Consider the following 72,089-nt stretch of genomic DNA (forward strand, 5'->3'; position numbering starts at 1 on the left):
GATGGGAGACTAGTTTCTTTGTGTATCAATGCTAGAGTAGGACAAATGACCTTCCTTATCCATATGTATTTTGTGATCTGAAGGTCAACTTATGTCTGATTTTAATGCAGCAGCATTCATATGTAGTTTCTTTCAACAGAAACATCATAAAGATGAAATTGCACCAAAGGAGCTCTGAGGCTCAATGATAATATTCTTGGTAATGAAGAGCCTTAAACAAGGAGTGGGAGATTGAAAGACAGAAGAGTTAGAAGGAACTGGTACTCTTGAAGTCACTGATGCATAACAGGGTGACATTGTGCTTTGTGGAATTCCAAAGGATTTTTAAGCTTCAAACTTTCTTGACCTTTCCTTGGCCTATTCAATCTAAATTCTCACAGCTTATTATAGTGACAATTTTGCTACAGCTTTGGATGGAAGATCCATTGGAAGAAGGGGAGCAGCACCTGCCTCAATAATGGGGTATGCAACAAGTGCGCCTGTCAGAGAATTGCAGGTGAGGGTGTTAGCTCATAAAGAAGTTTAAATCAGCTCACAGAACTTTTAGTGAAATGTCACTTGCCCTGGCATGGAGAACTGCATTAGGGAGGCCCTCCTGCCACAGAATGGACCTGCAGTCTTTTGACCCAGGTAACCATGCTGAACAATTTGCTGTTAAAGTTTTACTTAATGATCCAATTCAGTGAGTATGAATACCCAGGCCAGTTTGCAATGCACATCTCCATCAAACAAGCCACTGTTGCCCAATGTGTAAAGGAGTCTAATATACCACAGCTCATGTGGATGCCAACATGTAAATTGAGAAAACTCTGAGAGGATTGGGTTCCCCTTATATCTAGGGCATCCTAGACAGTATCATGTCGTCATGAAAGTATTAGTTGGTCAGAAAGATAATTACTCAGAATTTCCCATTGGGAAAAATAATTTAAGTCCACAGGTAGTTGTCATATCACCTTCAATCTACCAAACTGATCCAACCTGTGACAATTCCTTCCTTCTTGGAACATAAGAAAAACCTAAGAACCTGTATAGGTCCGGGAGCTCACTACAATACTTCCCATCCAGTATATCATAAACAGAATAGCGAGAGAGGATGGTAGTTGGAGGGGCCAGGACAAGACAGAGAGTCAGGTGAGGGAAGAACAAAAGGATTCAAAATGTCTTTCAGACAGACAGGCCAGGGATCAGTTGATAGAACTGAGCTTCTAGTGACCTGAGTATTCCTGTTTACTGCGAAGAGACATCAAGTCCTTCTTTGTGAATAATGTTTGTTACTCCTAGAACAGTGATGGTCAAGAGGGGACCTAATACAGATGTATAAGATCATGTGGAGCATATACAGAGTGCCAGGAATGCACTTCTTCCATTAGTAGAGAGATGAATAACCAGTAGGCAGAGATTTAAGCTAAGAGGTAGAAAGAGAAGAAGATAGGAAAATTTATCATGGAGCCTGATGGGAGTCTGGACCTCACTGCCTGAAAGGATGATTGAATCAGAAATGCTTTAATATCAATAATTAGATATCACTTGCATTGCCATTGCCTCCAGAGGTATTGGTAACAAGGTAGAAAATTAGATTAATATAATCATACCATCACAGACATGATGGGCCAAATGGTCTCCTTCTGTTCCATAAACATGTGTGAGTAATTTCTGGAGCTTGCCACATGTTCCAAGATAGAAAAAGGAGAGGTGATGCAACATGAGATGAAACCACACACACTGGAGGTGAACTCATTCCCAATTTCAACCAGGTTTCTGAAAGTCATCAACTCCAAATAGCTTGCACAACTGTCTGGGTGACACCCTCTCCTGTCCACCAGTGTCTGTTGCAGCATCATCTGCTCATACCTATAATGAATGCCAATGTTGATGGTGCTTCTTGGAATAAACGCTGAGGAATCTGGGGAATTGTTCACTTCCACGTTTTCTTGCAACGAAAGATTTTGCTGCTGGAGATAAACCTTGAGGAGAGAGTAAAGGGACAAGAGTTAGCCTGTAAATCAGCAGCACAGTAACAGACGTCTGGTTTCATGCTATCAAGCTATTTGAATGTCTGTTCTTCTGAAGTATGTGAAAGGATTTGAGTAACAGTCAAAGACCCTGTCCAGAGAAGACTATAGTGTCAGATTTCTAGTGCTGATAGCTCATGAAGAGTTTGTTGCCATAGCTTGGACAGGAGTGCAATGCTTTGTGTGAATTTTGTGTTGAATGCCATGTTCACTTGCAGAAAGAGAGGGCAAGATTGACTGGCTACTGAACTAAATTAGAATAGAATCCCCTTTATTGTCACTTGTATTCTATTGTAGACGTACAGTGAAAAAACTTTTACAATGTCTGCCTCTTATGGCGCTATCTAAGGTACAAATACAAATCTTGGATACACAGGAGAAATAAAAAGCAGCTGCATTACTTTAAAGAGTTTAAAAAATAAGTTAGAAACATTATGGCTTAAGTTAATTATTGGTAGGAAACAGATAGTAGGGATACAAACAAAGTTCTCAGTTTACAGTATTTGACAAAGACCACCTAATTTACTCTGAAATGCAAGAGGAAGTGATGCCCTAGTTGCATACAGCATTGCATATTCCTCAACTAATGCACTACACTTAGTTTTACACATAGCATCTTAAGAATGATGTACACCGAGTTGGTCTTTGAAAGGGCACAAAGAATTGCCAAGCGAGTGCAATCATACTAGAATCCAAAATTGGAGAGCACGTAGCATCAACTTAGTTTTGATTCCCCAGAATTTACCAGATTGGGGGGGGGGGGGGGGGGTGATCTAATTTAATTAAGGTTTTTTTGAAAAAAGGGTTCAGTATTGTAGATACAAAGAAGCTTTTTTTTTCTGATGAGGGAATCTAGAACAAGAAGGCATAATCTGAATATTAGAGAGAAATTATTTCTGTGTGCGAGCAAACACAGTTCTTCGCACAAAGGGCAGTGGGAATCTCAAATTTTCTTCCACCAAAAAACTGCAAAAGCTGGATCTAATGATCAGTTTAAGACTGTGGTGGATGGATTTATGTTAGCAAAGTGTACTTGGGGATATGGAATCAGTGTAAGTGTGTTGGGATACAGATCAGCCCATGACTTAATTGAAAAGCAGAAAAGGCCAAAGGGGGATGAACATCCTATTCTCTTCAAGCATTCATCCGTCACTGGACAAAATTATCTTCCAGCAGTTTATTACAGACCAGCTTGGTGACAGTCACCATCATTTCCCTTTAAGAGATGCATTTCCACTTTAAACCTGGAGCCCTATCTGAAAGTGCACTCTGAAAATCACTCTCTCAGAAACTCTCTACAGTCAGCCCTGCCTCAGCTGAGGGCCACACTCTCTCAGAACTCTCTACAGGCATCCAGCTCCCCAGACGATTGGATGGTAAACCATGCCAGACAAATTTAAATGATTTCTGGGAGTGAAAGTAGCCCACCCCTGAAATTTTGGTCAGCTGCAGTGTTTCTGGCCCTTGCTTGCACCAAATCTACTTTTGATTAAGGTGACAACGTCGGATAAGATTCAGTATTTTTGCTTTGAAGCTTGGACCAGATTTTCAATTTGAGCTAAAGCAAGCCTTAAGATTGGAAGCAAAGCTCTACCTTGTTTGACTCTATACAAAAAGCAAAAGAAAAATCAACAACACCCCCTTCATCCTTTTGCTTTCACCCTGCCTCTCTTCCCTCTCCTGGTCAAGTTAATGACACACTTGCAGACTGATTATAACATGAGCGGTAAAAGTTGAGATTTTCTGACAGCGTGCTGTGTTAACAAAATCAATTCCCACCACTGGAGCTTTGCCTGTCCGTTCCAGCACAAAAGGTAAAGGGAATTGTTCTGAAGTGAAGCCGATGTTAAAATGTGCATTGGTTAGCAGGAGTACACCGTGTGTGAGTAGATCCTTCAGGAGCAGGGGTGGTGGCTAACAGGGCGTTTTGGGGGAGGTGTTGCTTTTGGCAGCACTGATGTGAACCTGCAGTTTTACTCGGAGTCAAAATTAGCTACAGTTGCACAAGTTCAAACTGCTTCACAGAGAGAAGAACAAACTCCATTCACAAAGCACTAATTAAAAAACTTTCACTGCTGCCTCATCATTGTAACAAAGGTTATGGTGGTTTCTTCAGAAATTTCCCTATTCATTGGTCTCCTCTACACACAGACAAAAAAAGGCGTGAAATTCCCATGCTCCTATTTTCAAGTGACTCTACAAGTGTTTTTTTTCAGAACGAAAGTAGCAATTTCCATGACCGACTCAGTAATGGCAAGTTTCAAAAATGAATTACAGTGAGATTATTGGCCATGACAGGTGAATAACATCCACCCCTTCATCCATGCCTTCCCAACTTCTCTGCTTAACACTTTGTTTCAGTCTTCGAAATGGTTTCTCAAAAGAAGTGAATGGATCTCAAAACATTTTATCTTTCCTTGTGATGCAAATGCTAAACTGGGACAAAGTTAAAAAATCACACAACACCAGGTTAGAGCCCAACAGGTTTATTTGGAAGCACTCGCTTTTGGAGAGTTGATCCTTCATCAGGTAGTTGTGGAGCAAGACCAGAAGACATAGGATTTACAGCAAAAGATCAGTGTCATGCAACTGAGATGATACTCCACATCATACACTGGGACAGACAGAGATGCATTTTAGGACAAATAAAACTGAATTTCACAACACATCAGATCTGTGTGTGCTGTAGAGAGGGTAAGGGGGGAGCAGGATGCAGCGATTGTGAGTGCAGCCTTTACATCAGTGGGTGCATCTGAAAAGAGCAGACTCACCACAAATACGAGTTAAATTCTCTAAACATTAAGCAGCCTTGACAAGCATCGGGAAAACTCATCAGAGAGGCTTGTGAAACATCAGTCAGGCTCATCGTGCATCAGGCAGACCTACTTAGCATCAAGAGACTAACCAAACATGAGGGTAACTCAACATGCACAACTGAGTTGAAAAGACCTTAATAAATATCTGGTTTGGAAGAGGATTAAACACTAGGGGATTACATCCAGACAAAAATAAGCATGCAGTAAACAACTTGATATGTCCTTCGTTGTTAATGGAAACGTTATGTTCAGAAAGACAAAGGAGAAACTTTTTTCATAACAATGTTGATGTGTCTGAATGCACTGTTGAAGGTAGCACTGCAAGCAGAAATTGACATGTCAGTTCTTAAGAATCGGCCAGAGAACTGGGTAAGTGAAAAGAAAACACAAAGAAGTATCATCTATTTATTTATAAAAGTAACATCAACAACAATTATTTCAAAATCTGTTGCAATAGTCAACAGAAATATTTTGACTTAACGGTTAATTGCAGTAGAACTCTTCTGTGACACAGTTACATTTGGAAAAGCTGTTTTAAAAAGGATAATTTTTATTCAATCTGCTACTCTAATCAGTTAATCTGCTAAAGAACTGTGCCACACAGTGGTGGATGTTGGTTCTTACCCTATAATCTCCACTGATGAGTTTAGTCTTCATCAGATAGTCAATGAAAGGAACCAAGCTGAGACCATAAATGGGAAAGGAAGATCAATTAGGGAATCACCATTTTGCATTATGCAATATCATAGGAAGAGAAAGTGCATATAACAGCAAAACCCAAATGGAATACGGATGTGGAAACATTTTATTTAAACTGGTATGAATCTGCCGGATTTGCACAGTTTTACTTAGATCCACTTTCGTTAGAATAACCAACTAGGTACAGCATGGATGCTGCATTCCTAACAAAGGCACATAGGATTTTTTTTGGATATTCATTGGCTGCACCTTCTATCACATGAAAGTTCCCACCATATACCATGCCTAAAACCAGGCACAAAATTAGGATCAGACATTTGCTTTGAAAATATTGCTAACTAGTGCCTTTGCTTTATGACTAAACAAATGAAAGTAACCCAGATTATTAAACATCTACCTTAGCTACTTGTTTTGTATTTTAATAATATTGGCACAAATGACTCAAAAGAAATGTATGGTCTTAAACTAAGATTGGAAGCAACTCCACAAGTGGTATGAAAAGTGAAAAAAACTCCTTAAAAAAATCACTACTTTTTTTTGCCTGTATTAGTTTTGAAGGATGATCAGAATAGCTATTTTTCTGAAACCCCACTGAATTGTCTCAAATGACAGGGATTTTTTTTTCCCTTGATTATAATGAGGGTCAAAGGGTATTAACAGTGACATGAAGGTTTGACCTTTGGATTGAGGGTCACTTAGCATTCCTTATATAGTTCCTTTCAGAACTTATGTATGCAGAGATTGGCTTCACACAAATTTTTCTGTTTAAAAATGAACAGAAATCCAACAAAAAAAGTTTTCTTTTAAATTCTATTTTTCACTCAAACATGTTCCTATCCTATTTCAGCCTGAGAACTAGTCTGGAGGGAATCACCGTCTGAAAACAAAGCATTATGTTGCTGCTGTAGCACAATGTTGTGATGTGACTATATTCAAGAGCGACTTTCTGGATGAGGCACAGAATGCAAGGGGGTGGAGAAATGGAGCGGCATTGTAAAGCTTTGTCTCCTTTAAGATTTTATTGTCTTCTCAATCTGTTAGTTCATTGAATACCAACAAAAGCAAGCATACAAAGGAATACAGGAAGGCTTTGAATTGAAGCTGCACTTTTGAAAAAAGTGGGAACTTGGAGGAGATTGATTTGCGAAGAGTAAATACCAACAGAGCTCCAAAATTGTGAAAGCTGGGGATTCTATTTTCAAATACAATGATCCATAAAGTATTTTTTTAGCCCTTTATATGTAAAATACGAAAATAAAAGGCACAGATGGTTCCTGACTAGAGTGGCTTCATGCTAATATACTTCAATGGTACATTTGAAAGAGAATGTTGCCATTATCTTTTTGCCTCTGCTGGTTATAAAATACCTGAGCTTGACCTAAGATTGCAAGCTCTGTCTTGAGTGCCTCATCAGTAAATCTGTAATCTCATAACAGGAACATCTTTATCACTTCTAGCACTTTTAAAAACACGCTTTTGCAGGCAGTTTAAGGAGAGTGTTTTGCTTACTCTGTTTTGCACTTCTCTTTATCGAGTACAGTCAAAGATGCAAGAGTGATGGGTAAACTCTGTGCTGACCTGTAAAAATCAAAGGGGAGCTATGTAGGTCTTGAAAGTACTTTTCCAAGAATAAAGTTTTGGCAATTCTCTTTATTTCAAAGAACATGAAGGTAGTGAATAAGTTGAAACTTATTTATTTCAGTTACGTGAAACTGGATCATCTCTTGTTGCTTGAGTGACACCACTGTGCCTTTGCAACCTCCCCATACAATAAAATGGCTTGCCAACACTGCTTTTGCAAAGACTGACTACTTACAATAGAAAATGCAGCAGCAAATATTTAAAGAAAAAAGGGGGTTTAAAGTTGTACCTTTTGTGACTTCATGTCTCAAAGTGCATTACGAGCAAGATGTTTTTTCTTCTCTCATTGCTGTAATACAAGACATAGCAAGCTTTATTTCTCCCAACAAAAGAATTGATTAATGCTGTACCATTTTGACTCAGCTGGTTAGGGCAATAGCAGTTGAGGTATAGGTTCTTAGAAGATAAGATAGCTGGAAAAACCCAGAGGGTCAAACAGTATTTGGAGAAACAGATGTTTCAAGTTGATTACCTTTATTCAGTCTTTAATCAGAACTCAAACCTTCTCTCCATAGGTACTGCTTCGTCTGACAGGTTTGTCAGCATTTTTGCCCATATTTCAGCTTTTCACTTTCCATAGTCATTTCTTTTAGTTCCAAGAACGTACCATAATTTTCTGTTCCTCGTCTGTATTGAAGGAGCTGAATCTTAGCTGGAACTGCAATATGAACTACAATTGGCACCATAGACCTTGTGAAAATTACTGGTGATCACCATACTGTGATCAATGCCAGGAAGAGTGTGCATCGGGGTTAAGGGTGGGGTGTTAGTGAGGGAATGTATGTCCATTTTGCAAGGCCAGACGCTCCAGGCAGTTGAATAGCTGCCAGCGCTCAGTATCAAGGTTAAAAAACAGGACTAATAGCTAGTTGGACAACATTTAGAACTGTACATTAGAAAAGTATCAACATACTTTTAAAAGAAGAGGAAGATATGCAAGCTTACCTATGAAGAAAGGGTTTGGTAAAGAATACTTCCATAAAAGTAATTGAGATAATAGAATTTTATATATTTGCCCACAAAACGCCAATGATTATACATCAGAAATAGTTCATTCCCATAAAAATCCTTTGACATATCCAGAGGACAGGTAATATTTCACAGCAGTGCACGTTTGTTCATTTGTACATGTCTGCTCACAGTGTGCCTGCACAGGATGTTAATATGTCATGTGGAGCAGCATGTAATTCTGTATCAATGTGCAGTCACTTGTATTGCTACACGGATCTATGTGTATTTGGATGTTTATGTACAATCATGCATATGAGATATGAGGTTGAGTTTGTGAATGCTGTGGGATAGTGGATGTCTTTTGAAAGTTCTTGCAAGCCCTGTAGTGGCCTGCATGTGAAATAGTGAATCTAATCCCACTCCTCGGGCTGCTGTAGTTCAGTGAAGCACGGTGGCCCCCTGCAGCACCAGAAGCCCCACACATGAAGAAAAACACTTTTATTTCTCTTGAGTGCTTGCACCATGGGTAATCCTGGCACCACAAGCCTACTGCAATGAGAGGAAGGGGATTTACAATTTAAAGAAGCTTTACCTGATCTCGCCTGTGAGCTGCTAGTAAACAACAATGCAGACTCGCACTTAACTGCTTCTGTAAAACATTTAAGCATTACTAAACCTCAATTGCTGGTGCCATGTCCAGTGAATGTTTTGAACAGTGAGGCATATATTCTATGATCAGCAGAGAATTATTCTTCTCTACAATTTATAATGTAAAATAATCCTGTGACAGAGGCCTGTGAAAACATAGAAACCCTGATTACTTTGTTCCATGTTTGTCCCCTAAAAGGCAACATTTTACTCTATTAGAAGAACAGTATAGCATGTTGTAGCTGTTGCTGTTATTGTCAGTGTTCTGTAAGGCCTTAGGCACTATAGTATTAAAGACAATTCCCATTGTGTAATGCACTGGCAAAACTGTTTTAAAATACAGAAATGTAATAAACCGCCATTTCTGTCCTGGTTGAAATCAGAGAACGCACTCTGTGCTGAGTTAGCTATTCTCAGCTGGGCAGAAGTAGAATGCAGTACAACTGAGCTCAGCAATCTTGAGATCAAGAATGAAAAGTTTAATCAAGATTTCAGCTCCTGATGTAGCCAGTGGAAACCACAGCTTTCTAAATGCCCAAACAGCTGCATAACAAACCCTCGTTGTCTAGATCTAGGAAGAGCAGCAAATTGGTTGGGTTGGAGTCAAAGCAACAACAGTTGTACAACTTTACAGCAACCTGAATACTCATGTTCAAAAGGGGAGTAGGAAAACTGAGGAGGAATGTAAATAATTACTCTCTTCCAAATATATGGTATCATTAATGATGAGTACAATCAAGATTTGAAAATACTGACCTTAGTTATACAATGATGTTTGAATGCTGCTGGGCCTTTGGTTGGAGAAAATAAACTAGTCCAGATTTATAGACCATCTGACCTTTGAGCTCATCAGTGTTGTAAGAGATTGCTTCAGGATCTTGTCAGCTTTTGAAAAATGTAGTACCTAAGTATTTTAAGTTGGGACTGTGGCTCGTTTTGAAAATAATTGTATGCGACTTCAGAAAGATATAGATGGATTAGTGGATTGCGGTCATGGATTTTGAGATGGAGAATGAGTGGACAAATAGACTAAATTGTAAAAGTTCAAAATATGTAGGGGAGCAAAGATACTAAATATTTTAGATCTTTAGAAATGTGAGGACAACTCAACAGAGCTTGTATCATCGATAGTGAGGTGCCGGAAGACTGGAGGTTGGCGAACATGGTAGCACTATTTAAGAAGGGTGGTAAGGACAAGCCAGGGAACTATAGACCAGTGAGCCTGACATCGGTGGTGGGCAAGTTGTTGGAGGGAATCATGAAGAACAGGATGTACATGTATTTGGAAAGGCAAGGACTGATGAGGGATAGTCAACATGGCTTTGTGCGTGGGAAATCATTTCTCACAAAATTGATTGAGTTTTTTGAGGAAGTAACAAAGAGGATTGATGTGGGCAGAATGGTGGACATGATCTATATGGACTTCAGTAAGGCATAAGGCATGGAAGACTGGTTAGCAAGGTTAGATCTCACGGAAAACAGGGAGAACTAGCCATTTGGATATATAACTGGCTCAAAGGTTGAAGACCAAAGGTGGTGGTGGAGGGTTATTTTTCAGACTGGAAGCCTGTGACCAGTGGGGTACCACATGGATCGGTGCTGGGTCCACTATTTTTCTTCATTTATATAAATGATTTGGATGTAAACATAAGAGGTATAGTTAGTAATTTGCATATGACACCAAAATTGGAGGTGCAATGGACAGCGAAAAAGGTTACCTCAAACTACAATAGGATCTTGATCAGATAAGCCAATGTACGAGAGGGCATAACTACAAATTGAGGGGTGATAGATTTAAGACAGATGCCAGAGGCAGGTTCTTTACGCAGAGAGTGGTAAGGGCGTGGAATACCCTACCTGCTAATATAGTCAACTCAGCCACATTAGGGGATTTAAACAATCCTTAGATAAGCACATGGATGATTTTTGGATAGTGTAGGGGGAACGAGCTGAGAATAGTTCACAGGTCATTGAGGGCCGAAGGGCCTGTTCTGTGCTGTATTGTTCTATGTTCTATGATAAATTTAAGGAATAAACAAGAAAGATCAGGGGAATTCTTTTCAAACAGGGGCTTGTTGCATATTAGTGACTGATCGGGGGAAAGTACTGGAAGCAGAATCCGTATTAGCTTTTAAAATGAAGTAGATATAGTTTTGAAAAATAATAAAAAGAGAAGGGTTAATTTGTGGAGGAGTCAGACGAAATAGATACTCTTTCAAATAACTGCAACAATTACAAGAGGCTAAATGGCCTCTCCTTTGCAAATTGTTTGATTATAAGTCAGGAAGTCAATGTGAAAATTGAATTTCAATCTGGAAACTCATGCAAGGACAACAAACGAAAGAGCTTACATTTCGATATGAAATTAAGGAAAGAAGCTTTAGAAAGCAGCTGCTGGGTAACCACTTCTCAAAGCTGGCAAATTAAAATGCAAGGTTAGTCAATGAGTATTTTCGCTTACTTTTGAAAAGTTGCAGAGGCATAGTTTTATTTGCAAAGATTTTATAAGGTTGAGTTAAACTATTCCAAGATTGTCAATAGCAAGTAGCTACAGTGTCTCCTACATTTTACTGGATGGTTCCAATTTGGTATTCGGGATGATGATAATGAAGTGATGTTGTGATGTTGTTCTCATGGCAACAACTTGGACTGTTACATCAAACTGCAAGACACAGAGTCTTTTACATTTTGATTCTGAAACTTGGCTCCTCCTTCTGTTGTACAATTTCACTGCACTTCTGAAATAAGTAATTGTTTAAAATAGTTTGAAATGTATCAAACTGAATGAATATCAACAAAACTATGATTGCCACAACATTTTCCTTTTAGATTCATAAAGTCATACCAAATAAAACTCTCAAACATAATAAGTTAGCTCTTATCAGTGAATTCCCATGCTTTGACTGATATTAGCCTAAATCTTTGCACATGCGAGAAAGCTACTGCTGACATGCCTACCTTTAATAATTCATGAAGCACAGTATCAAAAATCAAATGGTGGGTGATTTTAACTTCCCCTGTATTGATTGGGACTCCCTAGGCACCATGGGCTTGGATGAAGGGAAGTTTGTTAGCTACATCCAGGAGGGTTTCTTGAAGCAACATGTAAATAGACCAAATAGGGAAGGGGCCTTATTAGACCTGGGAAATGAGCCCAGCGAGGTGACTGAAGTTTCAGTAGGAGAGCATTTTGGGAACAGTGACCATAATTCTGTAAGTTTTAAGTTACTTCTGGATAAAGATAAAAGTAGTCCTCATTTGAAAATGATAAATGGAGGGAAGGCTACCTACGACAATATTAGGCAGGAATTGGGGAATCTAGATTGTAGGATGATTGTTTAAGAGTATATCTGCACTTTTCATGTGGGAATCTTTTAAAGCCCAGTTGATTAGAGTTCAGGACCAGCTTGTTCCTGTGAAAATTAAAGGATAGCAAGATTCAGGAACCTTGGATGACAAGCAAATTTGTAAGCTTGGGGGCATGCATAAAGTTTAGGAAACTGAAGACAGACAGAGCCCTCAAAGACTATAAAGGAAGCAGGATAGAACTTAAACAAGGAATTAGGAAGGGCAAAAGGGGCTATGAAGGATTCTTGGGAAATCGGATTAAAGAAAATCCCAAGGTACTTTACACATATTTCAGGAGTAAGAGGGTGGTTTGGGAAACCATAGGTCCACTCAAGGACAAAGGAGAAAATTTGTGCATGGAGCCAGAGGAAGTAGATGAGATCTTTAACGAATACTTTGCATCAATATTCACAAAGGAGAAGGACATAGTGGATGTTGGGTCGTGGGAGGGGTGCATTGATACTCTAGGCAAGATGGTGTATGTGCTTTGTATCTGTTGTCTCTTGAAGATGGAAGGATGCCATCCTGACCCTGCTTGACCTCTCAGACTACTCACCATAAAGTCATCCTGAAACCAAAACTTGTCTATAAATGAGAAACTAATTATGCTGACTGCTTACTCACCATTGCTGGTTGTGTAGCCTCTGAAGGTAATGAGAGGATTGACCAGAGGCCTAATATATTGGCCTGATGGCATCCCAATGCTCCCTGGGGAATCTGGGTGATTCAGTTTGTTCCATTCCTCCACAGGAAGAAGCAAGCCTGCAATCTGAGGGGAGGGTGATGAGGCCCAGCGGTGGAGCCTCCTGTCTCATTTTCACCTTTTTGTTTGGATCCCCTCATTACAAGTTGATGCAAGACCAAATACCATCCCACCTGGCTCTGCTGCCTCCATGCTCTGTGCCTTGTCCCTGTTTAAAATGGGAGTAAAGCGATCTATTGACATCCCGATCAGCCTCCAACCTGAACTTGGTAGGAAGGACCAACCAATAGCAGAAAGCTCGTAATAGAGAATCTTAGAGAGAAAGGAATGATACCTGCCAGATCCAAAATGAATGATCTCCAGTTGTTGGCTTAGGGGTTAGGTCCTGAATCAATGACCTGGGGAAGGAAGGCCTTCCTAGACCTCAAGTTGGCCTGCTGAGAGAGTTAAATTGTGTAAAGTCCCACAGACATCGTCTGAGCTCAGTGACTGCTTTCCAGTGGCTGGACAGATATCTGTTCAAAAGAGAAGACAGCAATTTCAGATTATTATCAGAAGACAGTGGGATGAGACATTGAGTGGTGGATGATGAGGTCTGGCAACAATTGGGCGTAGCTATTTTAACTGCCCATTGCTATGTTTCAGATGTAATCCTTTGGTGATATGTCCTTTAATTGGCTTGACGATATTGTACAGTCAGATATGAATGAAAATTCTTTATTTTTAATAGCAGAAATAATAATGAAGTGACAAGAATAAGAAGCTACCTTTATAGAAAGCTTGCAAAACTCTCTGAAGTGGATGTGCAGTGTTTATGCTACAAGGTTTGTTGTGTGGATTCAGTTTCTATACACTATCAAGGTAATACCAGCACCACCACATCCTGTTTACACTTAGCCAAAGATTGAAGGGGGGAATACCTAGGGAAATGGTTTATGGTCACAATCTGTTTAATTTAATAAAAGGGAAATTTACTCTGCTTTGCTAAACACCAAAATAGAGGATTACAAGAGAAACAGTGGTTTATGCCACATAACCTTTCACATTAAATCTACGTTCAATAAAATAAATGCAATAAATTTTAATAATTAGGTAAAATTCAATAAAATCAATCCACATTCTGTAAGATGATGTTACAGCTTCTCTAGATTGGAATGGCTTATTCTGTGAAACAGTCCAGGTTTACTAAAGTCTGTGCTGTGGGAACATGATGCAGCATACATGCCAATAACAGTGAAAAGTATCAGGGTTAATTTTATAATTGACACACCACCATAAAACAAGTTGCACATTGATGACATATTATCCAGTTTCCATTGCATCGACACTCATGCAAATGGTAATTTAGGTAGTTTTCGTAAAGGGGTACCATCATCAAATTGAAGCCTGGGCAGTAAGGGCTAAAAATACTAACATCATGTGTCCCAAATTTGTGCATAGTATAGGCCAGATGCCCTTTTGCCCCTCTTTATCCAGTTTTGCGAATAGGATTGGTATATGGGAGTCAATTAATAATTCCATCAATGTCCTATTTTGCATGGAAGTAGCAAGTAAATTTGACAAAGCAAGTGCTATCAAGACAACAAGTGGATCCAAAATAGCACTTGATTCACTAGATATAGCGAGGTGAGCGGCGCAACTGAGCCACCAAAAATTCAGTCTACCACCAATCTCAATAACATATACCTGTCCTAATCAATGAAGTTGCTTTGAACTTCCACTTTGTAGTCATGAATCCGAAATCATCTAATGTCTGGCATTTTTCCCCAATCTTTCCCCCATGTTATTCAATGGACCTCACCCTCTCAGGAAGTTAATAATATCAAAGTGAGAGAAATAGCTAGATAAAAATCTCACCCAATTTCACTTCAGAAATTTTAACCCCATTATTAATAATTAATCTCAAACCCAACCTTCAAAGATATGAGTAATATTCTCACCTAGTCATAGTCCTACTGGTGCCAGTCTGGAGTGCTTCACCATTGCTTCGTTCGACAAGGGCTGAGGCAGTTCCAGCTTATTTATTTGTCTGGAGCTTCTTCAAAGATTAGTGACATTTTTAATGTGATGATGCTGCAGTTTAGTTCAGCACTTTAAGGCAGTTAGCCACAGAGACATACAGGCCTGGAAAAACTCATGCTTGCTTCAGTATCGATGTTGAATTAGCCGAAATATGAAGAAAGTTGTTGGAAACATTCAGTGCCACAGATAACATTAGTATTGAGAGGAATAGTTAAGAGGCCAGTGGGGGTACATTTGATGAGGTCTTGCCTGCTGGCTGGAAGATTACTGAGACCCCCCACGTTTTCAACTCTTGGAATGCAAACTGGTTTTAAGTGCACGAAGGTCTAACCATTGGCAGGACTTTCAGGGATCAAGTATGCATGGGCAAAAATCTGTCCCAAACGTGCCCAGGAGATGCCAGTCACTCAAAAGGCTGGCAGTCTTTTTATCACCAGTATTACCAGGGAAACCATGCAAACCATAGAAATAACAACTATTGGACGCCTTGCATCGAAGAGCAACTCAGGTCAGAGATAAGAAATGGCAGGAGGCTGGGGCTCACCAGATGGGGCAAGACTCCTGATGCTCTGCCCCTCAATCAGACAATAGGGACTCGCCCCTCACTCACCACCGAGCTACCTGCACCGTTTATATGTCATGCATTCTACATGGTGACAAGCCTGACTACTGCCAGCAGTAGTGGGGTGAGGCTATTAAGTAATTCAGTGTCTCTTACTTGGTCTGTCCTGGTCGAATTTGGCTAGCTTTACACTAACAGTGAGTTCTCAGGTGACTGGAGAGTCTGGTACATGATCAATAGATTCTGTTAGGCATGGAGTAAGTAGAGGGTAGGGAAAAGGCAAGGGGGGTGCCCAAATTCTTTCTCTGTTGCCACTTCAGTCGGCTGTCACTGATGGGGCATGAGGTGCACAGAGCCTTCCCAGGGGCATCCCCTTCACTTTAGGTCCTGGACAAACTTTCTCAGGGGTTCCTCACATTTTTGTGGACATTTTGAGGGTGTCTTTGAAGTGTTTCCTTCATCTCCAGTCCCACAACCCCCACCCACCCTGAAGCTTTCTCGATATGTCACAGTTATGAGTAGAGCACTAACATCTGGGAATCTCTTATCAGGCAGGTGGACAATGGGGGCTTTTGTCCGAAACATCGATTTTCCTGCTTCTCGGATGCTGACTGACCTGCTGTGCTTTTCCAGCACCACTCTAATCTAGATTCTGATTTCCAGCATCTGCAGTCCTCACTTTTGCCTAGGTGGACAATGTGGTCTGTAAGCATGGTCAATGTCTGAATGCTAGGCATGTTGGCCAAGGTGAGCATACTAATACTTGTGTGCTTGTCCAGCAAATGGATTTGAGAGATCTGCCCAGAACGCACTGGTGGTACTTCTCCAGAGTTTAGAGGTGGCTGCTGAGCAGATACAGGTGAGCAATAGTAATACCTGTTTTCCAAAATGGTCACTAATTGGCCAGTAAAGGGCCTCAAATGGCAGGAAGGTCAACCGTGGATCTTCCATCCCCGGGCTTTATTCGGGGGGGGGGGGGGGGGTATTGTGTTCACATGTCATATTCCCACCTGATTCATTGCCCCCCTTGCCTTCCAATACAATTTTCCTCAAAAAAAGGCACCCACAGTTTCAACTTGATGATGGTCTTTCTGCACAGACACTGCCTACACTGCTCAGTTTTCAAGCATTTCATCATTTGCTGCCTGCAATGTCCAGAATCCACCAGTAGTTTGCTGTCTGATTTCACTGATTGGAGTTAGCACATAGATAGTTTTGTTACAATTGGTCTCAGTTCCTCCTCCCAAGGGAAAAGTTGTTGGATAGGTGCCACAAGTTAGGACAACCTTGGGTTCACCAATGATGTCAACCTCAACACAGAAGCTCTCAAGGATCACCTTGGATGGAATTCTATCTGTGATATTGAGGTGCTGCCTACATTCTTGATTCCTGAAGAAGGGCTCATGCCCGAAACGTCGATTCTCCTGCTCCTTGGATGCTGACTGACCTGCTGCGATTTTCCAGCAACACATTTTCAGTGCTGCCTGCATCCCCTTATTCCCAGCATGAAGCTGAAAGCTTGGCAAAGCCTACCCTGGCTCTTTCAATGAACTGTGCAATTAATACCATTTACACAGTCTTTATCCATAACCCTGCAAAATTTTCCTTCTTAAGGAATTATCCAATTCTCTTCTGGAATTTCCAGTTGATTCTGCTGGCCCCCAGACTTACAGTCAATGCATTCCAGATCATAAGGTAAGTCTTTAGAAAATTCTCATCTTTGCTTTTCTCTCAGTTAACTTAATATCGTCTGGTCACTGACTCTTCATTAGATGGAAACACTTCCTTCTTAGTTATTGGATCAAAACCCTTCATAATTGTGACCTCATTCACCAAGTCTCCCTTTAACTCTCTTTGCCCTGAGGAACAATCCCATCTTCCCCAGTCTCTGGCCAAAGACTCTCACCCTCAAAGTAACTGGAAAAGGATTTAAAACGCTCCAGTGTGGATAGCTGGCAACGATTTAGAGATGCATATGATGACAACAAAAAAATTTATTGGTGCTTCAGAAAGGTTCCCCAAGGAACCCTAGTTTAAATGAAAACTGGGAATGTGAGGTTTTTCATATCTTTTCACTGTATTTTCATGCTGTCTCTGACTGAAGTGGTGTCAAATTTGAGATTTGAGTGCTCCCCTCAGATTTTACTTCAGATAATTCTGAGGCAACAGAATTGCCACGTTTACTAATCAAATCTGGTGCTTTTTCTGCAGTTAAGTTGCTTGTTGATTGGTGCTGTAAATGGCCGATGAGGTCACTCAAGCAGAGCAGTCACGTTAACACACAAACGTCAGCTTCTCTTCCCCATAATGCTTCCTTTACATTACACCCTGTTGACTCAAAGAAAAGACTGAGGAAAACAGTGGAATACTGCATGAAATTACCCTCAGAATGTTATACTACCCATCAATTTTATTGTCCCTTTCTTCTCCTGTGGAGTGAATCTTGCAGTGGCTGGGGCGAAATAGGGTTTCTTTGTCTGACAACAATGCTAGAGATTGACAGGTCAGGTTAAATGATTTACCAGGCAGGGTTAGCCATTCAGTGAAATTCAGGAGAGGGAGAACAGGATGTGAAGAGCTGAAACAGATAGCCCTGCTGGGGAATGCTGTACATGAAGAGAATAACAAGAAAAACCACCTAAATGCCCTGTGAGCTCAGTGTATTTACACAGCGAGTGAGTAAATCATGCATGCCAGAAAGATTCAAGGTTTATGTCTCACTTTGTGTTGAATCAGGTGATGGCAGCCTAGAAAAAGAGAGTGACATCTCAGTGTAGAAAGGAGGTAATTAAGGGTTCTGCTCCTGACCAGCTCCTAATCACTGTTAACAACATGAGCCTGTGGGATATTGAGTAAGAACACGGTTGTACTCCCTGATGATGCTTCTGCAGTGAAATTTAGCCAACTCACTCACACTGTCAGAACCAAAACTTTAGTAATGCCAACAATGTACTGGGAGTTGGGGTTACATGGTAAATATTTTTGGCAAGGGAAGTGTAAAAGTATTATTATTGGGAAGAAAGCTCCTCTGAAAATATAAATTGACAGCAGGCGATTGCAAGTAAGAGAAAGAGAGATATGTAATCTTTACGTTTGATTGAGTTATAGAACAAATGAAGAGATCTCCTTATGACTTAGGCAATAAGCAACTTGGAGAGGTTCCCAGAGGGCAACCACATGCCTGTTGTGGAAATACCATGAAGTGAGGAGAAAATTTGCGAGGAATGAGAGATTTTTAAGAAAGCAAGGTAATAAAGCAAGTGGATGGGCAGAATATAATGTCCTCTTCAAAGCTAATTCTCGTGGTGGGATCAAGGCACTTAATCAGGCAAGTGGATGAGTGGGGACCTCATTACCTTCCTGCCTTTGCCCCAGTTATGCCCTTAATTCCACACTTAATGCCTACTTGATGGTATTATCTCATTGCCATTGGTATTCACCCATTTTGGAGGGGTGGGGGTTGGTGGGATGTGAGGATGGGAAGGCTTGAACACCTTGTTGGAGTTACTTACAGACTTTTGAAGGATAGCGACAGTCCCTCATCCAGTGTCTGCTCGCCATGTGACCACTGTGAGCCACCAAGACCATCCCTGGCAACTTCCAACTCACCTCTCACCATCACCTCGGGGACTCAATGGTCTTGGACTATGACTGGATGTATTGCTGGCAGTCGCCAACATCCTTATGGTGGCACGGCTGAGCAATGGGGATTTTAGATTAGCCATCAACTCTGGGGTGCAAGACCTACATCCCTGAAGTTTGTAAGGCTGAAGACAACCTACCCAATTGTCATGAAATTTAGTGGGCCCACCTTAAGAAGGGCAATGAGGGTCCCTTGTCAGCTACCTAGCTGAGGGCAAGATCCAGATTAAATTCCCTTTTGACATTATTCACGTGTGAGGCCTGACAGTAAATATTGATTGGCTTCAATCGTGCAATCATAATAATGTTCATTCTTGATGCTCACACACATACTTTTACAACTGAAGCTACAAAGGATTCATGGCCCATTATCTTTCACCACTTCAAGGAGCTGTGCAAGAAATTACAGCACCCCCAACTCTCGCTTTCACAGATTTGTTGGAACAGGACTGACCAGGATTGAGTCTGGATTTCCCTTATCACACCAAGTGCTGCATTTACCAATTCAGAGACTAGGGACAGTGAATGCTGGGGATATGGTAATAATTGGAACTCTGTGCTATAATTGTAACTCACCTATATCTAGGCTACTATTTAATAGGAATTAGATATAAACTACTTGATCTTCAAAATCAGCTAAGATTAGACATTTATAACATCAAACCTCTCACTGGGCACCATGTCAGGTAGAATACTTGGTGCTAATTGAACACTGGAGTGGCCACTTAATGAAATCTGAGTTGACAGTGTGGAACTGGAAAAACATAGCAGGTCAGGCAGCAGCCGAGGAGCGGGAGAGTTGATGTTTCGGGCAAAAGCCCTTCATCAGGAATGAAGCTGTGAGCCAAGAGGGTGGAGAGATAAATGGGAGGGGCTGGGGCTGGGGGGAAGGTAGTTTGGAATGCAATAGGTAGATGGAGGTGGGGATGAAGGTGATAGGTTGGAGAGGAGAGTGGAGCAGATAGATAGGAAGGAAGATGGACAGGTAGGACAGGTCATGAAGGCGATGTCGAGTTGGAAGGTTGGATCTGGGATAAGGTGGCGGGAGAGGAAATGAGGAAACTGATGAAATTCACATTAATGCCATGTGGTTGAAGGGTCCCAAGGTAGAAGATGAGGTGTTCTTTCTCCAGGCATCGGATGTTAGGGTGTGGCAATTGAGGAGGCCCAGGACCTGCACGTCCTTGGTGGAGTGGGAGGGGGAGTTGAAGTGTTCAGCCACAGGGCAGTGGGATTGGTTGGTGTGGGTGTCCTAGAGATGTTCTCTGAAGTGCTCTGCAAGTAGGTGTCCTGTCTCCCCAATTTAGAGGACACCGCATCAGGAGCAGCAAATACAGTAAATGATATGTGTGGAACTGCAGGTAAAACTCTGATGGATGTGGAAGGCTCCTTTGGGATCTTGGACAGAGGTGAGGTGGGGGAGGTGTGGGCACAGGTTTTGCAATTCCTGCAATGGCAGGGGAAAGTGCTGGGAAGGGAAGGTGGGTTGGTGGAGGGGAGGTGGGGGGGGGGGTGCATGAACCTGACAAGGGAGTTGCAGAGGGAATGGTCCCTGGCCAATTAAAGATAAGCAGTCACATAGAAGAACAAAAAAATAGTTCCAAGTTTTTGAAATATTTGTGTAAAAAATCTGGGAAAGGCACATTAAGGTGAAAAAGGGAGAATGTGGCAGAAATGAGATAAGGAAAGACTACATATAGAGGCAGGAAATGGAGTCCATTTGAAGTGATCAAGCAGAGGGAGCACCCTGTTTGAATATGGCTTAGATGCAGCCACATGAGGTGAGTTTAAGGTGGATGCACAGGTTTGATATTTTAGAGGTGGCTTCACCAGTTAGGAGTACAACAGCTGGAAACAAGGGTTAGTCCTGTGCATAACATGTACAGGGTCAGCCTACAGATCAACACACGAGAAGGTGACAGATCCAAGAAAGCAGCTAAGATAGAATTATCCATCCCTGTCCTATCCAACTCACTGTGTTTATGTTTATATAAATTATTGGCTGTCACCAAACTGAAAATCTCCAGCTGGTCCAGATAAAGCCCTCAGAAAGCCTTTGTGCCCTTTCATTGTTCACTGCTCACACCTCTCCCCCGATAGTGTAAACATTTAAGCTAAGTTGGAAGTGAAGCACTTGACATGTTGTTTTCAGATAGCAGATCATTCTAAATAAGTCCAGTTACATGATGCATTGTCACTTGCAGTATTTGGATTTCAGGTGTGTGTCTTCCTGATCCATGCTTGCTCAGCTTGTTGCTTGAAGACCAAGATGACACACAAATCCCATTTCAGTGAGGCAGAGCTGTGCTGATAGGAGGCACAGTTGAGTATACTCAGTGAACAAGGTCAATTTGCTCCTTGGTGACCTGGGGTCAAGCAATGAGGCTATGGTGTCAACGTGTACAAGCCCACGTTATAAAAATTTAAAATCGGATTTTGTTGAATTTTTTTTTACTTTGAGCGCTAATCTACTCACTTCTTCTTCTCATTGTCCTTCATGACCGAGCTTAACTTGCTTGACTGGCTTCCATTGCAGTTCACTAGCTTCTGAGATGAATGGATTTTATGGTCTTTGCCTGGCTTTGTTGAGAAGAGCTTCCAAGAAATGGGAAATGGTTCAGACTTTCCATCAGTGCATCACCATCTCTTAATTGATGGAGGGGGGGAGGTGATTTTCTCTAGTTTGATAGCTAGAAGGAAGAGTGTCTTAGACTTGTGTATGCATTTGCCCATTTTCTCCTATACTTTGGAGAACTGTAAAATCTGCAAATGAGTCAAGTAGGTATGTTAAAGAGAGAAGAGACAAAAAAACCTGCATATACCAGTTTCCAGAGTAGACAGGCAAGTGGCTAAAAGAACACAGTAAGTCAGACAGCATCAGGAAGTGGAGAAGTTGACATTTCAGGTATAATACTGGATTAGTGGTGCTGGAAGAGCACAGCAGTTCAGGCAGCATCCAACGAGCAGCGAAATCAACGTTTCGGGCAAAAGCCCTTCATCAGGAATAAAGGCAGTGAGCCTGAAGCATGGAGAGATAAGCTAGAGGAGGGTGGGGGTGGGGAGAGAGTAGCATAGAGTACAATGGGTGAGTGGGGGAGGAGATGAAGGTGATAGGTCAAGGAGGAGAGGGTGGAGTGGATAGGTGGAAAAGAAGATAGGCAGGTCGGACAAGTCAAGGAGGCAGTAACTGAGCTGGAAGTTTGAAACTAGGATGAGGTGGGGGAAGGGGAAATGAGGAAGCTGTTGAAGTCCACATTGATGCCCTGGGGTTGAAACCCCACCCGAAATATCGACTTCTCCACCTCCTGATGTTGCCTGGCTTGCTGTGTTCTTCCATCCTCCTGCTTGTCTATCTTAAAGAGAGAAAACAGTTTTAGTAACTTTAAAATTCAGTCTGGAATGCTTCTGTCTAGCCTATGGGTTGGGAGCTATGGTCATTGGATGGGAATAGGGGTTTATGATGTTGTGATGGATATTGGATTTGATGGGTTGTATTTTGTTGAACTTGGACATTGGTCTAAAGAAGTGAAGGAGATTTAATCAGTCTATTTTCAAACAACATGACAACATTATGTGACTATTCCTGGACTACCTTGACTTTCTCTCCAGTGACATTTTTCACTGTCGGCCTGCATTGAAGTCTATTGGGCAGACATCAGTCAACAACTGAGCAGATGTTATTGGAGGAAGAGTAATAAAGGACTTCTGAAAAATATTTTTTTTACCCAATTTCCATTGGCACCATAACCATGGACAATGACTGACCAAGTTAAATCCTCTGCTTTGTCCAGCTCATTCTACATAATTGCCAAACCAAAGACCATTATGTCCAAAACAACTCTCTCCTTAGAGCTCAGCATAACTTCATTAACAACTTGCATATTGGTAACACCCTTAACAACATCCCAACATCATGTGGCCAGAGTGAAAGGAGAATGAGTGGAATGGTATATTTTCAGGTGCTGCTGAGAAATTTGTATTTGCTGTGTTTATGAGATTGTTGCATTTTTCTTGATGTAAAACCCAGGTTTTGGCTTTGATGTTGGTTACATCTGTCAGCCACTTGCGCTTTATAGTTTCCCTGGAGATTGTCCAGCTGGAGAGCAGTGACTCCTTTCCTGCCTGTACCTCTCCCACTAGGACCCCCAGAGAGACATTTAGGTACCTGCTGGGGGCCAGCTCTGCAACACATTCCCCCAAGAGAATCCTATTTCCCACATCTTAGAGATGGATTCCTTCCTTAAGTTAGGTGGTGCAAAGCCCAATGGAAATTGTGTGGCAAAAGTAGGTGGGCAACCCATTTTTTCCACAAGGCCAGCTGAGCACTGTGACAATGGTATTAAATTGAGTTTTTGGAGGTAAAATTATCTCAGACTCCAGAGACATCATGAGACCCGAGCCCACCCTGTTGACTTTCTGTCCTGAGTTAAAATCAGGTTTTCTGATTTGAGTCCAACTGATCTCTCTGACAAGCCTTCAGTCAACTTTGTATTTAAAGTAACACTCAATTCTAATACAGTAGTAATTTGTTGCCAATCGATATAAAACTCTGGCCGAGCAGGCTTGAGGCCTACACCTGCTTCTAATTCATATATTTGCATCTTTGTTGACCCTGAACTTCAGTGAAAACATGCGTTAAAAGATGTTTTCCACATCTCCTTCTCTTGAATGTCTTTCTGATGATAGCTTATGTGCAGCTAACATCTTGGTGATCATCATCTGCTTTTCTTTGAATGTGGATATTTCCAACATTACTTGAAGCCAAGCATATGACCCAAAGTGAAACAAGGAAGAAACCACAAAGCTACTGAATAAAAAGCAAACAGCTTCTGTTCATTTGTACATTAAACTTCCTAGAGTCACAGAATCCCAAAAGTGTGGAAGCAAGCCATTCAACCCATCAATCCCACCTAGACCCACCACCATACCTGTAACTCTGCATTTCCCATGTCTAAGCTCGCTGCCTAATCTACACATCCCTGGAGACTACGGGTAATTTATCATGGCCAATCCACCTAAACATCCACCATTTTTCATTGAATCCCTATAGTGTGGAAACAGGCCATTCAGTCTATGAGAACTCTCCAAAGAGCATCCTACCCAGACCCACACTCATACCCTATCGTCTCCCTGTAACCCTGCATTTCCCATGGCTAATCCACCTGGCCTACACATCCTTGGGCACTACACAGCAAATTAGCATGGCCAACCCACCTCACACGCACATCTTTGGACTGTGGGAGGAAACCTACGCACACAGGGGTGGGAATGTGCAAACTCCACACAGACAGTCACCTTAGAGTGGAATTGAACCTGGGTCCCTAGTGTTGCGAGGTAGCAGTGCTAACCACTGAGTCACCATGCCAACTTTGTTTCCTTGTTAAATATGTGGGTGAATGTGCAGGCACACAATCCTGGAAATTGCACAAAGACCGACTTAAGTATAGTTCCACAGCAGATTGAGAAATCCACAAATGAACACCATAAGTGTTTAAACAAAAGACCAGTCAAACATTATTGTGTGTTGGTATCTGCCCAAATGAGCCCATGCTCCAGCATTTGGGACTGATCCCGCCAGCCAGAAAACTGCCCTTGTGCTTTTTGATAGTTTGTATTTCTTGACGTAGAGTAGACAGTGAGTATAGAAAAAAACATTCAAGGCCATACTTTTCCTGTTATATCATTGTTGATAGTATAACTTACTTTAAATGCAGATAAAAAATCAAATGTAGCATTTCTGACCTTTGCCCCAGTATGGTTTGATTTGCTTTAAATGTGAATTAAAATACAAATGTAACATTTCGAACCTTTCCTCCAGTATCTGTAAACAGATTATGCAACTATTTCTGACACTGCTTTATGGATTCCAGCTGTACACATTAACCAAATTTAAGTAAACCTTACTTATGCCAAACCGACAAAGAATTCACACCATCTAAACTTCCAACAACACCTTTCAGACCAAATAAAACATTCCTTTACTGAATTGAAATAAACAGCAAGCAGACTTCCAGTATATATCTATCATCACTTTACGCAGAATGCAATGTGTCGGCAGTTACTGCACATCACACGCAGCACCGCTTAGGTTCACTGCTTTACCAAAAGAATATACCCAACGTGAGTTTTAGAAACAAATGTTAAATATAAAATAACGTGCAAGATAAATTCCAAAATGAAGCAATCCTGTGTGGTTTGGACTTTAAATGTGTCAATAGTGATTTTTTTTCTCTCTCTCTTTCAGTTCCTTTAAGGGCCTTCTGCTTTTTTGGCTGTGAAGCCTGGGCCTCTGACTGAGGTAATGTAACATTTATGTGAAGCAGCTGTTCAGAAGAGGAAGCACATTGCAATTTGAAAATAAAGACAGCGGTGCAGAATTGCATTTCAGCAGGGGGCAAATGATTACGGTTCAACATCCTGTTTATGACCAGACTTTGGGAGTGTGAGTGTTAACAATGCAGGAAAAGGGATGCACACCACACACTTCTGTGAAATGCGTAATCCATTATCATTGGCTTGTTACTATTGGCCTAAGGTACCTATTTTTATCCACACTACATGAATAACTGTCAACAATGTACAGTGTCGTTAAGCGCATTGGCTTTAAGTACTGAGTCACTTTAGAACTTGTTGAGTGATTTAAATTTTTCTTCACCTGCAAAAAAGTTTACTTTAACTCCATAGGAAGCCCATGTTACAAATTCTTTTATTAAATTATAAATGACATATGCTAATATTGTCAGCTAGAATGGTTCTTACACCCAGCATTGGGTTGACAACTCAGGTTGGATGGTTCTTCACTTTATGGTCTGCCTGTAATCACCTCAAAATCTTTCTCATCAAATTCAATACTTTTACAACCAACAACATCATTGAGTCATACAGCACAGAAGCAGACCCTTCATTCCAGCCTGTCCATCCCAACAATAATCCCAAATTAAACTAGTCCCACCTGCCTGTTCTTGGTCGCTATCCCTGCCAACATTTTTATTCATATACTTATCTAAATATCTTTTAAATGTTGTAACTGTACCTGTATCCACCACTTCCTGTGGGCATTCATCCCACAAATGAACCATGCTTTGTGTAAAAAAAAAAGCCCACATATCTTTTTTAAATCTTTCCCCTCTCAGTTTAAAATATGCCCTGTCAAAAATAACTATTTCTCTAAGCAGCTGGAAAGTAATAGGACGTATCAAGAGACTTCACAAGAATGTTGTCAAACAAAGTATATCACCGACCCATAAAAGGAGATATTAAGGCAAATGATCAAAAGCTTCATTAAAGACTTAGGTTTTAAAAAGTGTCTTAAAGAAGGAAAGCAGGAAGTAGTGAGACACAGAAGTGAGAAGATTACTCCAGAGTTTGCAACAGAAACAACTCAAGGCACAGCAAACAATGGTGGAGAGATTAAAAGTGTGGATGCCTAAGAGGTCAGAATTTGACCAGCATTGATACCTCGGATTGTTGTGATGCTTGGAGGGGTTTACACAAATAAGGGGAGGCTAGGCCATGGATGGATTTGAAAACTAGAATCAGAATTTTAAAGCAAAACATGGCTTGACCAGGAGGCAGCAATGTTGGTCAGTAAACCAAAGGATGTATAAACGTGGTGCAAGTTAAGATGCAGGCAGGTGAATTATAGATACCCTCAAGTTTACAGCAGGTAAAATGTCAGAGAACAACCAGGAATTATTTGGAAATCATTGAGTCTTGAAATAACAAAAGGCAGAAATGCAATTATCGACAGCACAGCAGCTGACCAAAGCTGAAGTCAAGCGATGTTACGGAGATTGGAGTGGGGACCAAAAACAAGGCTGAAGTCTTTCCAATGTTAAATTTAAGTTTTGCTCATCCAGTTTCAGATATCAGATAATTTAACAACAATGAAGGGGTCGATCGAGATGGTATTGCAATAAAGCTGAGAGTTGTCAATGTACACAGTGAAAATGGAGACAGTGTTTTCAGCCAATGCTGCTGAGGGGCATAATGTAGATGAGAAACAGGAGAGGATGACTGAGGTAACACAGGAATAAGGGGCACTGCGAGTGCTTCTCTGGCTAGGGTTGGGCAGTTAAGAGTGGAAACAAGCGTGAAGAGAGGTGGTGGCATCGGGGTAATGTTACTGAACGAGTAAAGCAGAAGCCAAGGCTGATGTTCCCTGGATTCAATACCTACCATTGTGGATGGTGAAACTGGAATTCAGTAAAAGTCTGGAATGTTAAGATAAAAAGATAACCCAGTCACTGTTGTTTGTTGTAAAAACTCACGAATGTCCTTTAGGTTCACTAATGTCCTTTAGGGAAGGAAATCTGTCATGCTTGTTTGGTCTACATGTGGTTCCAGACCCACAGTGACTCCTATACTGGCCTAAAGGCAATAAATGCTGGCATGGTTAGTGCCACCCACCTCTCATGATCGATTATAAAAACCTGACATCCCACCTAGCTGGATGACTGAGTGTGGGAGGAGAACGGTGTGGTCCTCCTTGTCAAAGGATATAAAGGGTCAATGCGAAGGGAATTGCCACTTTTCTCCAGCTAGTTTGTGGACTGTGCTGTGAGCCCTTCTGACATTGTGGTACACTGTATTTAATACTATTGACACAAGGCTGAAAACAAGTTGTAGGAAATCACACATGGAGTTCTGGGAAAGATTGACTTGGGAAACAGCAACACACATTCAAGGACTTTGCATTGGAAAGGGAGGTTGGAGATGGGAGTTTGTAAGGACAGTGGAACTGTTGGTAGTTGTTTTATGAAGAAAGGGCTGATGATACCAGAATTATTGAAGAAAAGAAGAGAGGTGCTCATTTTGGAAAAGCAAATCAGAACAGGACGTATCGACTTAATGGTCAAGTCCTAGGGAGTGTTGCTAAACAAAGAGACCTTGGAGTGTAGGTTCACAGCTCCTTGAAAGTAGAGTCTCAGTTAGATAGGATAGTGAAGAAGGCATTTGGTATGCTTTTCTTTATTGGTTAGAGAATTGAGTATAGGAGTTGGGAGGCCATGTTGTGGTTGTACAGGACATTGGTTAGGCCACTTTTGGAATATTGCATGCAGTCCTGGACTCCTTCCTATTGGAAAGATGTTGTGAAACTTGAAAGGGTTCAGAAAAGATGTACAAGGATTTTGCCAGGGTTGGAGGATTTGAGGCTGAATAGGCTGGGGCTGTGTTCCCTGGAATGATGGAGGCTGAGGGGTGACCTTATTGAGGTTTATAAAATCATGAGGGGCATGATAGGGTAAATAGAAAAAGTCTTTTCCCTGGGGTGCAGGAGTCCAGAACTAGAGGGCATGGGTCTAGAGTGAGAGGGAAAAGATATAAAAGAGACTTAAGGGGCAACCTTTTCAAGCAGAGGGTGGTGAAAATGAGCTGCCAGAGGAAGTGGCGGAGGCTGGTACAAATACAGCATTTAAAAGGCATCTGGATGTGTATGTGAATAGGAAAGGTTTAGAGGGATATGGGCCAAGTGCTGGCAAATGGGACTAGATTAGGTTAGGATATCTCGTCAGCATGGATGAGTTTGACTGAAGGGTCTGTATCCATGCTGTACATTTCTATGACTCTATGACACTCAGAGAATGATTAATAATATTGGCTCAGGACATGGAGGGGAAGTTTGGCGATCAGCAATTTAATCAGAGTAGGATAATGGGAGCAAAAGATGGGTGGTATGGAGAAGATGAGTTCAGAGCAGGGGCGCATAGAGAAAAATTGGATGTGAATTATGATATTCAAAAAAATCAATCAAACGTACACCTCTTTTAATGGGCTACGATTGCTTTCCTAGATTTTTTTTTCCTAAGAGATGAATTTTAATTCCTGGAGATTCTGTTCTGAAGAAGAATTATATTGGACTCAAAACATTAACCCTGTTTCACTCATCACAGATGTTGCCAGATCTGCTGAGCTTCTCCAGTATTCTCTGTTTACTTCAGATTTCCAACATTTTTAATATTTTGCTATTAACTCTAATATAGTGTCACTCCTGAAGCAAGCATTTGTAAAATCAGCTTTGGAATTGGCTAATGGACAGGAAATAGCGAGTGGGGAAAAGGAGCTCTTTTCCAGATTGGCGAGCCGTAACCAGTGGGGTTCCACAGGGCTCAATGCTGGGACTACGACTGTTTGCAGTATATATCAATGACTTGGAGGAAGAAAAAAAAATGTATTGTAGCCAACTTTGCAGATGGCAAAAACAGGTGGAGAGGCAGGTTGTGAGAGAGCTCCAAATAGTTTGCAGAGAGATATTGATTGGTGAAGAAAATGGGCAATATGTTGGCAAATGGAGTACTGTATAATGTGGGAAAATGTGTTCATTTTGGAAAGGAGAACAAAAGAACACTATTATTAATAGAGAAAAACAGGTGTAGCAGGTAATTAGGAAGGCTAATAGAATGTTGACCCTTATCTCATGAGGTTTTGAGAATATGAGTCGGGAAGTCTTACTGCAGCTGTACAAGATGTTGACACCACTGAGAATCTCAATACAACATGACTGTGCCTGACCACATACTGAGCAATACGAAGGCCTGTGCCCAGGTTTGGCTAACATAGATGAGTGATTGCTAAATCCAACATAGAGGTTTTTTTAAGGTGGCCATGCAAGCTAACCCTCCAAAACCCTGCCCTTGGCCTGCTCCAAAGTGATCACTGCAGTGTGGGTCTATGCCTAATTCTGGATCCATTCCTGAAATTGGGAAATGTAGAGCTTCATTGGAATGTCCATTTATAAATATGTGTCCTAATTTAGCATGTCTTTCCTAACTGGCTGCCTACCATACAATTGTATCTGGATATGGGTTCGAATGAATTTAGGCTGCTAGGTTTTTTGTTGGGTCTTCACAGTGAATTTGCGGTTGCAGCTGGCAGGGTAAGACCTACATGGCGAGAGCACAAGTACAGCTCTTCATCCATTCTAAAAATGGCTACAGAGTACAGTAGAAATTTCCTTCCTACTATTTACTGTAGATGAGGATAAATTCCTTACACCCCTCTGATTTGGATAGGTCAGTGTAAAAAGATACATTGATACATGCAAGTAAACATTTTATTCAGTGCCAGCTGATACAGAGTTACATTTTATTGATGTTGCAACACTACTAAATTGTGTCGACTAATCAGCACTATTTGCTGCCTTGGTGTTTAGACTTAAACGCTGATGCAAATAATCTGAGTTAATTTGAACATCAGGACCTAGTTGTGAAACCAAAAAATGTCTTTAGAGTTCTTCCACTTAGCTTATAACAGTAAATGGCAGGCAATTCATTGCATGATTCATTTCTGATTCTCTAAATTGTTATTTCTGACTGGTTTTAAGTGTAACTCACTTCAATAGTGAGTTTCATAAATCTGTAGTCAAAGAAGAAAAAATGTTTTACTCTAATCATTCTCCCTCATTGTCTGAAGGTGAAGACTCACGTGTGGTCCTCTGGGTTGACAGCCCTTCAACTTAGTGAAATGGTCATTCCTATGCATGAGTCTCAAAGAGCTGCTTGACTTTGGAAGTTGTGAGAACTGAGCCTTCCTTTGCTTGTTCACTACATCTACATCTTTTCCAAACAGTTGGTGGACTGCGCATTTAGCTTACTTTGGTCTGGTAATCCCAGGATACTGAAACAAATTGTAGATTCCTCAACTAATCATCAAGCTCTCTGCAATAAATCTGTTGATGAAATTTTTAAAAAATATACGTTTTTGTGATATGTTTCATGAATCTTCAGAACTGAACTCTTATTGACATGTCCTCACCATGGCAACCAGCACACAACAAATGCCCCACAAACAATGGGGTTAATCTGTTATTCATGGTATTAGATTGAAGGATAAATATTGGCCAGGATACCACTGCAGGATAACTGTCCCACTCCTTTTCAAAATAGTGTCACGGGATTCTTTTAGATCTACCCAAACAGGCAGATGGAACCTAAGTTTAACATCCTCATCTGAAAGATGGCATATCCAACACTGCAGTGCTGTTTCACTACTTACATCACATGACATGCTTAGTAATGACTGGACATAAATGAGGCCAACTTTGCACTGAAAACCAAAAAAATGCTCAAAATCACAATGTGTCAGGCCACATCCATGGAAGGAGAGCAAGCTCACTTTTCAAGCTGAGATGACTCTTCATCAGAGTTCACTTCAAAATGTTAGCTTGCTCTCTTTCCATGGATGTTGCCTGGCCTGCTGTGATTTCCAGAATTTTTTTTCATCACAGATTCCAGCACCAGCAGAAATTTGCTCTAACTATGTTGTGCCCTGTCAAAATGAGCAAGAACTGACCACCATAACCAAATAACATGCTTTCGACAAGACACTTGTCTGCCAGTGGTCCAAAACAGTCTCATTCCTGGCTATGTGATAATCAAAAAGTTTCTTTTCAAATCTCTTTCTGCTGACTAAACCCACTCCAGGTTCCAGAATATCGCTATGTGGCAAGTGCGAGCGCAAGTGTGTGGGGAGCAGGAAAGGACATTATTGCTTCACTGTACATGCGATGTGCTTGTGCATTTCTGAACTGACTATACATGAATATAGACATCAGTGAGAGAGACTGAGTCAAATGGGGTGCAGGCTATGATAGTCTTGTTCATTTTTGCTTTCATTAAAAATGAATTCAATGTTCATAACGTGGGGTAATGTACCAACTCACACAGAGGCAAAGAAGAGAGAAAAGATGCAGTAAATTGAGAAATAATGCAATACTAAACTCTGGTTCTTCATTTTAGCAAGGAAAAAAATGAATAGGGTGGTAATTCATTCTAGTATAATAATGCTTCTGCACTACAATTTCATAGAATAACGTATCCTTGGCTAATGTCAGTATCACTTAAACCTGATAACAATATCATAACAGTAAAGATGATACAGGCAAAGGAAAAAAGCATTTAGCTCTGGGTCAGTTTTCAGCAGATGAGCAACAGTGTCTCTGTAGGTTGTTACCTCAAACATGGGCTGAGTAATTATCCTGCTGCTTAGCCAGTTTGCAGTTGAAAATCACTGAGATCAGCTCCAGCTCTATGATGTGAGTGAGCTGAGGAAATTTAAACGCACAAAATAAAACCCAAAAGGACTGCGGATGCTGTAAATCAGAAACAAAAACAGAAGTTGCTGGAAAAGTTCAGCAGGGCTGACAGCATCTGTGCAGAGAACAGTAACTGTGATTTCTCTTCACAGATGCTGCCAGACCTGCTGAACTTTTCCAGCAACTTCTGTTTTTGTTTCGAATTTAAGTGCACATTTGCCTGGTTTCTGTTAGTTGCTAGGTTTCAAATTGCCATCCAAAGCTCCAGAGAACAAATATGCTTGATTTGATTGCGTTGGACCTGTGTCTCAGGAAGAACTTTAATATTCCTACAACACAATTGTAGGTCATTGAAAAACTGAGCATGATATCAGACAGGGGGGGATCGAGCAATGTGGGCTTAAGTGGTAAATGTGGCAGAGTCACATGAGAAGTACAGCAAGGACTAGCCTGATGTTGGGAGCAACTTACTGCATATCCTTAGCAAATTCCAGTGTCGAGGTGAGATTCTCCCAAGATTCAGTGAGTTGCCTATTGAGGGCGATCATGATTTATTAACCGAACATCTCACCTCATGGATTCCCATCCTATTGTATTTTGGCAGGAAACAAGATGTTGAGAATGGTCAGCAAAATAGGTACCTGGTAACTTCAACTACCTGCTGGCTGAGAGGTGGCTCCATAGTGCTCAGTATGAAACAGCCCCTCATCCATGGACATCTGACATTTGGTAATGCCTTAGGATTATCATGGCACCTCTCCAATTCATTAAAAGGACTCTTGGAAGCACAGATCTGCCCTGCAGAGTCCACCACAGCTAACATTGAATTGTTGCTGCAAGGCCATGCTTCATGCAGGAACAGGCAACCAGCTCAGGAATTATGCCAGGCTGCATGCCAGCTAGGACAGGCTCACTTGCTGTCTTAGCACTCGCTCACTTAGCATCTATGTTCCTGCTTGCAGCGTACATGCCTTGTCTTTCCTTGACAAACCACACCATGCCAGCTAGAGTACTGGCGAATGAACCTGAGTCTACAGGCTCCATGTGCTTCCCAAGGGTTGGCATGCTCGTATGTGAGGTAGGCTGCTTATCATGGTTGTCAGTAGAGATTTGTCTCATGAAGGGGTGAGTTTTGGGGGATGGGGCAGTGGGGTAGGGGTAGTGAGGAGGAGGAGTGTATCTTAGTGAATGGCACTCCAAGACATCAATGTGACACCCACAGCATATACTAGCTGCCTGTGTGGAAAACAAATTGCACGCTCATTTGACCAAATGGCCATGTTGAAAAGTGGGTGGACGTTAGTCCTCAATCCAGGTGTGTAGAGATTTTGGTCAGAGGGTGGCCCTGTCGCAAACAAGGGATCAATTCAGCTAACATCCAGAGAGCAGGAAACTGTCAGTCATTATAAGGCCATTGCAAACAGTCAGGGAACTGCAAACACAGTGATCATGGGTCTGATTAGTCATGTCTAGGGGCTGGGACAAAAACAGCCCTGCTGATCATAGAACCATAGAAATCTACTGCACAGAAAAAGATTCAACTGGTAGAGGGTGAACAGGTAGAAATGGGATGTTGGAGTCGTGTATGAGATAAACGAGGATAAGGAAGCTCTGAGCTGGTAAGTCATAGCTGGTGATCAGGCTGAGCTTGGTGCTAAAGATGTTCACCATGACCTGCATTCCCTACCATCACTTGCTGCTTGTACTAACTGTGATGGGAGAGTGCTCAGAGTGGGCAGATATAAAGGAACTGGGAGAATGGGAGCACTCTTCCAAGGGGAAAGATGAGGACATTGGGAAGAAGACGCTCTCCTTGTGTATGACAGAGCTCAGAACAATGGGCACAAAAAGCCAAACAGGATCTGATTGACACACACTTGCAGTAGGTGTGAGCTGGGTGCAGCAGACCATCATGGAATGTAAGCTAGTCATTGGTCATCGGGTTGGTGACGATTCGCCACGGCAGATTCGCCGCCGATGATTAGACACTGCCGGTTCGCCACCAGCGTTTCTCCACTGGGGTCGTTTGACCTCTGGAGATATTCGCCACCAGAAATATATATATGTACTGATTGTTTTCCCTCTCACCTGTTCTTTCATACTTCTCAGTCCCCTTTATTTATACAACTACATACTACATATTGATAAAAAACAGAGGTAAAATAAATATCATCAAGTCTTTTTGATAAAATACAATATACAATATGTGGATCTGTCCATTATATCAGCCCCTTTGTTCACATTGCCAAAACTTAATACTTGAATCATTCTTAGATAGTTTATCAAAACTATATATAAAACCATCATGGTAAAACTTCTTATTTCTACGTTTACTAATAATTTCTGTTTCCATTCTAAAAATTCCTGTTCCAAAAATACAAGCTTAAAAAATCTCTCCTGGAACGAAAATAAGTTGTTACTGAAACAACGCAAACACTACCTAATTCAATATAACGACAATTTTATATACCACCAATATTCAAAATATACAACTTACTTGTGGTGGCGAATTGTCTTCGGTGGCCAATGGGTGGTGGCTAAGTGTACTCGGTGGTCAAAGGGCAGTGGCTAATCAGCGGCGGCGAATCTGCTGTGGCGAATGGTCTCTTCCCGTTGGTCATCAGACTAGCATTTGAACTGCAAACTCTGTTTGTTTTGTTTGTGTTCCCCTTGTTTGCTGGAGCTGTATGATTGTTTGATGTGATAATCCCCTGCAGGGCAATGGCAAGATGCATGTCTACACTGGGCATTGGGGACAAAGTAGTGGCGACTTGCTGAGGATGTTTCGGCAGGATGTAACCATGGATGGTGAACTGTCTGGCCTGATAGTTAAACCAGTGACTTGTGGAAAGAACGGATTTGTGTGTGTGAAGACTGTCAGCCATGCCAGCTCAGTGCCAATAGCGGCATCAATTTGTGAATGCCGTGTCATTACTTTACCAGTGAGGGATAGCGCTAGATTGCCAATTGTCTGAGCCTTTTAAAGATGGCTTAAGTGCCAAGGATGCCAGTCTTTTGGCGGATATCCAGTGTGTTGTGAGTTCTTCCAGGAATGGTATGCGGTTGATGGGGCTGGCATCAGGTGAGAGGGGTGCCACAGAGGTAGTGTAGGGTAGCTCATGAGGCGATTTTGGTAAGGTACAAGAAGAGGTCTCACTAAACTTCATGTGGGAACCCTCCAAATGAATTGACAAAGCACATGTTTAGCCAAAAGTTGAATTCAGCCTTGAGTCTCTAATTCTCCCACTAAGATAAAAGGTCTCGTAGGATCGTTTAAATGCCAAGAGCTGATTAGCAGATGTCAGTCTCTTGATCGCATCTGACAAAAATAAGCCCCAGAATAAAAGCAGCTTGATGCTGTTAAGCTTTCGATTGCCAGATAATTGAGCATTCCTTCCAGAACCAATGTTACATCTTTCTTCCTCTGTTTGATAGGAATGTATTCCATTTGCATGATAGCTCCAAAATCAATCAATTCTTCTGGCAGACCAAACTTGCCTGACTTGTTTTTAGAGCTTAATCAAAATTTTAGCCCCAACCCCATCACAACTTACTTGTAACAGTTAAAGGAGCTGGTGCCTTTGGTCATGTCCCACATAGAGGGTTGGGTGGAGATATGTAAGGAAACAAAAGAATGTTGTTTATTATTCTCAACCCAACTGTTCAATATGGATGAAAGACAGAGCACAGGAATATCCAAAGGAACCTGTGGAGATGGTGAAAGATACAGCTAAACATTGGAATTACCGGAAAATGTATTCCAAAAATCTGTTTGGGAAGCATAAAGAACCAAATGAATAAGCATGATCAATAAAAATAGAGAAACAAATCAAAATCTGTGAGGGAATAGGATTGGTGTTTGGTGTGGACTTTTTATCTGACCTAGAAACAAGAAGTATGTTGCTCTATGGCTTCCTAACATTTTTTCTGTTCAGCACAGAAAGTATCCACAGATATTTCATGGTGAAAAATTCTGGGCCCTAATTGAACTGCTGTCTTAAATTGCTATGACTGTGAAAGTTTCTGCATAAATTTTGAAATGGGGATGAGAGTATTTGAAACAAAGACAAAGAGGATTTGCTATTAAACTGGAATTGGCAGCAATTGAAGTATAAATGTGTGCATCTACTATCGAATTAACATCTAATTTGTATGAGATATTAATGAGAAAAGCTCTGAAATCTCAGGATTTTAGTCAGACTTTCCCACATTAAGACAAGTGATGTTGAAAGGACCGAAAATCTTGGGGTTTGTGTTGTTCAGTAGTAGACATGTGGATCATATTCAAAAGCCAAATATTACTGACACTGGCAATCGGAAATAAAAAAAAGGGAATGGGAAACATTCAGCTGATCCACCATATAAATGGAATGGGAAAGCAGAAAACGTTTTGTCAGAACTGAAAAGTTATCAACCTGAAACCTTTGTTTTGCTTCTCTGCTGATTGCATTCAATGATTTGCTGTCCCTGCAGCCTGTAATGATGCTGGATGACTTAGCTGAATATATCGGTTGAAGAAAATGTAAATTATATTTTTTATGTGGTTGAAAGTGCAACTGAGGTTCATCGTATATGATGCAAGCAATGTCAATGTGGGATTTTGACAACTGTAATGTTCTACTTCTATTACCTCCAGCCTCAATTCTAGTAAAACAGAACATTGTCGGTGGCTATGGCTGTTGCAAAAGATGAAACCCTTATTTTATTACAATAGTTTTTCTTTTGGGTTCGTGGTTTTTCACGTATGTGAACGTATCTGTTAAAAGGCATTATCATGGAAAACCAGCCATTGTTCAGAGATGAGGAAAGCACTTGGAATGGAATACACTACCCTTAAGAAAAGAATTTCTCATAAATTGGTTCCTTTCACAATGAAAATGGCAACCTGTTAATGTCAAATATATAATTTGGAACAGAGCAAACTTCCCTCAAACTTGCTATAGCAAACAACTGTGAGTGGTGTGAATTTTTCACCAGCAGTCATATACGCAGCCTGAGGTGGGGTTTTACATTGAGAATGTGCTTACATTGTGCCACCTGCAAAAGAAGGTGGTCATCCAGTTTTATCCTGAACAATCAGGTTTTTGGGTGCAACACTCCTGTCTGGCATCTGTTTTGAGCCAGAATTTTATTCTCTGATGCTTTTAAAGCACTTCTTATCCCATCCTTCAGGGAAGCTTTTAAAATCAACTTATTGCTTGAGGTCTGCCATATTGCCTCCATAAAGATCTTTGGGCCTATACAAGCAAGTAGTGGGTGTGGGGCAAAACAGAGTTGACAAGCAGGAGGCTGGAAGAACATATTAGGCCAGGCAGCATCAGGAGATGGAAAAGTTGTTATTTTGGGGAGCTTTAACTGCAGTCGTGAGTGTATAGGAGCGAACTCTCCATGTGAGTCTCATAGTGATCTGGCATAAAAACTAGTTAAAAGCATTACTAAATCCTCTTTTGACGTGCTTTAGCTCCTCCAAATTTCACTATGAACTGGCAATGTACAAGCTTCCCAAGTTTAGCTCACCCTAAGAACTCTGTGCAGAGTTCGGTCCTAATAACTAATGTGACAATGGGGTAAATATCTCAATATTGTGGATCAAGAAACATGCTGGAAATACTCAGCAGGTCAAGCAGCATCTTTAGAGAGGTTCACATTTAATGTGCTGAATTGTTCCACTTGTTGTGAAAGTGAGTGAATTTCATGGTGTCCAAACTAGCATGTTTTGAGGCATGGTAGCAGAAAGCATAAGGGACTGTCAGAGAACACAGGAGGATATAGATAGACTGGAGAGTTGGGCGGGAAAGTGGCAGATGGATTTCAATCCAGACAAATGTGAGGTGATGCATATAGGCAAGACTAATTCTAGAGCAAATGATACAATGAACGGAAGAAGCTTGGGAAAAGTTGATGGGCAGAGAGATCTGGGAGTGCAGGTACATTGTAACCTGAAGGTTGCTGTGACAGGTGGATAGAGTGGTCAAGAAGGCATATAGTATACTTGCCTTCATTGGACGGGGTATTCAGTATAACAGCTGGCAAGTCATGTTAAAATTGTCCAAGACATTAGTTTGGCCACATTTAGAATACTGTGTACAGTTCTGGTCACCACATTATCAAAAGGATGTGGACACTTTGGAGAGGGTGCAGAGAAGGTTTACAAGGATGTTGCCTGGTATGGAAGGTGCTAGCTATGAAGAGAGGTTGAGAGGGTTAGGTTCATTTTTGTTAGAAAAAAGGGAGATTGAGGGGGGACCTGATTGAGGATGACAAAATTATGAAGGATATAGACAGGGTGGATAGAGACAAGCTTTTTCCCAGGGTGATGGATTCAACATGCTTTCAAGTGAGAGGTGAAAAGTTAAAGAGGGAGACACGAGACAAGTACTTCACACAGAGTATGGTGGGCGTTTGGAATGCGTTGCCAGCAGAGGTGGTAAAGGCAGGCACGGTAGATTCATTTAAGATGCATCTGGACAGATGCATGAGTAAGTGGGGACCAGAGGGATACGTTTGCTTAGGAATTGGGCAACAGGTTTAGACAATACATTTGGATCGGCTCAGGCTTGGAGGGACGAAGGGCCTGTTCCTGGGCTGTAAATTTTCTTTGTTCTTTGTTCAAATTTTCAACACATGATCTTTTGCTGCTCAACACATGAATTATGCAAACGAACTGAAGGTTGTATTTCTTGTGAAGTTGTATGACAAAACTGAGGCAAGCATATTCGCTGCTGTTGGGTCCTTCTGGCTTTCACACTTGAACACCATATTGAGAGTCCAGCTACACAAACGTTCAGATGCTACAAGGCTGGAATGACCCCTCAGCGTTCACCGATGAAAATGTAGCAGAGGAAAGGCAAGCCAGTTCCCTACTTCCATGACAGCAGTCCAGATGCCTTGGTAGATAAGCTGCAGGGGAAAAAGGCAGTCTGATTGCCAAAACGACCCTAACCCCAGCCAAATTGCAGCCTGAGCCAGTGCTGTATCAAAATGAAAGTCCAGCAGCAGTACTAGAAGGTTAATGATCTTCACTGCTCTGTAGAGGCTAGTGCCATCAGCTTCTCCACCTCATACTCAAGAGCCAGCGGTCAGTCTATCTCTACCACTGCACTCACATTTTATGAAGGCTGAGGGACTACAGCTCTCATTATTGAATGCATCATGTCCACTTAATGGTTCTGACCCACCTCGCCTTGTCAGTGCAAAAGTGTTGTTGCATGAAATGTGTGCCTGTCTTTCTCTGTGCAAACAAACCTAATAGAATCATGTAAGTTGTAGATATCCATCAACTCTAAAGTAATGTGTAAGGCTTGTAGTGTTCTGTGCTGGTCTGAGAGCAGGTAAGATGATGTGGTGAGACTGGTAGTTTGTAATGGAGGTGTGTGGATGAAAGGATCAGGAGAATGGTGATCAGGGACTATGCAGTGACACTGTGCTATAGAAACAGTAGTGTGATACCTAGGACAAGCACTTAGTGAGCTGGAGTCGTCAAACAGCCACAATGATTCACCCATCAAGACGAAGGGCTTATGTCCAAAACATCGGCTCTCGTGGTCCTCGGATGCTGCCTGACCTGCTGTGCTTTTCCAGTGTGACACTTTTTGACTCAGGAATTTGTACTGTCGGAGAATTAAGGAGAATCTTAAATCAGATGTAAATAGCGTAAGTGAGATGCAAAAATGCATGAACTTAGATCCCAGCTGATGATACTACTGGAGAGGTCAGGTCCCAGAATGATATCTGGCTTGGTACAATATATGTTTGTTATTATTTTGGTCAGTGACATAATAGTTTGCCACTGGAACATATTCATGAGTAGAGTCATGGAGTCATTGAGATATATAGCACAGAAACAGATCCTTCAGTTCAACTCGTCCATGCTGACCAGATATCCTAACCTAACCTAATCCCATTTGCCAGCACTTGGCCCATATCCCTCTAAACACTTCCTATTAATGTACCCATCCAGATGCCTTTTAAATGTTGTAATCGTACCAGCCTCCACCACTCGCTCTAGCAGCTCATTCCATACACGCACCACCCTCTGTGTGAAAAGGTTGTCCGAGGTCCCTTTTAAAACTTTCCCCTCTCACCTTAAACAAGGTTATAGATTGCCTTCCACAACAACACCTAAGTTAAAAGAAAGAAAGCAATATATATAATATTTGTTACAAAGATCTTAACATAATAATCAAAGCAAAGTTTCAACTTGTTTCCAAACACTATCCACTACAGAATTTCAAGTCCAGAGAAATTATACTCTTATTGATAGTCTTTACATTTTTACAAAACTTATTCCTTCCATTTTCCTTTCTGTGGATTGCAAAGATAATTTTATGATTCATTATTGAGTCTTGTCTAAGCCTCCTCAATTCTAATAACTTGAAGCCTTTTGTACATGTTCTCCCAGTTAGGAATCTCCAAAAAATATACTGGAAATCACTTTTTCTGAAGTGACTGGTTCTATGTTCTTGTTTCTTCTAACTGAACTGAGAAAGTTGATTCCTCTGGTCTGAAGTTAAAAAAGAAGCTAATGTCTAATATTTTTATTTGGTTCATTCTGCCTGACATAAATGTACCGGTATAAACATCTTATCCATTAGCAATCTATGATTCCTTCCAAGCCCTTGAATGCAGTCATATACTTTATTAGCAATGATATCATTCAGTTATGGTTTTAGAATAACTTTCTGACTTGCACTGACTGATGAAAATCCCTCTGCATGTATTTTAAAATCCAACTTCTAAAACTGAAAACGATATATTTTATACTCATCGAATCAGAATAGAAATAAGGTCATCTGCAGTCAAAAGTGATATTTAAAGCTTGAGGGGAAAATTGGGAGAACCTTCCTCTGCATCAAGAAGCTATTTTTTTCAATCTTGCCCCATTTTGGCACCATATTCACCATTACTTGTGTCACAGCAGAAAAGACAACATTCTGCCTTCTGTTTCACATCAATGTCCTTTCAGTTCTTGGGGTACTCCAGTTTGAATTAATCATGACTTCCATTTCCAATTGCTAGGGTTAGTGTTGGCTGTGCTGTCCCTTGCAGCCACATAACCTTCTGGCACTCACTGTCATGCGCATGAATAATTACTTGGCCAAAGCATTACAGCTAACCAAGATGGGTGCTACTGTACGTAGAAAGGAATTGATACTTTCAATGGAGGAGAGAACTGGGGAAAAAGTATATGCTAGAAGTTGATCTGGAGATTTCTGTACCATTGGCAACAAACGTTTTGTGAGGTTTTGTGAGGGTCCAAAGCTTATCAGTAAAAATTAGAGGCACCAGTCTAAATTCATGACTTTCAAGCTTTTGCAATATGCAGTAGTTTGGTCTGTTGCTGTCAGTGTAATGTAAATGGGAGAGGATTTAACAACATCAACCACTTTGCAATATGAAAGCAACTAGCAGCTGCAAAAAGGAATTGACTGGGCGGGGAGTTGCAGGAAAATACCTGTATTCTACTGTTCCTTGACAAGGAGCTAATGTACCACACTATGGGACTGCACTAATCCCTACATAAAATACTATGTTTGCCTGAGGTGAACGATTGGATTTTTTTGTTCATTGTGGGGTTGGGGGTAGCAATGATGTTTCAGTTAAGACCACTTGTTGTACTCATTACGTAGCTACATAACACTTAGGTTGCTTTGAACTATATCGGATGACTGCAAAGTGACAGAAAGCCCACAGTCATTTTTCTATCAGTTTATCCCACCTTGTCTTGTTTTGGTCAGTGGAAAATGTTCCCTGAGGAATGCAAAATTGTTCATTTGTGCTCAAATTCCTGCTTCATTTTGCACCGTGATTAACTGGCACTTTCCCCACTCTGTTGGAGCAACTGAAATTATACTCAACTTCGGGGAGAAGGCAGGAGAATGGGGTTGAGAAAAAGATCGGCCATGATTGAATGATGATAGACGAGCAGGAGGCTGGAAGAACACAGCAAGCCAGGCAGCATCAGGAGGTGGAAAAGGCAATGTTTTGGGTGTAACCCTTCTTCAGGGCTGGGGAGAAGATTTACACCCGAACCACTGACTTCTCCACCTCCTGATGCTGCCTGGCTTGCTGTGTTCTCCTGCTTGTCTACCTTGGCATTCAGCATCTGCAGATGTTTTTGTCTCTAACCATGATTGAATCACAGAGCAGACTCAGTGGGCTGAATGGCCTAATTCTAATCCTATGTCTTATGGTCTCAAACTGGTGGTCCATTAAGTATGGAGGAATGGTCTCTGTAAAACAAATGCTGCTGATCAATGTCTTGAGGGGAACAAATTATTCTCTAATAAGTATCTTCAGTACTAATGCACTCAAAGATGAATTGTCATTATGAGGGCTGAAACAGCATTTCTGTCAAAAAAAATGTATAAATTTATGTTTATTCAGACAAGAGAAAGCTTCTCACCAAGATTTGAAAATGACGGGAAGTGGGCAGAGAAAAAAGTGATGTGATAAAATACAGTTCCTTCAGTATCTTATTCTAGCAACTACTGATAATATAAATTAAGTTCAGTACGTCACACAATCAATAGATGTGAAGCTGGAAAAGCACAGCATCGGAGGAGCAGGAAAGTCAACGTTTCAACCCAAAACATTGTCGTTCTTACTCTTTGGATGTTGTCTGACCTGCTGTGCTTTTCCAGCTTCACATCTATTGACTCTGGCTTCCAGCATCTGCAATCCTTACTGTTTCCAAGTCAGTGTGCTACAACACATTGATTGAGAAAACCGCTGTCAATTTCCTAGATTATCTCTTGATAAATATCTTTTAGTATGGAGCTCTACAAAAGATTATTTCCCATTGAGTTTCATCATTGAGTCTGCTCATGTACTTAAGTTTGGAGAAAGCAGTGGAAAGAGGCAGAACTACAAGAGATAATGTGGGAAGGTAGGAAGATAAATATAGCCCATTGAATATGGCTTGTGTCACTTAGCTTTACAAGGGATTCCGAGGCAGTGCCAGAGCCAGACGATGGGAGATACACAGAGTAGGAGGAAGATGTAAAAAAAAATCAAAGGGTCTCACAATTAAGTCACGGTTGGTGAGTACTGCTGTGAGGAATTATGTGTAAGATGCTGAAATTATGAAAAACGTTTATTGTAGACAACTTGTAAACAGTAACCTATGTTTATTAAAGGAAATCCAGCAGAAGGGAAGCAATGAACTAATAATTTCATTGTGAATCTTATAGAGCAGAATTTTCCCATTTTAATTCAGATATTTTGATGAGTGGGTGAAATTCATGGTCTGCCAAGTCCCGGAGGGTTTTAACACACGCAAGCTCTTTGTAACTTTGCATCTGGGCTCTTGGTCACCTGTCTTGGAAAATCATGCAGCGAAAAAGGTGGAGGGGCCAACATTTTCACACATCTTATTTAAAGCCCAGTTGCACACCACTTCCCACACTGTGGTACTTAAGCCTCAACATCAAGGACATGGCCCAGAGGAGGCGAAAGCTGCCTGCTTCCCAGACATGGACCTGGAGCTCCTTTGGTATAGGACAATGGAGAGGAGGCTAGTCCTTTCTCTTGTGGACTGCCAAAGGAGATGATGTCATCAGGTCAAGTCATTCTAAGCCAAAGTTCTAGCCCATGTCAGTCCTGTTCCTTGATTGAAGCAGGAAGTTTAACAGTTCAGAAAGAAGACCATTGACCTTCTGCCTCTGCATGGGTAAGTGTGAAGGCATTGTGTGCTTACAAAAGCAATGTGACCCACACAGAGGCTTGCAACCCATAAATCTGTCTTGATGTCAGTGAGTGTCTTAAGAAAGCAATGTGCAGTAGCCTGAGGCTGGCAGCCTCCAGGTTAGTGCAAAGTGAGTGAATGATAAGAAGCAAGCTTAGAACCATAAACTGCGTAGATGCTTGACATTCTTATATCGCTGCATGCAAAGTGACCTGGCAAAAGCACGCATGTCCTAGATCCCCTGCACTCTTAGTGATGTGTAGAAATGCTGAAAGCCATGGTGATTTGGTGATGCTGGTGGTTTGCTAATATCGATTAGCCTGGATGGAGGGCAAAGAACATGGTGGTCATGGAGCATGCAGGAATTTTGTTGTGAAGAAGCAAATGGATGATGTCTGAGACACGTATTCAGAGTGCTGCAGCCATCCTGAACCTGTCCTCAATTCCATGTCAAGAATTTATGATGAATACTTGGAGGAGTAAAAGAGAATTGGAAGTGGCTCTTAAATAAAGTGAGTTGGAGATTTAATAATATGAGAATGTATAGTAATATGTTACCTCCTAATCAATGATGAGATGCTGAAGTTTCCTGTTAAGACTTGAGGGGAAAATTGAAATTGTTTTCTTCAGTTATATGGAGAAGTTGGACAAGCAAGGACATTTTTCTTTAGAGTGTAGGAGACTGAGGGGGAACCTTTTAGAGGCGTATTTGATCATTTGAGACATGGATAGGTAAAAGTCACTCAGTCTTTTTCCCAGGGTTGGGAATTGAGGACTAGAGGACATCAGTTTAAAGTTAAGGGAAAAGAATAAAAGGGAACCTGAGGGGCACCTTTTTTACACAGAGGGTGGTCCCCAATGGAATGAGCTGCCAGTTGAGGCGGGTGCATTAACAACATTTAAAAGGTACTTGAACAAATACATGGATAGGAAAGAATTAGAAAGATATGGGCCAAATGCAGGGAAATGGGGTTAGCATTGTTGGACATTTTGGTCGGCATGGACCAGTTTGAGCCAAAGGACCTATCTCAATGCTGTAGAACTCTATGACTCTGTGTCACAATTCTGATTTTTTTAAATTTTCTATGTGTTGTCCCACATGCCTTACCATTGCTCATGCCCCACACAGGAAAGGTAAAAGAGAAAGTTTGTTGGATTCTAGACTTTATCAGTATAATTAGTGTTAGTGGGAAGAACCATTGATTAATTCATCACAATTCATTCACTCAGAATAAAGATGGCGAGGCAAGCGAGTCAGGCCTGCAGAATGTGGGATCTATTGGAGAGCAGTGTGATCCAGAGCTGTGATGCCATAGATGATGGCACCACGAACAGCTTGAGTTCAGAGTTTATGAGCTGAAAGCTGAAAGACAGATATTATGTCACGACAGAGAGGGAACACATTGCCTGGCCACTTTATTCCAGAAAGCAGTCAAATCCTTTTGGATAATTTGGAGGTGGCGGTGTTGGACTGGGGTGGACAAAGTTAAAAATTGCACAACACCAGGTTATAGTCCAACAGGTTTATTTGGATAAGGCCTTCTGATCTGTTCACAGGTCAGAGCAAGTGATGTTGTGATTGAGAGATAGCCGGTAAGGGGACCTAGTGGTAGGAGTGTAGGAGTTTCACCTTTGCAATTGTTCAAGTCCTTTCAGCTTGCTGGAAAACAGGGAGACCGAAAAGGACGTATGGCAAAAGAGGATGAGAGAAACAATTGCTTGTTTCAAAGACTGGCATGAGAGTAGGAGGCTCCACTTCATAGGGCACAGGCACCAGAATTGGAGAAAGTGGGGCCTATAGCTTTAGGATGGTATACACTAGAACCATGCTGCCACCATCATAAATGGGGAATTAAAGGGAAGTTCTAAATTAAATAAAATTGCCCCTCATTAAAATAGGGGGAAACATGTAGTAAATTAAAGTGTACAGACAAGGCAAAAATGAAAGGTATTAATCTGGGAAATAATTAACAGAAAATAATAGGAAGGGATAGAGAGCACAAATCTAAGGGAAGAATCAACGGATAAGGCTAGAGATTACAAAAGTACTAAATGGACAAAACTCTGTTTCTTAATACACATAACATTTGAAACAAAGCAGATGAACTGATAGTACAAATAGGAATAAATCAGTTCCAATCTGATAGCCATTACAGAGACATGGCTGTAAAATGCAAAGATTGCGACATGAATATTGAATGGTATGTAACAGTTAGGAAAGACAAGAAGTGGTTTGGATTATGTATTTTAAATGCTGTGGTATTTTATGATAGACTAATATTTTCTGATTGATAGATATGAAGCTAATTAACCAATAGTCAACTGTTTTTTGTATTCTTCTCTTTTTGAGTAAGGGTATTATATTGGCAGTTTTCTAAATCACTAGGATTTTTCCAGAGCCTAAAAGTTACTTCCAACGTATTTGTTATCTCCATAGCTATTTCCTTTAATTTCCCAGGATGCATCACATCAAGTCTTTAGCTCTGTTAGCTTTGCTAGCACTTTTTCTCCAGTGACAGTTACTGTCCTTTTGCCCATTGAATATTTCATAATTCTGGAATACTTCTAGTAGCTTCTACTGTGAAGTATGATGCAAACTATTTATTGAATCTTTCTGCCTACTTCCCCATTATTAATTGCCAAGTCTCATTTTCTAAGCATCCTATATTCACTTTGGCTTCTCTCTTCCATTTACATATTTAAAGTCCGTCTTGATATTAATTGCAATTATACCCTAAAATTTATTTCTTCCTTCTTATTAGCTTTCTGGTTGTCCTTTGTTGGTTTACAAAACTTTCTCAGTTCTCTTTGTTACCGTGGATCTTTGTCACATGGTATGTTTTTTTCCAATCTAATGCTGTCCTTAATCAGTTCCAATGAAGGGTCATTGGACCCATAATGTTAACTGCTTTCTCGCTTGACAGATGCTGCCAGACCTGCTGAGTTTCCAGTATCAGCAGTTCTTTGCTTTTGCTAACCTTGCTCGTGGTTAATCATGGTTGGCTTATCTATGTCCGAGAATTCTTCTTCCTCACTGTAACATGCCTTTCCTATAAGCCATTGACTATTTTTTTAAATGCCTGCTATTGTTCCTTACCCACTTTGCTGCTGAAAACCCTTTGCTGCCATCTCTTTTCTCATTGTTTTGTAACTAACCTTACTTAAGCTGGCACAGTTATTTCCAAGCCTCATTCCTGATGAAGAGCTTATACTTGAAACGTCAATTCTCCTGCCTGACCTGCTGTGCTTTTCCAGCACCACACTCTCGACTCTGACCTCCAGCATCTGCAGTCCTCACTTTCTCACAGTTATTTCCAGCCCAAGTTCTTCTCTCTCAAACTGAGTGCTACATTCTATCATGTTGTGGTCACTATTTCCAAAATCTTTTACTCTGATGTCATTTATTAAGCCTGCCTCATTGCCTGGTTAGATCCACAACATGTTATTTGAGGAAACAGTCCCAAATACACTGCATGAATTCTTCCTCATAGCTACGTCTGTCCATCTGACTATCCCAATCTATATGAAGTTTGAAGTCACCCATGATTAATGTCCTACCTTTGTCATGTGTCCTCATTAATCCCTAATTTATTCTCTGTCTCACTATAAAGCTAATGTTAGGGCGCTGATTGGTTACTCCTGCTATTGTCTCATTCCTTTTAGTTCTTTCCTCCACCAATATGGACTCTTTGTCTTTCAATGCAAGATCATTTCTTGCTATCGAACTTATTCCATCATGTACCAACAATGTTATGCCCAATGAAAGTCTATATGGGTGGGTGTTTGTGATGCTAGGGTGTCCATGGTAACATCAATTGCGGCACTTATTTAACAATTATATTGATTGCGGCATTCATTTAAGAACTGCTGAAAGATATTTTATTGAGAACATAAATGAAAGTGTACACCCAATACAAACAAAAAACAATTGATTCTCATTGTTGTGTTTATCTTTATGCTATAAAATAGGCACAATGTCCAATTTCCATGTCAACCAAAGAGCTTAACAAATGGTCTGCCATGCAATAAAACTGGAGTTGTTCTGATAATGTCTTTAACTTTCACTTATCTGCTTGTCCCCATAACCCTCATGGATCAAAAATTTTTTGTAACTTAGTCTTGAATATATTCAATGACCCAGCTCCCACTGCTGTTTGGAATAGGGAATTCCAAAGATTAACGATCCTGTGAGAAATATTGCCTCCTCATCTCCTTTTTAATTGGGAGCTCCCTGATTTTCAAACTGTCAGCCCTCCCCACCCCCTGTTCTAGATTTTCCATGAGGGTAAATATTCTGCATCTATTCTATGTTGCCCCATCAGAATCTTGTATGCTTCAATATGAAGACCACCTATTCTTATGAACTCCAATGAATATATGACCAATCTGTTCAATCTTTCTTCATAAGACAGTCCCTTCATTCCAGGAATTAGTCGAGTGAAAACTTCCCCAAACTGGCTCCAATGGGTGTGTATCTCTCTGTTTGTAAGAAGCCGAATATTATACTCTAGGTGTCGTTTCATCAATGCCCGAAACAGTTGTAGCATAACATCTTTATTTGTATTAAGTTTCACTTACAAAGGCTGACATTCCAATTACCTTCCCCTAATTACTTGTACAGAATGCTAACTTTTTGTGATATATATATATGAGATCCTTGCAGCATTCGTACTTCAGTTTCACTTCATTTCAATATTATTCTATTTTCCTGTTCTTCCCTCCAAAGCAAGCAATATCACCATTTCTTACATTAGCTGTCAAATATTAGTTCGCTCACTTAACGTATTGTCAAGACTGTGTAATTATAATGTTACATCCTTTGCAAGAAAGCGAATTTCTCTTTAAGTGGGCACAAAGGAGTCACTGAACTATCAATTGTTGATTCACTTCAGCAAGAAAGGCAAAAAGGCTGAGGTATTATCAACCCAAAGGGAGCCATTTAAAATTTGATTAACCCTTGGACACACCATGGGCCTGCCTAAAGGTGTGAGAACTCAAAGCTTCTGAGAAGGACATAAGATTTAATGGATTGCTACAGGGAATTTCAACATAACAGGCTTTGCTTTGTGGAACAATGACTCATCAAAATTTAAGATTGCTGCCATCTTTATTTTTGACTTGTATGAGACAGGCTGTGTATCCATTTAAAACAGAACACCAAGAAGAGATGATCGACATAATTAGAGAGAGGAAGAAAAAGCATCCTAGCTAATAACAGCTGTATTAGGCTACCAAGGGTAACAACTTCAGTGCCATAAAAGCAAAATAAATGAAGTTTCCCTCCTCAAACCTTTTGTGCTCAGTCTACTTCTAGGCGAAACACTCAACTATGGAAGCCGTCACAGCTGCTGAACTGGGACTTTGTGTTTTCAACCCTCTTCTCATCTTCCAGCAAGTTAACAGGTGTACAATAATGCAGATTGATCTTATTCTCAGCTTTATAAATATCTATTATCTTTTATAACTGCATGTTAGTTAATAATTATCATTTTTACTTAGCAAATTCCAGCTGTAGTCTTAATAAACTAAACTCTTTAGGATTAAAGCTTTGCTTCTGATTCTTTTTAATTTGGAACACTCAAAAATCTGAAAGGGAAATGAATGAGCTTGATAAATTTGCAGTTCATGAACTAGACTGGTGTGTATGTGACTTCATCTACATTCCTTTACAGACTTTTTGTGTCCTTCTGGGTGGGGTAGGTGGGACGTGTACAAACAGGCTGGTCTTCACCAGAACCAAAGGGGTACCAACATCCAGAGGTGGGGAGGGGGGGTTGTTATTTGCTAGTGCTCTCCAGGAGGGTTTAAACTAGTTCAGCAAGGGTATGGGCACCTAAATTGTAGTTCCATTATACAGGAGGTTTAGAGTGGTGAGGTCTGAAATAAGGTTTCAAGGTCGCAACAGGGCACCAGCAAGCAAGAGGTTGGTTTGAAGTGTGTCTACTGAAACACTAGGAGCATCTGGAATAAGGTGGGTGAACTTGGAGCATGGGTGGGTACCTGGGATTTTGATGTTGTGACCATTTCAGAGACATGGTTAGAGCAGGGACAGGAATGGTTGCTGCAGGTTCCAAGATTTAGATGTTTCAGTAAAAACGGAGAAGATGGTCAAAGAGGGTGGGAGGATGGCACTGTTAATCAAGGACAGTATTATGATGGCAGAAAGGATGTTTGAGGACTCGTCTACTGAGGTAGTATGGGCTGAGGTTAGAATCAGAAAAGGAGAGGTCACCCTGTTGGAGTTTTCTATAGGCCTCCGAATAGTTCCAGAGATGTAAAGGATAGCAAAGACGATTCTTGATAGGAGTGAGAGTGACAAGGTAGTTGTTATGGGGGATTTTAACTTTCCAAATGTTGACTGGGAACATTATAGTTTAAGTACTTTAGATGGGTCAGTTTTTGTTCAGTGGTGGATGGTTTTCTTTGGCACAGTATATAGACAAGCCAACAAGGGGTGAGGCCTCAATGGATTTGGTACTGGATAATGAACCTAGCCAGGTGTTAGATTTGGAGGTAAGTGAGCACTTTGGTGATAGTGACCACAATTCGGTGATGTTTACTTTAGCGATGGAAAGGGATAGGTATATACTGCAAGACAAGAGTTATTGCGGGGGGAAAGGCAATTATGATGCACTTAGGCAAGATTTAGGATGCATAAGATGGGGAAGGAAACTGCAACGGATGGACACAATTGAAATGTGGAGCTTATTCAAGGAACAGCTACTGCGGGTCCTTGGTAAGTATGTACCGGTCAGGCAAGGAGGAAGTCATCAAGCGAGGGAGCTGTGGTTTACTAAAGAAGTTGAAGCTCATGTTAAGAGAAAGAAGAAGGCTTATGTTAGGATGAGATGTGAAGTTTCAGTTAGGGCGCTTGAGAGTTATATCTTATCTAGGAAAGACATAAAAAGAGAGCTAAGAAGAGCCAGGAGGGGCCAGGAGAAGTCATTGGCAGATAAGATGTATATCAGGAATAAAAGAATGACGAGACCATTCAAGGATAATAACGGGAAATTGTGCATGGAATCAGGGAAATAGAGGAAGTGCTATATGATTATTTTTTATCAGTATCCACACTGGAAAAAGACAATGTTGTTAAGGAGAATACTGAGATACAGGTTATGAGATGAAATGGGATTGAAGTTCACAAAGAGGAGGTGTTCGCAATTCTGGAAAGTGTGAAAATAGATAAGTCCTCTGATCCAGATGGGATTTATCCTCGGACTCTCTGGGATGCCCAGGAGGAGATTGCAGAGCCTTTGGCTTTGATCTTTATGTTATAATTGTCTATAGGAATAGTACCAGAGGACTGCAGAATAGAAAATGTTGTCCCCTTGTTCAAGAAGGGGAGTAGGGACGACCCTGGTAATTATAGACCACTGAGCCTTACCCTGGTTGTGGGTAAAGTGTTGGAGAAGATAATAATAAACAGGATTTATAATCTTCTAGAAAGGAATACATTGATTATGGATAGTCAACACAATTTTCTGAAGGGTATGTTGTGCCTCACAAAGGGAGAAAGTGAATACTGCAGATGCTGGAGATCAGAGTTGAGAGTGTGGTGCTAGAAAAGCACAACAGGTCAGGGAGCGTTCAAGGAGCAGGCGCATCAATGTTTTGGGAAAAAGTCCAACATCAGGAATAAGGTAGTTCCTGATGATTCCATTCTCCTGCTCCTCGGATACTGCCTGACCAGCCATGCTTTTCCAGTACCACACTCTTGACTTGTGCCTCACAAACCTTATTGAGTTGAGAAGGTGACCAAACAGGTGGATAAGGATAAAGCAGTTGATGTTAGTGATGGCTAGCACAAGGGGACATAGCTTTAAATTGAGGGGTGATAGATATAGGACAGATGTCAGAGGTAGTTTCTTTACTCAGAGAGTAGTAGGGCGTAGAACACACTGCCTGCAACAGTAGTAGACTCACCAGCTTTAGGGGCATTTAAGTGGTCATTGAATAAACATATGGATGAAAATGGAATAGTTAGGATAGAAAGGTTTTTGATTGGTTTCACAGGTCAGTGCAATATTGCGGACCGAAGGGCCAGTACTGCGCTGTAATGTTCTGTGTTCTATGTTCTAACAGCTGCTTTCTTGATGTTCCTCATAGTTCAAGCCCAAGCTACAAGTGATTCAAAGAAACTTTTAAAAGTTAAACCTACATTAAGGAAGGATCAATGCTGCTTTCCCCGACCCTCATGGTTGCTTTCACATAACACCAGGGACAAGAAAGTTTTGAGGTAGATGAGGAGCTTAGTAGCTGTAGTGAATGGATAGACAGAATTTTCAATCTACCTTTGGTCATTCTTGCAATCCATTGGAGATTGCAAATGGCTCAATGTGAGGTATAGGGTCAGCTCCACCAAAGAACATCCTCAGCTAGTCTGGGGATTGAACTCCTGCCATTGGCACCATTCTGCACTACCTTCATTGCCAACTGAGCTAACTTGCCCTTTGCTTCTTCCCTGTCTATCTTGGCATCATACTCATGGCCTATACATTTTTACTCAGCGAGTGATGACAATGTGGAAACCATGACCAATAAAGAGACTGAGGCAAACTGGATAGCTATGTTAAAGGGACAGAGGAGAAACAATCAATATAATGCATATACCCTTAAAGTATAGGACAGTTCGGCATACTAAGCTGCTGGATTTTCAAGGTACAAAAGAGAACCAGCAATAATGTTGATCTAAGCAGGCAAGATGACCAAATAATTGATCAGGAATGGACTTTTGATTCAGTGAGGATAATTTTAACAGAACTCAGTGCAGAGTGATACGAGACTTGGTGTGAACCAATATATTATATCCAATTCTGTGGTTTTCTGGGCCTGCTGGTTAGGTTTAAAGGCCACACAAGTTTTGGACAGGCAGGCCAAAGCAGAGAGGGAGTGACTTTCAAAGAATGATGGGACATTGGAAAGGAGGACCAATGTCTACAGACTACTTCTGACCATTACCTAATCTCTCATTCCAAAGCCCAGTAGTAAGGGCAGTTCATCGACACAACTAGGAAATTGAGAATAATAGCTGATAACAGTCAGTTATAATTGCATTAAGGAATTTGGATTAGAGTTGCAGGCTTGTGATTTAATTGATCTCATGAATATCATACGTTAGGAGATTGCTCTTTAAAATCCACCACAACTAAATTGCAGTCTTTATCTCACAGCCTAGGTTGTACATGATACATTTTTATTTCCTTGGTTTGATGGTGAAGTGCCAAAGTATGTCAAAACGGGAGCAACACTCCAAGAACTTGCAATGAAGATAGGTGACATCATATAGGGGATAATGGGGCAAGAGAATATATATTTTAAAGTGATTTGTCATGTTTTTGAATCATCAAATAGATTAGAAAACATCCAGCCATTTTACAATTTTACAACATCAACAACCACAAAAATTAACATTTGTGAACCAAGCATGCATGCCAAACACTCCATGCACTCCTGTGGTGATGACAATGTTTTTATTTTTCTTCCATTGCTAAAATCACCTTCCAGGAATCCTGATGTGCCAAGATAACTATTTTGAAATTCGCCTGCGGTACAAATAAACGCTAGGGAATTAAATTCCTTGGAAACCATTTCAACCTTTCTGAGATACCTGTGCTTCTCCAATTCTGGTCTCTTGTGCATTTCCAATTGTAATCATTCTGCCACCAGCAATGATGCATTCAGCCTTCTTAGGCCAAGGCTCTTGAACTCCCACACAAAATCTTTCTCACTTTCTACATCAGTCTCCCCCCTCTTGGAGTATCATGCCCTAGGTGACCTAGTTTATGTACAACTGGCTATCATTTCATTGAATGGGCAACAGTGAATCACTGAGATTGAATACCAAATGTGAAATGGTATGGAATTGTGCTCCCTACACATAGCCCCAAATTCCTCTCCTCAAATTATACAATGTTGAGATTATGTTAATTAATTTAATATCGAATAAACTGTTCAGAATTTAAATTCATAATGGAGGAGATGTAATGATTCATTGCACAATATCTATCATCAACCAACATGATTAGTAGACTATTGATCATTTATTTCATTGTTCTTTAATAGACCTTGTGAATAAGTTGGCTGGTGCATTGCATACATTATCACAAAGGACAAAAGTACATTTTTTCTGTGTAGCACTTTGGTTGTGAAAGCCATCGCTTTGCTTTGTTAATAAATATAACACAAATAATCAATGCAGATTTTCTGATAGCCAAACAGTTGCTTGTGAGGGGTAGATAGGAGTTGTGCATAGGCAAAATCTAAGATATTGCAGATGCAAGGGGAATTTCCTGGGACATTTGAAGTCCTGCTGGGAAACTCCCCTTTGCCTGGCACCCTCCAAACTTTTCCATTGAAATGAGAGAATTCCATTGCAGTGAATTTTTAAAAAAAAATATTCAGGAAAAGATAGACAATTAAATACCTATTTTAATTTCTGAACATAATAGGTTCCAACTAACCAGCCCCCTCAACCTGCTAAACACACCTCAATTGCACTTCTCTGAGATCTTTTACAAGCCACACCCCCCCACCACCACCCGCTTCCCCCCCCCCCCCCCCCCACCCCACCGCCGTCCCCATCTCTATGACCAGGGCCTGACACAGCCCCATAACCCACAGGACCAGTTAGTCCTTGCCTTGATGTCTGATTTGACAACTCTTGCCCCATGTCCAGAACTGATGCAGCCTCTTCTTGCAGGACCCAAACCCTTCTTCCCTGCTGATGGACTTGATGGACTTAACACTTGTTTGCCGTCAACACATATGACATACTCCCTCCCTCGCAGGACTGACTCCTCCTCCCACCAGACCTGATACCCTTTACCCCCACTGAATCAATATCTCCCATCCATCAGATCTATCTTAAACACTCCATCACTTACTTGGCACCATTTCACCCTTAAGCCCTGGTACCCTACCTTCCTGGCATCTCACCACTACACACTTAGCACTCTTTTTCTATCTACCTGGTATCCTGTGAGCCTGGCACCTGACCCTCCTGGCACACTGTACACACACTTACTCAATGTAGTTTTAAAATCACAGAATGCAGCATTTTGTTTGACAAGGTTCCCCATGGGAGACTGGTTAGCAAGGTTAGATCTCGTGTAATACAGGGAGAACTCGCCATTTGGATATAGAACTGGCTCAAAGGTAGAAGGTGGTGGAGGAGGGTTGTTTTTCAGACTGGAGGCCTGTGACCAGTGGAGTGCCACAAGGATCAGTGCTGGGTCCACTACTTTTCGTTATTTATATAAATGATTTGGATGTGAGCATAAGAGATATATTTAGTAAGTTTGCAGATGACACCGAAATTGGAGGTGTAGTGGACAGTGAAGAAGGTTACCTCAGATTACAACAGGATCTTGATCAGATGGGCCAATGGGATGAGAAGTGGCAGATGGAGTTTAATTCAGATAAATGTGCAGTGCTGCATTTTGGGAAAGCAAATCTTAGCAGGACTTATACACTTAATGATAAGGTCCTAGGGAGTGTTGCTGAACAAAGAGACCTTGGAGTGCAGGTTCATAGCTCCTTGAAAGTGGAGTCACAGGTAGATAAGATAGTGAAGAAGGCATTTGGTATGCTTTCCTTTATTGGTCAAAGTATTGAGTCGAGGATTGGGAGGTCATGTTGCGGTTGTACAGGATATTGGTTAGGCCACAGTTGGAATATCGCGTGCAATTCTGGTCTCCTTCCCATTGGAAAAATGTTGTGAAACTTGAAAGGGTTCAGAAAAGATTTACAAGGATGTTGCCAGGGTTGGAGGATTTGAGCTACAGGGAGAGATTGAATAGGCTGGGGCTGTTTTCGCTGGAGCATCAGAATCTGAGGGGTGACCTTATAGAGGTTTATAAAATCATGAGGTGCATGGATAAGATAAATAGACAAGATCTTTTCCCTGGGTTGGGGGAGTCCAGAACTAAAGATCATATGTTTAGGGTGAGAAGGGGAAGATATAACAGAGACCTAAGAGGCAATGTTTTCACATGCAGAGGGTGGTACATGTATGGAATGAGCTGCCAGAGGAAATGATGGAGGCTAGTACAATTACAACATTTAAGAGGCATCTGGATGGGTATATGAATAGGAAGGGTTTGGAGGGATATGGGCCGGGTACCGGCAGGGGGACTAGATTGGGTTGGGATATATGGTCCGCATGGACAGGTTGGATCAAAGGGCCTGTTTCAATGCTGTACATCTCTATGACTTTATGACTCCCGTGTAAAGGGGGGCATAGTTTACCATTGTTTGACTGTTCTGTTTACAAAAGACCTGTCAAAATAAAGTATGGCCCAACATTTCTAAAGGACCCCCAATGAGAATGTTCTGGCTGAAATGCAGAACTCTTTCACAACGCAAAAATGAATGGAGCGGCAGTCACCTATCAATCCTCAGAAAATCTAAAAGTGTTTCTTATTCTTTGTAATGTTAAACAGGAAGATGGTATTCTGTATGTACCACATCATTGTCCTGTAAGTTAACTTAGCCCAGGCCCCATTCTTAGAACTGTGGATGAGTTTCCACGTTACCTTATTACCCACATATATCCACCAATGATCAATATTGCACTTTAGTACAAATTAGAATGAGAACAATTTTTGCCTCATTTCAAATCCCTATCAACAGAATCTAGGAGATCAGTTTGCTCAGTTGGCTGGATAGTTGGTTTGTAATACAAAGTGAACCCACAGTGTTGAATTATTTTAGAGTAACTGACCTTTTTTTTTCAGAAGTACAAAAGCGATGCAAAAAAGGCAAAGAAGAGCTATTTCTAAACACTCTCCTGAAGTTCCTTGTGGTTTCATTCAATGGTATGGAATGAGTCATGTTCAGTTTTACTTCCTCCTAATTTTGTTACTTATTAGCCACAAGAAATTCGTTTTTATTTCATCCAGGTTAATAGGAGTGTCTTCATTTCACCAGTAGCTGGTGTTGTGATTTACACATACTTGCACTATACAATTGTGCAACATCATGGAACACAATTGACTGTCAGATACCAGATTTCCTGCTGGAGAGGGTTATTTGTGCTCCGTTTGGTTCAGCGTTGTTAATAGCCTCTGAAATTGGTCTTAGTCATCCTACTATTGGAGTTCTGACTGGTGCTGCCGTGCAGGGTGGAATTTTCCCATTTCTGGTTAAATTGTTTGTCATTTGAGATTCTTAGTGCCTGGTCTGCCAGAATTGTATTTTTTAAATACAATCTTCTGCACTTCACCTTATTACTTATTCCACCAGACTCTTGGGCACCTTTGAAGTGGAATTGAACAGCCAGAAGGATGAAAGTGCTTGCCATACAAGGATCCACTTGAGCTAATGCCAATAAAGCTATATATAAAACCCAAATGCCAAAGTGTCCATTTAAACACCATTTCAAATGTTGTAAGTCAGGACTTACTCCGCACAGTGTGGTGCTTAACTGTTATTACTGAGGACATGGTCCAGAGGTAAGGAAAGCTTTTTCCCTACTTCACAAACAGGGAGCTGGAGGTCTTAGTGCATAGGGTGATGGAGGGGAGTCCAGTCCTTTTATTTGCAAGCCACCACTACTCCTTCACTGCAGCTCTCCATGTTGTTCCTTTTGATGCTTTTTGCCTATGTGCAATAGTGAACCTGATTTATTATACATGGCTTTACACCATGGTACCCATTACTTCAAGATGCTTCAAAGAATATTGGAGTTGGCACTGTGTGAATGATTGGTTTACCACCATGATGCTGTTGGCACAGCAAGTTTAGGACTTAATTAACATTTAAAAGTGGATGTTATCCTTATTACATAAAGGATCAGGATATTTATCCACGTAAGCCATGCATTTTACAATCACAAGTTATTTTTGGCAGTAGACTTTAGATTAGATTCCCTACAGTATGGAAACAGGCCCTTTGGCCCAACAAGCCCACACTGACCCTCTGAAGAGTAACCCACCCAGATTCATTTCCATCTGACTAATGCACCTATCACTATGGGCAATTTAGTACAGCCAATTCACCTGACCTGCACATCTTTGTGACTGTGGGAGGAAGCCATAGCAAGCCCACGCAGACACAAGGAGAATGTGCAAACTCCACACAGACAATCGCCCAAGGCTGGAATTGAACTGGGGACCCTGGTGCTATGAGGCAGTGGTGCTAACCACCGTGCCACATCACATCATCTCTCAACTCTGCCACTACGCTCACAACTTTGATTCTCCCTCCATCACGCCTTTTGCACCAAGGGCACACCAAGCAAACTTTCCTGCTCTCTTGAATCAATGCACTGCTTCACTTACATTCCTGGTGCATGCACGATGGTCCTGGTAGGGAACAAGAGGAAGCTAAGAAAGAATGATTGTTTCCCAGCGAGGGCAAGAACAACCTGGGTGGCACAGTGGCACTGCTGCCTCACAGCGCCGGAGAGCTGGGTTCGATTCCCGCCTCAGGCAACTGTCTGTGTGGAGTTTGCACATTCTCCCCGTGTATGCGTGGGTTTCCTCCGGGTACTCTGGTTTCCTCCTACAGTCCAAAAATGTGCAGGTTAGATAAATTGGCCATGCTAAATTGCTTGTAGTGCTAGATGTAGGGGAATGGGTCTGGGTGGGTTACTCTTTGGAGGAGTGGTATGGACTTGTTGGGTGGAAGGGCCTGTTTCCACACTGTAAGTAATCTAACTTAAAGAGCATTGTTTAGTTCAGGGAGAGGATCAGTGCCTGCAACATCACTCCTAATACCTGCATTCTATTAGAACATTGGAAAATTTAAACACTTTAAACACTCTGGGAACACCCTGTATGTCCTTGTGTGTTATGACCTGCCTGTACTACTCGCAAAACAAAGCTTTTCACTGTACATAGGTACATGTGAAAGCAAAAAATCAGAAGTCAGTACATCTTTTACCTTTCCATCTCTGTCAACGTCACGTCACCTCTCACCTCTGCCACTACACTCTCAACTTTCATACTCCCTCCATCGTGCCTTTTGCACCAAGGGCACACCAAGCAAACTCTCCTGCTCACTACAAACACATTCATTTGTTCTCTACTTCTGTTCTTGCCAAACAGGGAGTAAAGCTATTACAGATCTAGCATTGTGTAATGAGGCAGGATTAATCCATAATGCCTGAGAACAAGATCCACTGGGGAATAGTGATCATAATGCAATTCATTTCATGCTAAATTTGAAGTTGGAATTCGTCAATCACAAGCAAGCAATCACAACTTAAACAAACAAAGCCAATGACATCACTATGAGGGGGAAACTGTCTAAGGTTTTTTTCTGTGAACAAATGTAAAGTGTGGTAGCAAATAAACAGTAGGAAGCATTTAAAAAAACACAAAATACTCAGGAGAAACCCATTCCATTAAAAACAAAAACTCAATAAGAATTACTCATCTGTAGGTCTCTTAAGAAGTTAAGGACAATATTAGATTAAAAGGCTTTGCTTATAATGGTGCAAAGAACAATAGTAAATCTAGGGAGAAGGAATGTTTTATACACCAACAAAGGGACCGCAAAAAAAAGGGAAAAGATAGGACATGAGAACAAGCTAGCCAGAGTATAAAAAAACAAGATCAAAAGTGGGAGGCAGAAGAAATGATCGTGGGATGAAGAAATGACAGAGACATTGAGTTAATACTTTGTGTCTGGTTTTACAGTAGAAAACAGATGTTACCATACCAGAAAAAAGAGGGTAACCTAAAAGCTAATTAAAATAATGAAATTAAAGTAATTAATATCAGCACAATTAGTATTAGAGAAAGGCAAGTACATTTATGCCACAGAAATGTTAGGTAATGACATCTCCAACAAGAGAAAAACCATTTCTATTAAACAGAATTACCATTGCTGAGTCCCCACTATTATCCTCCTGGGGTTACCATTTCACCAAAGGGCTGTGAATCTTTTCTCAATCAGTGAGTTTTGTATGCTTCAGTATTGAAAACATTTATGGCTTTGATTGACAGGTTTTATGTTCTTCTTGAGAATCAAGGGATATGGAGAACAGATGGAAAAATAGAACTGAAGCCCAATGTAAGCCGTGATCATAGTGAATGAGAGAGAAAGCTAAGTAAGTGATATTGACTTTTGCTGCTCCTGCTTCATATGTTTTAATTAGCCCTGTAAATACTACTGCAAAATACTTAACATTTGCAAAAAAAAAATCCATGAACTAATACCCTTTATTCACTGTCACTGAGCCAATTTTGGAACCAACTTGCCAAATTTTCCTGTATCCTATGGATTTAATTTATCTGACCAGTCTCCTATGTGGGATCTAGTCAAATACCATACTAAAATCCATGTTGATAACTCACACTGCATAATCCTCATCAATTATCCTTGTTACGTTATCAAAATTTCAAAACTGATATCTGTTTTCAAGCTGTCAGACTGCTCCCTTCTCTAAGTGATACTGACTGTATATTCCAGGATACTCACCTCATCCACTCTTCTAGAGATCATGTGACCTCTATCTTCGCTGTAGTTTTAATTGGGCAGCAATCATTAAACACCACTCGAAACATAATCTCACATATTTTGTACACTTTTGATAAATCTCTATTTACTTTCTGGTCTGAAAACCATCTGCTGTAAAGCCCTTTAGATATCTCCAGTTAGTGATCTGAAGTTGTCAAAATTGTTTTAACAGATTGTTGGCTGTGCCTCAATTAGTGACTCCTGTGCTTCTGAGCCACAATACTTTCGCTTCAAGTCTCACTCCAGAGTTTGAGCACAAAAATCAAGACTGGCACTGCTGTGCAATACTGATGGAGCACTGCACTGTCAGAGGTGCCATCCTTCTGCTGAAACTTTAAACTAAGATCTCATGATACTACTTAGATGAAGAGCAAGGGAGTTATCCCTGGTGTCCTTGTCAGTATTAATCTCTCAATCGACATCACAAAAACAGCTGACCTCACCATTATTATGGCTAATGCTGTCAATCTCCATTTCCCAAGCTATTGACTCCAACCTTCTGTTTAGCAAGCTTAATGTCACATTACAACACAAGGTGAGATTCCAAAATCATTCTTGTGATACCACTATAACCACGTGTTCCCATTTCTATAACATTTTACCCAATTTCACCCAACTGCTCAAACCCATGCACTAGTTATCTTGAGAGTCAGCTATTCTAACACACTCCTGACTGGTCCCCCACATTCTACCCTGTGCAAACTTGAAGTCATCCAAACCTCTGCTGCCCAAATTTTAACTTGCAGCGAGACCCATTCCCTCATCCCTTCTCCGATCTCTGTGTCCCACATTGGTTCCCAGTCAATCAATGTCTTGATGTTAAAATTTTTAACCCAGTTTTCAAATCCCTCATTGCCTCGCCTCTTTCTACCTATCCTGATAATTCTCGGGGGCATATGTGCTTCTCTAATCCTGGTCTCTTGTGCATCCCCAGTTTTAATCGCTCCATGATTAGCAGCTGCACTTTCAGTAGGCCAAGCCTCAAGTTGAAATATAGTTGAAGAGTGTGACACTGGAAAAGCATAACTGGTGCTTTCATTCCTGAAGAAACGCTTATGTCCAAAACGTCAATTCTCCTGCTTCTCGGATGCTGCCTGACCTGTTGCACTTTTCCAGCACCACACTCTCGACTCTAATCTCCAGCATCTACAGTGCTCACTTTCTATAAGGTTGTAGTATACCCTCTGTGGGCCTCCACCTCTCTGCCTCACTTTCCACTTTTAATGCATCCTTCAAACTTACCCCTTTAGAGTCATAGAGTCATAGAGATGTATGGCACGGAAACAGACCCTTCAGTCCAACTCATCCATGCCGACCAGATATCCCAACCCAATCAACACCTAATGGTCTCATGTGATTCTTTATAATGTCATGATGAGGCTTTAGGATGGCACCTTAATTTCAAGGTGCAATATAAGAATAGGTTACTGTTGTTATTATCACATTCCTACTTGTGGGAACTTGCTGGGTATACTGGTGACTGCATTACCTTACAGCACTGCAAGCTCCCACACTAAAAGCGCTATATAGGTATAAGTTTTTCTTCCTTTGTCTTCAAAACAGATTGAAGAGAATGGGGAAGAACGCAGGGCCTTCTGTAAGTTCTCATGGCAGAGTGTGATAAAGAATTGCTGAGCTCTCTGTTGCTCCCAGACATCTTTTATTGCAAAGCACTAACATGCACGCTGACACCCCACCCCTCAACACTTACTCTACAACTTCCTTTCCTTCCTCCAGGTACTTCTCACTTTACCACAACTACTGCAGCTGCTTTTGAGAGTGGTTCTTTGTCCTTTTAATGAGGACTCTGCTTGCCTGGCACACAACTGCAGAGCATCCTGTTAAAATGATGAGATGCAGAACTGATTCCATCAACTACATCATCCCCAACCAACTAAGTCTCCTACCAACCTCTGCATCATTCCCACTGAGTGCACAGGGTGAGCTGAGGGTGTTAATTAAAGACTTGATATCATTGGATTTGAATTGAGAAACTTCCACTTTCTTCAACATTAGAATAATCTCTAGAAGCAGCATGCTCCCAGAATGTTAAGTCAACTTCGGAAACAGCCTTCTTAATTTTGGCTTAAAAGGGATACCTACCGTCAGGCAAAGTCAGTCAGTCCCTCTTGAAAACTAAATTTTGACCGATCGGGTGGATGGGAGGCAGCTTGCAACTGTCACTGCCTTCTTTTGTAAGGAAAAGCTAAAAGATGTAAAACCTCATGTGTAGATCATAAAGGATATTGTAAATGGTGTCATCTAAAGGCACACAGAAAGTATTGGACAATCTTGCATCGTGATCCATTCCTGAACTTTGTCTCTTGCTCTCTGCTGTGGCAGCTGACTGATGGTATGGATATGTATGCCAGTGCTATGGAATGTGCTAAGTCTGCGCTAAACAAAATGAATTCTTTCAGTATGCACAAGGAGCTCCAAGGACCTTTTTATTTTCAACTGAATTAAGTTAGTTTGCATCCAGCCAACAGAAGACAACTCATATTACTTAAATTGTCCAATTACCTCTCATTTTCTATTGTTAACATCAAGCTTTTTAATTTTTAGCTGGGATGACCGTTGTTTTGTTTCTAAATGATGCTTCCCATTAAGGCTGCACTGTTATTACAATCACTGCGAGCCAAAAATTCCACACTTATTTGTAGTTTAAGGCTGTAAAGGAGGAATGATTTTAAGCACACAAAACAGTTATAACCATCGTTCAGAAAACTGGTTCACTGAAATAATGCTGAGGTAGTTTCTGTCTCCCTTATTTTACATGAGAGGTGAACACCTATGAATAGAGACAACGTGAATCATGCTGAACAACTTATACCATTAGCCTTTCATGAGGTGTGTGAGAATAAAAAGTTGTTGCTAGTAACAAAACCATTTGCTTATTTCGCAAGAATATAGTAATCCTCAATTTAATTCTGAATATAATTATTACTCAGATGGAGCGGATGTAGCCAGCATGCTTTTAATTCTGTCAAATCTTTAAATCCAAAATTTAAAGTTACCACTGGGAACTAAATATTCAAAGTGAAACTAAAAACAAATTGGACTGTTTAATTCTAGTTTATAATAGCTGTATGTTTGTAGCACAAAAATGTTTTTAATTTCCCAATAAACTGACAATGTTAGTCAGTTACATTTAGGCTGTTTTTTGTCGGGAAAGGGATATTTTGCACTGGTGCAATAAAAGATAACTTTTACTTTCATTATAATTGTAAGTATGAACATTATTTTGGTACATCAAAAAGAAACAGGTGAATGAGGCTTAGATACCAGTGAGAACTGTTGAATATGCACAAGGAGGGAAATGTGGCACATTCATGGGGAGATGTATAAAATGATTTGATATGGCTCCTGGAATGAAATCAGGATGACAACACTTTGACAATGGTTTTATCTTCATTTGTTGGGCAATTGACATGTGAACTCTTCTCCCACCTGACCTTCCCACCTTGGTTGATTATCTGTCTTAAAGTCTCTGGCAGCTGAAGAGATTGAGACATGGATACAGCAGGGTCAGGAATAGATGTTGCAGGTTTCAGGGTTTAGAACTTTCATTAAGAACAGGGAAGGCAGTAAAAAGGGGGGCGGGGGGGGGGCGGGGGGTTGGATTTGCGGGAGTGGCCTTGTTAGTCAAGAACAGTATATCAGTGGCTGAAAGAACATTTGATAAGGACTCATCTACTGAGGTAGTGTGGGCTGAGGGTAGAAACAAGAGCGGAGAGGTCACACTGCTGGGAGCTTTTTACAGGCCTCTGCAGAGTTCCAAGGACATGGAGGAGAGGATCGGCAAAACGATTCTGGGTAGGAGTGAAAGGAACAGGGTGGTCATTGTGGAGGACTTTAACTTCCCTAACATTGACTGAAAATGCGATAACTCCATACGTCGGATGGATCAGTTTTTGTCTGCAGGAGGTTTTCCTAACACAGTATGTCAAAGGACCGACAAGAGGGGAGGCCACACTGGGTGTGGTGCTTGGTAATGAATCAGGCCAGGTGTTTGATGTAGTGGCAGGTGAGCACTTTGGAGTGAGTGACTATAATTCAGTTACATTTAGTTTAGTGATGAAAAGAGATAGGTACATGCCACAGGGTAAGAATTATCAATGGGGAAGGGGAATTATAATGCAATTAGACAAGACTTAGGATACATAGAATGGGGTAGCAAAATGCAGGGGATGGGGACAATCGAAATGTGGAGCTGGTTTAAGGAACAGATATATTGTGTGTCCTTGATAGGTATGTCCCAGTCAGGCAGGGAGGAAGTGATAAGGTAATGGAACCATGATTTACGACAGAAATTGTGTCTCTTGTTAAACGGAAGAAGGAGGCTTATATGACGATGAGACGAGATGGTTCAGATGAGGCGATGGAGAGTTACAGATTAGTTTGGAAGGGTTTAAAGAGAGAGTTAAGAAGAGCAAAGAGAGGACATGAGAATTTTTTGACAGGGAGAACAAAAGAGAACCCTAAAACTTTCTATAGGTATGTGAGGAATAAAAGGATGATTAGGGTAGGAATAGGGCCAGTCAAAGACAGAAGTGGGAAGTTGTGGGTGGACCCTGTGGAGATCAGAGTGGTGCTAAACGAACATTTCTCATCAGTTTTCACTCAGGAAAAGGAGAATATTGTCGAGGAGAAGAATGAGGTACGAGATATTAGACCAGAAAGGATCGAGGTGAGTAAGGAAGAAGTGTTATCAATTCTAGAAGGAGTGAAGGTAGACAAGTCCCCAGGGCCAGATAGGGTTTATCGGAGGATTGACTGGGAAGCTAGGGAGGAGGTGTTGGAGCCTTTGGCTTTGATCTTTGAGTCTTCATTGTCTACAGGCTTAGTATTAGAGGCCTGGAAGATTGTAAATATTGTGCCCTTGTTCAAGAAGGGCAGTAGAGATGACCCAGGTAATTATAGACCAGTGAGCCTTACATCTGTTGTAGGAAAAGTTTTGAAAAGGATATGAGAGATAGGATTTATAATCATCTAGAAAGCAACAATTTGATTGCAGATAGATAACATAGTTTCATCAAGAGCAGGTCATGTCTCACAAACCTCATGGAGTTTTTTGAAAAGGTGACCAAGCATGTAGATGAGGGTAGGGCAGTTGACGTGGTATACATGGACTTCAGTAAAGCCTTTGATAAGGTTCGACATGGTAGGCTATTGGATAAAATGCAGAGGCATTGGATTGAGGGTGATTTAGCAGTTCAGATTAGAAACTGTAAGAAGGCAGCGAGTGGTGGTTGATGCAAAATATTCAACCTGGAGTCTGGTTACTAGTGGTGTGCCACAAGGATCTGTTTTGGGACCACTGCTGTTTGTCATTTTTATAAATGACTTGGACACAGGCATAGGTAGATGTGTTAGTAAGTTTGCAGATGACGCTAAAGTCAGTGGAGTAGTGGACAGTGTGGAAGTTTGTTGCAGGTTGCAGGGATACTAGATTACTTTTTTTTAGATTAGATTACTTCCAATGTGGAAACAGGCCCTTTGGCCCAACAAGTCCACACTGCCCCGCCGAAGCGTAATCCACCCAAACCCCTACATCTACATCTACCCCTTACCTAACACTACGGGCAATTTAGCATGGCCAATTCACCTGATCTGCACATCTTTGGACTGTGGGAGGAAACCGGAGCACCCGGAGGAAACCCACGCAGACACGGGGAGAATGTGCAAACTCCACACAGTCAGTCGCCTGAGGCGGGAATTGAACCCGGGTCTCTGGCACTGTGAGGCAGCAGTGCTAACCACTGTGCCACCGTGCCGCCTTGAAGTTAAACTGCAGAATTGGGCTGAGAGGTGGCAAATGGAGTTCAATGCAGATAAATGTGACATGATTCACTTTGGGAAGAATAACAAGAAGGCAGAATACTGGTTCAATGGAAAAATTATTGGTAGTGTGAATGTGCAGAGGGACCTTGGAGTCCGTGTACATAGATGCCTGAAAGTTGCACCCAAGTTGATAGTGCTGTTAAGAATGCATATGGTGTGTTAGGTTGTTTTGGTAGAGGGATTGAGTTCTGGAGCCATAATGTCATGCTGCAACTATACAAAGTGCTAGTGCAGCCGCACTTGGAATATTGTGTACAGTTCTAGTTACCCCATTACAGAAAGGATTTGAAAGCATTGGAAAAAGTGCAGAGAAGATTTACCAGGATGCTGCCTGGTCTGGAGGGAAGGTCTTATGAGGAAAGGCTGAGAGACTTGGGTCTGTTCTCATTGGAAAGAAGAAGGCTACGAGGGATTTGATAGAAACATACAAGATGATGTGGACAGAGTAGACAGTGTAAGTCTTTTTTCCTAGGATGATGATGTTAGCTTGTATAAGGACGCATAGCTACAAATTGAGGGGTGATAGATTTAAGACAGATATCAGAGGCAGGTTCTTTACTCAGAGAGTGGTAAGGGCGTGGAATGCCCTGCCTGCCAATACAGTTAACCCAGAAACATTAGGGAGATTTAAACAATCCTTGGATAAGCACATGGATGATGATGGGATAGTGTAGGGGGATGGGCTTAGATTAGTTCACAGGTTGGCACAACATCAAGGGCTGAAGGGCCTGTTCTGTGCTGTATTGTTCTATATTCTATGTTCTGTGAAATTGTATCACAGCCAGTATGCTTATCCAAAAACAATGGTGCCTTTTTGAGTATGCACTTATTTGGTCCTGGTGACATTAATAGGACTTGGCGATAACTTCTCCTCATAGACCTCAACAGAGAACACAAAACTTTGAAGACTTAACTTTGCATTATTCCCAAAGAGAATAGAACCCAGGCATCGGATACTTTATCTCTGTAAACTGGAGAAAGAAGGGCTTTGCCACCATTCATTACTTTCTGCACTTACTGTCAGGGCACCGTTACACTGTAACACCAGTGATGTCAGTATACCACATTATGTTGTTTGTCTTTCTTTCCAATGCTGCTGGGAATTAAAGGCTGCTCGGAAGGTGAACATACAATATATTAATGAATGAGGATTTGTGAATGTGACCCTATACTTTTAGATTCAAGTGCGACTCTGGCAGTAGTTTATGGCATCTACAAAAGGAATGGATTTCTACTGAAATTAGTCTGCTGGATTTCTCCCACTTTATATAACAGAGTATTGTTACAATGGGCGAGCTTTGCACTTGCCATCGAAGGCACTCTATCATCATAAAAGTGCCTTTAAGTAGTGCATCCATTCAGGTATTGATGAATCAACGAGATCCATTCTTGTTTGATAATCCTCTTTACTACAGCCTTAGTGATGAAGCCACGGACACAGATTTGAAAGCTTTTTTTTCACACTGCATATCCTGTTTGAGGAGCTGAAGGGCAATTCAATCTCCTCTTCTGAAGTGCATATGGCTTAAGTGCATAAAATTAAAGTCTTCAAACAAATTCTTGTATGGTTCCACATTCTCTGTTCTCCCTCAATTCTCCCTAGATACATGTTCAGCTTAAAGAGGGAGTCAGAAAGCATTAGGATCGATTTTCACATATCACCTTGTTATTTGTTTTGGTTAAGCAATAAGTACTGGTGACACTTTTAAGCGCAAAGTGTTTATTATAATCTGAAGAGAACAACTGAATTAGCATTTTACCAGTTAAAGCTGAAGTACTGAGTCACTGAAATTGATGGCTAACAGTACCAACTGTTTTGAATCAACTCCTTTTTATTGCAGAAATAAGTAAACTATCTAAAACAGAATCCCAGATAACACTAGAGCACTCTGTGACCCACTGTAAAGAAATCAGCACAAACAGATAGGGAAGGAATAAAGTTATTTCTGAGGTCTTGGTTTTCTTTTCTGATTATCTTCTCTCTCTCTTTCTCTCTCTCAGGTGAAATAATAAGAGGGTTAGTGGGATCAGAATTCACCAACTGTTCATTTCATGTTTTCTAATGAAAAATCAGTGATTCCCTCAGAATCAGAATGAAGCTTGTTTCTGGCATGGGAAATCTTTTAACATAAAGAGACTTTTGCATTGTATCTTCCACATCATTTCAGCTGATCAGGAAACCCTCCTGCTTTAAGGATATGGGATAAGCCATTTAGGATTGAGATGAGGATAACTTTCTTCACCTGGAAAGTGTTGAGCCCATGGTATTCTCTTCAACAGAAAGTGGATTGAGGGCAAAACATTGAATTTTCAAAAAAAGTTAGATACAGTTCTTAGGGCTGAAGGGATCAAAGAGTGTGTGTGTGGGGGGTGGTGGTTGGGGGGGGGGGGGGGGGGGGGGGAGAAGGGAAAACAGGGTACTGAGTTGGAGAGGCCAACAGTCTATTCTGCTCCTATTTTTGATGTTTACCACTTGCCATAGATGTATCAGATGGGTTCAGATATTGATAATCAATATGTGTGACTACTCTGTGTCACATGTTCCACAACCATCACTCGAGGTGATACTGGGTATTAGGGGGACTAATTATTCAGAGATAATGACAATTAAGCCTGTGCAGGGTATCCCTCATTAAAAGGTATTACAGATCAATGGTCCAAGCATCGGGAAGGGACAGGCCTCAGAGTTCCTCGCTGGTGGCACCCTGTGACCTTCCTCCTGTCGTCATTCAACACTGACGTGGGATCCAGCAACAATCCTTGATCTTGATTCTGCTGGAAGCAGTCACTACCCCTCCTGTTGTGCTGTCATTCATACAGCTTTCAGGCTCTGATTACAGGCAACTCAGACTGTAGGACTTCCACCTGCATCCTGGATCTCAGGCTAGGTCTGCCACTGGCCTGTCAACTGACCAAGTGGAACAAGATGGGTCTTTCCAAAATGAGCTAAAGTGGGGCTCCTACTAGTTCTCTAACTGGTGGCCAATAGCCACACCACAGCCATAAGATTCTGCCCATTAACTCTCTTTGCCAGACATGCTAAATATTTCAACAATTTTCTGTTTTTACTCTGTTTTGGAACTGGTTACTGAGCATTCACAGTTTATGTAGATACAGGGAACATTAAAACTGGGTCCAATTATTTTACAGGATGGCGGTGCATAGACTTCCAGCCATTTCAATGAATAAGGATCAGCAGGAGCTTGTTCAATTTTTCCACCCCTGGCCTAGACACACCAGAGCTGGCTGCTTTCTGCATTGGCAGCTGAAATCACAACACTCACCAAAGCAGGTCTTTCTGAGATCGCAAACAAGTGAAAGGCTGTGCTTACTGAAAACATAGATTGAAGAAATGGGCATATGTGGTACAGTCCCTACCTCTGGGCTTGGAAGCCTGGGTTCAAGTCCAATCTGCTGTAGAGATGTGTCAGAACAGGTCGAAAAATACTGATGAAAAGCATCTAGTTACAATATCATTGCAACAATCATCTGACTCTATTCGCTGTTAACCAAACCTCCACTGGAAATGTGAACGTAACATTACATAAAAAAAACATGCAGTCATATAGCTCCAGGATGCTAAGACCATAAAACATAGGAGTGGAAGTAAGGCCATTTGGCCCATTAAGTCCACTCCGCCAGTTAATCATGGCTGATGGGAGTTCCAATTCCATTTACCCACACTCTCCCCATAGCCCTTAATTTCTTGCGAGATCAAGAATTTATCAATCTCTGCCTTGAAGATATTTAATATCGTGCCTCCACTGCGCTCTGTGGCAATGAATTCCACAGGCCCACCACTGCCTGGCTGAAGAAATGTTTCCTCATTCCCGTTATAAATTGACCTCCTCTAATTCTAAGGCTGTGCCCACAGGTCCTAGTCTCCCCGCCTAAGGGAAACAACTTCCCAGCATCCACCCTTTCTAAGCCATGCAATATCTTGTAAGTTTCTATTAGATCTCCCCTCAACCTTCTAAACTCTAATGAATACAATCAAGGATCAATTTGCCTGAAGTGCTTCATAACAAAATGATAACTTTTGTAATGTAGTTATTGTCATAACATCAAAAACACAGCAGCTAATTTTATGCACAGCAAACTCCCAAAAGCAGCATCATGGCGATGACCAAATAATTTTTTTTCAAGTGATCTTCTCTATAGCAACAGGTGCTATTCTCTTGTACTCCAAAAGTAATGCCAAGGTACTTCAGACTCATTTGAGAGGACAGAAGACATTTTCATTTCATGTCTTGTCTGCAGGAAATATATAACCAAGCAGCTCATGGAAAAATTATAGTTGATGCTAGGCAGTGTTAATTGTAACTCTTTGTAAATAGGAATGGGGTTGCCATGTGAGATTCTCTCTTTAAATCTACGCATTTGTGAATTTATAATTATGAGCATTTACGGATAAAGGCCCCTTTGTTAAGTTACATCTACTACCATTGGTTGGTTCGGTGGTATTGAAATTAGAGACACATTTTGAGACTTTCACTCACAGTTGCACAATGAAATTTTTACCTCAATGAAATTCAGCCACTAATTTGTTTTTTAAGACACCGTGGATAATGACGTAAGATCCCAGGAGGCTAAGTGGTACCCTTACGCACTATGAAAAGTTGAAAGCTTTCTTTCCACACTCGACATATCCTGTTTGAGAAGCTGCAGGGCAATTCAATCCCCTCCTCTGAAGTACATATGGCACAAGTGCATACAATTAAAATCTTTAAACAAATTCCTGTGTCATTCTACATTCTCCCTCTCCTCCTTCAGTTTAAACGAAATAACGAGGGAGTCAGAAAGCATTTGAATCAATTTTCCCATTTGATTTCTTTCACTATTTTTGTAATCTAAAAGTGATTGTTGAATGCATTGTCAGAGGAATGACTTGTGAGTCTTACAAATTGATGGGAAAATCTATTTAGCATATACCCGAATAAAACCGGGGCTCGTTCATCGAATCAAGCTGCAAAGTGATGTCAGTTTCACTGAGGGAATGAATAAACTCTCCAAACCAGGACCACATGTAATCAGGCAGAACTCATGAAATGATAATGTGGCCAAAGGATCCAGCAGGACAAAACTCTGGTAAATTGTAAAGCTATGCTGCAAGAGATAATGGTTTTAACAAGTTACTCCTGTTTGAAGCCTCTGCCAATGGCTGATCTCTGCTTTGCCACTTTCCCACCTTATTGCACTGAATGTTCACTTATATCCATTACAAACTCTTGTTCTGTTACCTCCTCTAAGTTGCCAAGCTGAAGATGCCTTGTATGAAGCATGTGATGGGAAAATAGCTCTGATCTATCTCATTAAATATTTCAATTGACTTCCCATTGCCACTACATGGGTTGCAGACAGGGTGCACAAACCTGTCCCTGGAAAAATACCAGGCAAGAAGGTATCAGGATGCCGACCCAACACATTTCATTCTAATCTTCCCATCCCACACCTCCAAACTCACCTTCAATGACCTGGGAGAAACTACCCTAAGGCTAATTTGAAGTTTTTTCTAATCTAAGGAAATGTCAGTGAAATTCAATCAAAAAACCTTGATTGGCAAATTGCCGTTTAGAAGGTTAGCATCCCTACAGGGTGGAAACAGGCCCTTCGGCCCAACAAGTCCACACCAACCCTCTGAAGAGTATCCCACCCAAACCTATTCACCTACATTTACCCCTGACTAATCCACCTAACCTACATATCCCTGAACACAATGGGCAACTTAGCATGGCCAATTCACCTGACCTGCACATTTTTAGATTATGGGAGGAAACCCACACAACACAGGGAGGACGTGTAAACCCCACACAAACAGTCCTGGAATTGAACCCAGGTCTCTGGCATCATGAAGAAGCAGCATTAACCACTGAACCACTGTGTTGGCCCCAAAGCACTGGGAGGCACGAGTGGGGATAGAACCAATAAATTGCTGTGGCAAGCAAAACAAATGCTGGTCATTGTTAGTTTGCCTTTTCCTGTTTAATGTTGACAACATTTCACTTTGTACGTTGC

General features: G+C 41.1%; 1 long non-coding RNA gene across 2 annotated transcripts; it reads left to right on the forward strand.

Annotated features, from left to right (window-relative positions):
- Window positions 1-4,762: 4,762 nt before the first annotated feature.
- LOC140482924 (uncharacterized) lies at window positions 4,763-59,967 on the forward strand. 2 transcript variants are annotated; one of them, XR_011961821.1, is made up of 3 exons: window positions 4,763-5,197; window positions 25,289-25,579; window positions 59,717-59,967. It is a non-coding gene; the product is annotated as an uncharacterized lncRNA (long non-coding RNA). The 2 variants fall into 2 exon arrangements; XR_011961822.1 differs by lacking the exon at window positions 59,717-59,967 and adding an exon at window positions 30,457-30,691.
- The last annotated feature ends 12,122 nt before the right edge of the window (window positions 59,968-72,089 follow it).

This window comes from Chiloscyllium punctatum, chromosome 11, assembly GCF_047496795.1.
Source record: "Chiloscyllium punctatum isolate Juve2018m chromosome 11, sChiPun1.3, whole genome shotgun sequence".
In the NCBI taxonomy this organism is placed as follows: Eukaryota; Metazoa; Chordata; class Chondrichthyes; order Orectolobiformes; family Hemiscylliidae; genus Chiloscyllium; species Chiloscyllium punctatum.